The sequence below is a fragment of the Cibotium barometz genome, chromosome 32 (assembly GCF_041138505.1).
Source record: "Cibotium barometz isolate CiBa-2024 chromosome 32, ASM4113850v1, whole genome shotgun sequence".
Taxonomy (NCBI): Eukaryota; Viridiplantae; Streptophyta; class Polypodiopsida; order Cyatheales; family Cibotiaceae; genus Cibotium; species Cibotium barometz.
In genome coordinates, this window is record NC_141077.1 from 6,523,640 (window position 1) to 6,595,728 (window position 72,089).

Consider the following 72,089-nt stretch of genomic DNA (forward strand, 5'->3'; position numbering starts at 1 on the left):
CTTAAAGGGTGAAAAGGCACCATTGTCATTCTCCCTTACATTAAAGGGAGAATGGCAACGGTGGTGAGATTTTGATTGAAGGGAAGAATGACACCACTACCATTCTTAGGGCCTCCCATAACCTTAAAGGGGAGAATGGCACCACTACCATTCTCCCTTACATTCAAGGAAGAATGCCAATGATGCCATTCTCAAAGCCTACCATTAACGTGATTAAAGGGAAGAATGACATGGCACCACAACCATTCTCCCTTACATTCAAAGAAGAATGGCAATGGTGCCATTGTCAAGGCCTCCCATCAACACCATGGGGAGAATTACACCACTTTTATTTTTCCTTACATTCAAGGAAGAATGACAGTGGTGACATTCTCAAGGCCACCCATCCCATCACCTTAAATGGGCGAGTGCCACCACTTCCATTCTTCCTTACATTCAAGGTAGAATGGAAGTGCTGCCATTCCTCCCATCCCATGACTTTTAAAGGGCAGAGTGGCACCACTTGCCATCCTGATTTACATTCAAGGAAGAATGGTATTGGTGCCATTCTCAAGGCTTCCTATCATCTCTTGAAGGGGAGAATAGCACCACTACCATTCACTTTGAATGGGAGAGTGACAACACTTCCATTCTTCCTTACATTCAAGGTAGAATGGAAGTGGTGCCATTCTCAAAGCCTCTCATCCCATGACTTTTAAAGGGCAGAGTGGCACCACTAACCATCTTGCTTTACATTCAAGGAAGAATAGTATTGGTGCCATTCTCAAGGCTTCCTATCATCTTGAAGGAGAGAATAGAACCACTACCATTCTCCGTAACGTTCAAGCAAGAATGGCTGTAATACCATTCTTAAGGCTTCCCATTAACTTAATTGAAGGGGAGAATGGCACCACTCCCATTCTCAGGGCCTCTTATGGCCTAAAAAGGGGAGAATGGCACCCCTACCATTATCAAGGCCTCCCATCCCATCACCTTGAAGGGTAGAATGTCACCACTGCCATTATCCATTATATTCAAAGAAGAATGGTAGTGCTGCTATTCTTACAGCATCACATCACCTTAAAGGCGGAATGGCACCATTACCATCCTTGTATATTCAAGGAAGAAAGCCAATGATGCCTTTTTTGTGGCAACCTATCATTTTGGATGAAGGTAAGAATGGCAAAACTACCATTCTCAAGGCCTCCCATCACATCACCTTAAAGGAGAGAATGGCACTAGTGCCATTGTAAAGGACAATTATCCCATCACCTTGAAAGGGGATAATGGTACCATTTCCATTCTCCCTTACGTTCAAGGAAGAATGACAGTGGTGCCATTCTCAAGGACTTCCATCACCTTAAAGGGTGAAAAGGCACCATTGTCATTCTCCCTTTCATTAAAAGCAGAATGGCAGCGGTGGTGAAATTTTGATTGAAGGGAAGAATGACACCACTACCATTCTTAGGGCCTCCCATAACCTTAAAGGGGAGAATGGCAGTGGTGCCATTATCAAAACCTCCCATAACTTTAAAGGGGAGAATGGCACCACTACCATTCTCCCTTACATTCAAGGAAGAATGCCAATGATGCCATTCTCAAGGCCTACCATTAACGTGATTAAAGGGGAGAACGGCATGGCACCACAACCATTCTTCCTTACATTTAATGAAGAAGGGCAATGGTGCCATTCTCAAGGCCTCCCATCAGCACCATAGGGAGAATTACACCACTTTTATTTTTCCTTACGTTCAAGGAAGAATGACAGTGGTGCCATTTTCAAGGCCTCCCATCCAATCACCTTGAATGGGAGAGTGGCATCACTTCCATTCTTCCTTACATTCAAGGTAGAATGGAAGTGGTGCCATTCTCAAGGCCTCCTATCCCATGACTTTTAAAGGCAAAGTGGCACCACTTGCCATCCTGCTTTACATTCAAGGAAGAATGGTATTGGTGCCTCTCTCAAGGCTTCTTATTATCTTGAAGGGGAGAATAGCACCGCTACCATTCACTTTGAATGGGAGAGTGGTAACACTTCCATTCTTCCTTACATTCAAGGTAGAATGGAAGTGGTGCCATTCTCAAGGCCTCTTTCTCATCCCGTGATATTTAAAGGGCAGAGTGGCACCACTTGCCATCTTGCTTTACATTCAAGGAAGAATGCTATTGGTGCCATTCTCAAGGCTTCCTATCATCTTGAAGGGGAGAATAGCACCACTACCATTCTCCCTGACATTCAAGAAAGAATGGCAGTAGTTCCATTCTCAAGACCTTTCAGTAACTTAATTGAAGTGGAGAATGGCACCACTCCCATTCTCAGGGCCTCTTATGGCCTGAAAGGGAAGAATGGCACCACTACCATTATCAAGGCCTCCCATCACCTTGAAGGGTAGAATGGCAACACTGCCATTCGCCATTACATTCAAGGAAGAATGGTAGTGCTGCCATCCCATCCCATCACCTTGAAGGGTAGAATGGCAACACTGCTATTCGCCATTACATTCAAGAATGGTAGTGCTGCCATTCTCACGGCATCACATTACCTTAAAGGGAAAATGGCACCATTACCATTCTCGTATATTCAAGGAAGAAAGACAATGATATCTTTTTTGGGACAATCCATCATTTTGGTTGACGGTGAGAATGGCAAAACTACCATTCTCAAGGCCTCCCATCACATCACCTTAAAGGTGAGAATGGCACTAGTGCCATTCTAAAGGACATCCATCCCATCACCTTGAAAGGGGATAAGGGTACCATTTCCATTCTCCCTTACGTTCAAGGAAGAATGACAGTGGTGCCATTCTCAAGGACTTCCATCACCTTAAAGGGTGAAAAGGCACCATTGTCATTCTCCCTTACATTAAAGGGAGAATGGCAGCGGTGGTGAAATTTTGATTGAAGGGAAGAATGACACCACTACCATTCTTAGGGCCTCCCATAACCTTAAAGGGGAGAGTGGCACCACTACCATTCTCCCTTACATTCAAGGAAGAATGCCAATGATGCCATTCTCAAAGCCTACCATTAACGTGATTAAAGGGGAGAATGACATGGCACCACAACCATTCTCTCTTACATTCAAAGAAGAATGGCAATGGTGCCATTGTCAAGGCCTCCCATCAGCACCATGGGGAGAATTACACCACTTTCATTTTTCCTTACATTCAAGGAAGAATGACAGTGGTGGCATTCTCAAGGCCACCCATCCCATCACCTTGAATGGGCGAGTGGCACCACTTCCATTCTTCCTTACATTCAAGATAGAATGGAAGTGCTGCCATTCCTCCCATCCCATGACTTTTAAAGGGCAAAGTGGCACCACTTGCCATCCTACTTTATATTCAAGGAAGAATGGTATTGGTGCCATTCTCAAGGCTTCCTATCATCTCTTGTTGAAGGGGAGAATAGCACCACTACCATTTACTTTGAATGGGAGAGTGACAACACTTCCATTCTTCCTTACATTCAAGGTAGAATGGAAGTGGTGCCATTCTCAAAGCCTCTCATCCCATGACTTTTAAAGGGCAGAGTGGCACCACTAATCATCTTGCTTTACATTCAAGGAAGAATGGTATTGGTGCCATTCTCAAGGCTTCGTATCATCTTGAAGGAGAGAATAGAACCACTACCATTCTCCGTAACATTCAAGCAAGAATGGCTGTAATACCATTCTTAAGGCTTTCCATTAACTTAATTGAAGGGGAGAATGGCACCACTCCCATTCTCAGGGCCTTTTATGGCCTAAAAAGAAGAGAATGGCACCACTACCATTATCAAGGCCTCCCATCCCATCACCTTGAAGGGTAGAATGTCACCACTGCCATTATCCATTATATTCAAGGAAGAATGGTAGTGCTGCCATTCTTACGGCATCACATCACCTTAAAGGCGGAATGGCACCATTACCATCCTTGTATATTCAAGGAAGAAAGGCAATGATGTCTTTTTTGTGGCAACCCATCATTTTGGTTGAAGGTAAGAATGGCAAAACTACCATTCTCAAGGCCTCCCATCACATCACCTTAAAGGAGAGAATGGCACTAGTGCCATTGTAAAGGACAATTATCCCATCACCTTGAAAGGGGATAATGGTACCATTTCCACTCTCCCTTACGTTCAAGGAAGAATGACACTGGTGCCATTCTCAAGGACTTCCATCACCTTAAAGGGTGAAAAGGCACCATTGTCATTCTCCCTTACATTAAAAGGAGAATGGCAGCGGTGGTGAAATTTTGATTGAAGGGAAGAATGACAGCAATACCATTCTTAGGGCCTCCCATAACCTTAAAGGAGAGAATGGCAGTGGTGCCATTCTCCCCTTTAAGGGAAGAATGACACCACTACCATTCTTAGGGCCTCCCATAACCTTAAAGGGGAGAATGGCAGTGGTGCCATTATCAAAACCTCCCATAACTTTAAAGGGGAGAATGGCACCACTACCATTCTTCCTTACATTCAAGGAAGAATGCCAATGATGCCATTCTCAAGGCCTACCATTAACGTGATTAAAGGGGAGAACAGCATGGCACCACAACCATTCTCCCTTACATTTAATGAAGAAGGGCAATGCTGCCATTCTCAAGGCCTCCCATCAGCACCATGGGGAGAAATACACCACTTTTATTTTTCCTTACATTCAAGGAAGAATGACATTGGTGCCATTCTCAAGGCCTCCCATCCAATCACCTTGAATGGGAGAGTGGCACCACTTCCATTCTTCCTTACATTCAAGGTAGAATGGAAGTGGTGCCATTCTCAAGGCCTCCTATCCCATGACTTTTAAAGGCAGAGTGGCACCACTTGCCATCCTACTTTACATTCAAGGAAGAATGGTATTGGTGCCTCTCTCAAGGCTTCCCATCATCTTGAAGGGGAGAATAGCACCGCTACCATTCACTTTGAATGGGAGAGTGGTAACACTTCCATTCTTCCTTACATTCAAGGTAGAATGGAAGTGGTGCCATTCTCAAGACCTCTTTCTCATCCCGTGATATTTAAAGGGCAGAGTGGCACCACTTGCCATCCTGCTTTACATTCAAGAAAGAATGGTATTGGTGCCATTCTCAAGGCTTCCTATCATCTTGAAGGGGAGAATAGCACCACTACCATTCTCCCTGATATTCAAGAAAGAATGGCAGTAATTCCATTCTCAAGACCTTTCATTAACTTAATTGAAGTGGAGAATGGCACCACTCCAATTCTCAGGGCCTCTTATGGCCTGAAAGGGAAGAATGGCACCACTACCATTATCAAGGCCTCCCATCACCTTGAAGGGTAGAATGGCAACACTACCATTTGCCATTACATTCAAGGAAGAATGGTAGTGCTGCCATCCCATCCCATCACCTTGAAGGGTAGAATGGCAACACTCCCATTCGCCATTACATTCAAGAATGGTAGTGCTGCCATTCTCACGGCATCACATTACCTTAAAGGAAAAATGGCACCATTACCATCCTTGTATATTCAAGTAAGAAAAGCAATGATGCCTTTTCTGTGGCAACCCATCATTTTGGTTGAAGGTAAGAATGGCAAAACTACTATTCTCAAGGCCTCCCATCACATCACCTTAAAGGAGAGAATGGCACTAGTGCCGTTCTAAAGGACAATTATCCCATCACCTTGAAAGGGGATAATGGTACCATTTCCATTCTCCCTTACGTTCAAGGAAGAATGACAGTGGTGCCATTCTCAAGGACTTCCATCACCTTAAAGGGTGAAAAGGCACCATTGTCATTCTCCCTTAAAGGGTGAATGGCAGCAGTGGTGAAATTTTGATTGAAGGAAAGAATGACATCACTACCATTCTTAGGGCCTCCCATAACCTTAAAAAGGGGAGAATGGCAGTGGTGCCATTATCAAAACCTCCCATAACTTTAAAGGGAAGAATGGCACCACTACCATTCTCCCTTACATTCAAGGAAGAATGCCAATGATGCCATTCTCAAGGCCTACCATTAACGTGATTAAAGGGGAGAACGGCATGGCACCACAACCATTCTCCCTTACATTCAATGAAGAAGGGCAATGGTGCCATTCTCAAGGCCTCCCATCAGCACCATGGGGAGAATTACACCACTTTCATTTTTCCTTACATTCAAGGAAGAATGATAGTGGTGCCATTCTCAAGGCCTCCCATCCAATCACCTTGAATGGGAGAGTGGCACCACTTCCATTCTTCCTTACATTCAAGGTAGAATGGAAGTGGTGCCATTCTCAAGGCCTCCTATCCCATGACTTTTAAAGGCAGAGTGGCACCACTTGCCATCCTACTTTACATTCAAGGAAAAATGGTATTGGTGCCTCTCTCAAGGCTTCCTATCATCTTGAAGGGGAGAATAGCACCGCTACCATTCACTTTGAATGGGAGAGTGGCAACACTTCCATTCTTCCATACATTCAAGGTAGAATGGAAGTGGTGCCATTCTTAAGGCCTTTCATCCCATGACTTTTAAAGGGCAGAGTGGCAACACTTGCTATCCTGCTTTAAGTTCAAGGAAGAATGGTATTGGTGCCATTCTCAAGGCTTCCTATCATCTTGAAGGGGAGAATAGCACGACTACCATTCTCCCTGACATTCAAGGGAAAATGGCAGTAATACCATTCCCAAGGCTTCCCATTAACTTAATTGAAGTGGAGAATGGCACCACTCCCATTCTCAGGGCCTCTTATGGCCTAAAAGGGGGAGAATGGCACCACTCCCATTCTCAGCACTACCATTATCAAGGCCTCCCATCCCATCACCTTGAAGGGTAGAATGTCACCACTGCCATTATCCATTATATTCAAGGAAGAATGGTAGTGCTGCCATTCTTACGGCATCACATCACCTTAAAGGCGGAATGGCACCATTATCATCCTTGTATATTCAAGCAAGAACGGGGAGAATGGCACCACTACCATTATCAAGGCCTCCCATCCCATCATCTTGAAGGGTAGAATGGCACCACTGCCATTCTCCATTACATTCAGGGAAGAATGATAGTGCTGCCATTCTCACGGCATCACATCACCTTAAAGGGGGAGGAATGGCACCATTACCATTCTTGTATATTAAAGGAAGAAAGACAATGATGTCTTTTTTGAGACAACCCATCATTTTGGTTGACCGTGAGAATGGCAAAACTACCATTCTCAAGGCCTCCCATCACATCACCTTAAAGGTGAAAATGGCACTAGTGCCGTTCTAAAGGACATCCATCCCATCACCTTGAAAGGGGATAAGAGTACCATTTCCATTCTCCCTTACGTTCAAGGAAGAATGACAGTGGTGCCATTCTCAAGGACTTCCATCACCTTAAAGGGTGAAAAGGCACCATTGTCATTCTCCCTTACATTAAAGGGAGAATGCCAGCGGTGGTGAAATTTTGATTGAAGGGAAGAATAACACCAGTACCGATCGTAGGGCCTTCCATAACCTTAAAGGGGAGAATGGCAGTGGTGCCATTATTAAAACCTTCCATAACTTTAAAGGGGAGAATGGCACCACTACCATTCTCCTTTACATTCAAGGAAGAATGCCAATGATGCCATTCTCAAAGCCTACCATTAACGTGATTAAAGGGGAGAACGACATGGCACCACAACCATTCTCCCTTACATTCAAAGAAGAATGGTAATGGTGCCATTCTCAAGGCTTCCCATTAGCACCATGGGGAGAATTACACCACTTTCATTTTTCCTTACATTCAAGGAAGAATGACAGTGGTGCCATTCTCAAGGCCACCCATCCCATCACCTTGAATGGGAGAGTGGCACCACTTCCATTCTTCCTTACATTCAAGGTAGAATGGAAGTGCTGCCATTCTCAAGGCCTCCCATCCCATGACTTTTAAAGGACAGAGTGGCACCACTTGCCATGGTGCTTTACATTCAAGGAAGAATAGTATTGGTGCCATTCTCAAGGCTTCCTATTATCTTAAAAGGGAGAATAGCACCACTACCATCCACTTTGAATGAGAGAGTGGCAACACTTCCATTCTTCCTTACATTCAAGGTAGAATGGAAGTGGTGCCATTCTCAAAGCCTCTCATCCCATGACTTTTAAAGGGCAGAGTGGCACCACTAACCATCCTGCTTTACATTGAAGGAAGAATGGTATTGGTGTCATTCTCTAGGCTTTCTATCATCTTGAAGGAGAGAATAGAAACACTACCATTCTCCGTAACATTCAAGCAAGAATGGCTGTAATACCATTCTTAAGGCGTCCCATTAACTTAATTGAAGGGGAGAATGGCACCACTCCCCTTCTCAGGGGAGTGGTGCCATCTTGAAGGAGAGAATAGAAACACTACCATTCTCCGTAACATTCAAGCAAGAATGGCTGTAATACCATTCTTAAGGCATCCCATTAACTTAATTGAAGGGGAGAATGGCACCACTCCCCTTCTCAGGGCCTCTTATGGCCTAAAAGGGGATAATGGCACCACTACCTACCATTATCAAGGCCTCCCATCCCATCACCTTGAAGGATAGAATGGCACCACTGCCATTCTCCATTACATTCAAGAAAGAATGGTAGTGCTGCCATTCTTACGGCATCACATCACCTTAAAGGGGGCATCACATCACCTTAAAGGGGGAATAGCACCATTACCATTCTGGTATAATTAAGGAAGAAAGGCAATGATGCCTTTTTTAGGGCAACCCATCATTTTGGTTTAAGGTGAGAATGGTAAAAGTATCATTCTCAAGGCCTCCCATCACATAACCTTAAAGGTGAGAATGGCACTAGTGCCATTCTAAAGGACATCCATCCCATCACCTTGAAAGGGGATAATGGTACCATTTCCATTCTCCCTTACGTTCAAGGAAGAATGACAGTGGTGCCATTCTCAAGGACTTCCATCACCTTGCCTCCCATCCCATCACCTTGAAGGGTAGAATGGCGCCACTGCCATTCTCCATTACATTCAAGGAAGAATCTCACGGCATCACATCACCTTAAAGGGGGAATGGCACCATCACCATTCTCGTATATTCAAGGAAGAAAGGCAATGATGCCTTTTTTGTGGCAACCCATCATTTTGGTTGAAGGTGAGAATGGCAAAACTACCATTCTCAAGGTCTCCCATCACATCACCTTAAAGGAGAGAATGGCACTAGTGCCATTCTAAAGGACTTCCATCCCATCACCTTGAAAGGAGAGAATGGCACTAGTGCCATTCTAAAGGACATCCATCCCATCACCTTGAAAGGGGATAATGGTACCATTTCCATTCTCCCTTACGTTCAAGGAAGAATGACAGTGGTGCTATTCTCAAGGACTTCCATCACCTTAAAGGGTGAAAAGGCACCATTCTCATTCTGCCTTACATTAAAGGGAGAATGGCAGCGGTGGTGAAATTTTGATTGAAGGGAAGGATGACACCACTACCATTCTTAGGGCCTCCCATAACCTTAAAGGGGAGAATGGCAGTGGTGCTATTATCAAAACCTCTTATAATTTTAAAGGGGAGAATGGCACCACTACCATTCTCCCTTACATTCAAGGAAGCATGCCAATGATGCCATTCTCTCAAGGCCTACCATTAACGTGATTAAAGGGGAGAACGGCATGGCACTACAACCATTCTCCCTTACATTCAAAGAAGAATGGCAATGGTGCCATTCTCAAGGCCTTCCATTAGCACCATGAGAAGAATTACACCACTTTGATTTTTCCTTACATTCAAGGAAGAATGACAGTGGTGCCATTCTCAAGGCCTCCCATCCCATCACCTTGAATGATAGAGTGGCACCACTTCCATTCTTCCTTACATTCAAGGTAGAATGAAAGTGGTGCCATTCTCAAGGCCTTCTATCCCATGACTTTTAAAGGGCAGAGTGGCACCACTTGCCATCCTGCTTTACATTCAAGAAAGAATGATATTGGTGCCTCTCTCAAGTCTTCCTATCATCTTGAAGGGGATAATAGCACCACTACCATTCACTATGAATGGGAGAGTGGCAACACTTCCATTATTCCATACATTCAAGGTAGAATGGAAGTGGTGCCATTCTCAAGGCCTCTCATCCCATGACTTTTAAAGGGCAGAGTAGCAACACTTGCCATCCTTCTTTACATTCAAGGAAGAATGGTATTGGTGCCATTCTCAAGGCTTCCTATCATCTTGAAGGGGAGAATAGCACCACTACCATTCTCCCTGACATTCAAGGAAAAATGGTAGTAATACCATTCCCAAGGCCTCCCATTAACTTAATTGAAGGGGAGAATGGCTGAGATCCCTGTTCCCACCGAGCAATGGATTCGGGGTACTAGCAGCGGAAGTAGCACTTTTCATGCGGGACGGGGGTCCCACACTCGGGGCCTCACCCACGGATATCCGGATAAGAGACTAATCCATCGGTTGTTCCAAAACCGAACCCGGAAAAACTTCCTTTACCGGAAAGCACGGGCGATTCCACCAAGATAACTTTTTACTCTAACGTAGTCAAGATCATTTCTGATTAAACTGATCCAATTGCATCTATAAGATAATAGCACCGATCAAGGAAGAAACTTGCACTTAGATCATTGGGATCAACGCTTTTTTCCCCATTCAAGAGGCACAGTCGTTGATTCCTATCCATAGAACAATTACTGTCCGGGATTTACTTTATCTATCGTAATAACAAAAGTTGAGTCTCGATTTATGAATCCATCAGTCCAGCCTAACCCCATCCAATCCCATGGGTTAGCCAACCGCCCAACCACTGTAGTGATGGGATCCAATTTGAAATTTGGTTAGGTTTTGTCCTGGGTACCAAGGAAAAGAGTTCCAAGGCCCCCTAGCCGGAAGTTCATGCAAACATAAAACTAGCCACACCACTTACACACCCAATATGAAATTGCCTTTTTCTTAGCATCAGCTAACTTTAAAACAATCCTTTAATGAAACCATAGTATCATTGATCACAATCTTCCAATTTATCCGGTTGATTCATAATTTCCCATCATTCCTTCATCAGAGTATCTATGGCATCATTGGCAACTAGAACGCTCACCACCTATCCACTCAGGGGCCTTTTCAATAGTTCCTAGCCCATAATACTCGGCAATATAATCACTTATAAAAATCAAGATGGACTCTCATTGAAGATCAGCAAGATCAACCAACAGATCCATAAGAAGAGCCATGGACTCATCCATTGAAGACCAACAAGGTCAATCAACCAGATCCATGCCCGATTTCAGAAAACAACTCTTACTCCTTGTTCCAATATCTTCCACGATGCACGTGTGGGTATCTTCGGCGACCCAGAGCCCGAGCACCGTATGGTCAGCACCCTCTAGGATCCTTCGTAGGTGACCTAGCGCTTCACTCATAGGCCGCTTCCTTGGTCCCTCATCCACCGTACCGGAAGCTCACCATTTAAATCGAACCGAGGCTGGTCAAGACCTCGGTCGACCTTGCTACGCGAGACGTCCTCCATTGACTCTCCGTCACAGCAGTTGCAACTTTAACAGTTAGGTCTTCATGACCTTAATCCACAAGACGGTTAAAATGCTTCCCCAGCATTCTTGACATAAAACAGTCATTTACAAACAGTCACAAAATACAGTTTTTAAATCGAACTCTCGTCTTTCCACATTATCCCTCCTTAGTCCACATTACTTATTCCACATTCCATTCAATGTGTACTCATTCTCATCCATTTCCTCATATCGACGACACATTAATTCACATACACATTCACATTCACATCCATACATCCACATTTACATGCATACATCCATTTTCACATCCTCATTTATACATCCACATCCCATATCCACATTCATACATACACATCCATATCCACATCCATACATCCACATTCACATTCACATCCACATTCACATCCTCATTTATACATCCACATCCACATCCACATTCACATCCATATATCCACATCTACATGCATACCTCCATTTTCACATCCTCATTTATATATCCACATCCCTTATCTACATTCATACATACACATCCATATCCACATCCACATCCACATTCATATTCACATCCATATATCCACATCTACATGCATACATCCATTATCACGTCCTCATTCATACATCCATATCCACATACATACATACATCACATCCACATACATACATACATCCACATCCACATTCCCATTCACATCTATACATCCACATCTACATCCACATACATACATACATCCACATCCACATTCCCATTCACATCTATACATCCACATCTACATCCACATTCATATACATCCACATCCACATTCCCATTCACATCTATACATCCACATCTACATCCACATACATACATACATCCACATCCACATTCCCATTCACATCTATACATCCACATCTACATCCACTGTAAGATCCCTGTTCCCACCGAGCAACGCCTTTCAGGTGATGTGATGCTGTGAGAATGGCAGCACTACCATTCTTTCTTGAATGTAATGGAGAATGGCAGTGGTGCCATTCTACCCTTCAAGGTGATGGGATGGGATGCCTTGATAATGGTAGTGGTGCCATTCTCCCCTTTCAGGCCATAAGAGGCCCTGAGAAGGGGAGTAATGCCATTCTCCCCTTTAATTAAGTTAATGGGAGGCCTTGAGAATGGTATCACTGCCATTCTTCCTTGAATGTCAGGGAGAATGGTAGTGGTGCTATTCTCCCCTTCAAGATGATAGGAAGTCTTGAGAATGTTACCAATACCATTCTTCCTTGAATGTAAAGCAGGATGGCAAAGTGGTGCCACTCTACCATTTAAAAGTCATGGCATGGGAGGCCTTGAGAATGGCACCTTTTCCGTTCTACCTTGAATGTAAGTAAGAATGGAAGTGGTGCAACTCTCCCATTCAAGGTGATGGGATGGGAGGCCTTGAGAATGGCACCACTGTTATTCTTCCTTGAATGTAAGAAAAAATGAAAGTGGTGTAATTCTCCCCATGGTGCTGATGGGAGGCCTTGAGAATGGCACCACTGCCATTCTTCCTTGAATGTAAGGGAGAATGGTTGTGGTGCCATTCTCCTCTTCAAAGAACGTAAGGGAGAATGGCTTTGAGAATGGCACCATTGCCATTCTTTAAAGAATGTAAGGGAGAATGGTTGTGTTACCATTATCCCCTTCAAGGAAATGGGATGGGAGGCCTTTAGAATGGCAACGGTTGCATTCTTCCCTTTAAGGTGATGGGAGGCCTTTAGAATAGTAGTGGTGCAATTCTTCCCTTTAAGGTGATGAGAAACCTTAACATGGCAGTGGTGCCATTCTTCCCTTCAATCAAAATGATAGCATGCCTTGAGAATGACACCACTACAATTATTCCTTAAATGTAAGGGAGAATGGAAACGGTGCCATTCTCCCTCTTCAAGGTAATGAGATGGATGGCCTTGAGAATGGCACTAGTGGCATTTTTTCCTTTAAGGTGATGGGAGGCCCTGAGAATGGTAGTTGTGCCATTCTTTCCTTTAAGGTGATGGGAGGCCCTGAGAATGGTAGTTGTGCCATTCTTTCCTTGAATCAAAATAATGGGATGCCCTAAGAAACGCACCATTCCAATTCTTAGGGTGCCGTTCTCCCCTTTAATCACGTTAATGGTAGGCCTTGATAATGGCATCATTGGCATGCTTCCTTGAATGTAAGGGAGAATGGTAGTGGTGCCATTCTCCCCTTTAAAGTTATGGTAGGCCTTGATAATGGCATCATTGGCATGCTTCCTTGAATGTAAGGGAGAATGGTAGTGGTGCCATTCTCCCCTTTAAAGTTATAGGAGGTTTTGATAATGGCACCACTGCCATTCTCCCCTTTAAGGTTATGGGAGGCCCTAAGAATGGTAGTAGTGTCATTCTTTTCTTCAATCAAAATTTCACCACCGTTGCCATTCTCCCTTTAATGTAAGGGAGAATGACAATGGTGCCTTGTCATCCTTTAAGCTAATGGAAGTCCTTGAGAATGGCACCACTGTCATTCTCCCTTGAACATTATGGAGAATGGAAATGGTACCATTATCCCCTTTCAAGGTGATGGGATGGATGTCCTTTAGAATGGCACGAGTGCCATTCTCACCTTTAAGGTGATGTGATGGGAGGCCTTGAGAATGATAGTTTTGCCATTCTCACCTTCAACCAAAATGATGGGTTGCCCCAAAAAAGACATCATTGCCTTTCTTCCTTGAATATACGAGAATGGTAATGGTGCCATTCCCCCTTTAAGGTGATGTGATGCTGTGAGAATGGCAGCACAACCATTCTTCCTTGAATATAATGGAGAATGATAGTGTTGCCATTCTACCCTTCAAGGTGATGGGATGGGAGGCCTTGATAATGGTAGTGGTGCCATTCTCCCCTTTCAGGCCAGACGAGGCCTTGAGATTGGGAGTGGTGCCATTCTTCCCATCAATTAAGTTAATGGGAGGCCTTGAGAAAGCCTTGAATGTAAAGCAGGATGGCAAGTGGTACCACTCTGCCATTTAAAAGTCATGGCATGGGAGGCCTTGAGAATGGCACCTTTTCCGTTCTACCTTGAATGTAAGGAAGAATGGAAGTGGTGCCACTCTCCCATTCAAGGTGATGGGATGGGAGGCCTTGAGAATGGAAGTGGTGCCACTCTCCCATTCAAGGTGATGGGATGGGAGGCCTTGAGAATGGCACCACTGTTATTCTTCCTTGAATGTAAGGAAAAATAAAAGTGGTGTAATTCTCCCCATGGTGCTGATGGGAGGCCTTGAGAATGGTACCACTGACATTCTTCCTTGAATGTAAGGGAGAATGGTTGTGGTGCCATTCTCCCCTTCAAAGAACGTAAGGGAGAATGGCTTTGAGAACGGCACCATTGCCATTCTTTAAAGAATATAAGGGAGAATGGTTGTGTTACCATTATCCCCTTCAAGGAAATGGGATGGGAGGCCTTTAGAATGGCAACCGTTGCATTCTTCCCTTTCAAGGAAATGGGATGGGAGGCCTTTAGAATGGCAACCATTGCATTCTTCCCTTTAAGGTGATGGGAGGCCTTTAGAATAGTAGTGGTGCCATTCTTCCCTTCAAGGTGATGAGAAACCTTAACATGGCAGTGGTGCCATTCTTCCCTTCAATCAAAATGATAGGATGCCTTGAGAATGACACCACTACCATTATTTCTTAAACGTAAGGGAGAATGAAAACGGTGCCATTCTCCCCCTTCAAGGTAATGAGATGGATGGCCTTGAGAATGGCACTAGTGCCATTCTCACCTTTAAGGTGATGTGATGGGAGACCTTGCGAATGGTAGTTTTGCCATTTTCACCTTTAACCAAAATGATGGGTTGTCCCAAAAAAGGCATCATTGCCTTTCTTCCTTTAATATACAAGAATGGCAATGGTGCCATTCCTCCCCCTTTAAGGTGATGTGATGCCATGAGAATGGCAGCACTACCATTCTTCCTTGAATGTAATGGAGAATGGCAGTCGTGCCATTCTACCCTTCAAGGTGATGGGATGGGAGGCCTTGATAATGGTAGTGGTGCCATTCTCCCCTTTCAGGCCATAAGAGGCCCTGAGAATGGGAGTGGTGCCATTGTAAGATTCCTCCCCCACTCCCTTTTTGATGTCTAGTATCTTCCCTTGTAATCAATCCCTCTTCAGAAATATAAAGACCTTGTTTCTAACTATTTTAACCTAGAGAGAGAAAATATTCTAGAGAGAGAATATTCAGATTTTGAATATTTTTGGATAGAAAAATATCTCTTATAATTAAGATGAATTCCCCTGAAATAGAAATTCAAAAAGAATTTTCCAATGTGCAATTGGAATTAATTGGAAATGTGTATAAAGGACCTTAGCCTAAGGGTCTAGATTTTCAGAAATTTTTGGATTATGGTCCAATTAAGGTTCCTATGGACCAATAGCATCAATCCATGTGTAAGGAGGAGATAAATCCAATTTGTAAAAGAAGATACCCAAAAATTAGTAAATGCTCACATAAGATGAAGAGTTGAAAATGTACAAGGTTTATTAGTAAAAAACTATGAGCAATATTAAAAATATGAGATATTTTGGGTATAATGATTTCATTTTGACACATATGTAAGGAAGGGGAGTTCTTTAAAGAAGGTGCATATTTCACATAAGATGAAGAGTTGAAAATGTACAAGGTTTATTAGTAAAAAAAACTATGACACATATGTAAGGAAGAGGAGTTCTTTAAAGGAGGTGCATATTTCACATAAGATGAAGAGTTGAAAATGTACAAGGTTTATTAGTAAAAAACTATGAGCAATATTAAAAATATGAGATATTTGGGTATAATGATTCCATTTTGACACATATGTAAGGAAGGGGAGTTCTTTAAAGGAGGTGCATATTTCACATGCTTGAAGGAGTTTTAAACTCATAAAAATTGAGATATTTCATCTCTCCTCTCTCCTCATTCAAGTCTAGTTCCAAAAAGTTAGCTTAACTGACCTAAAAATGATCAAAAATTGACCAAACTGATTTGGAAAATTCTAGAATCAGTTTGTTTGGTTAGGAGCTCAATTTTTCCTATAAATAGAAGCCTACCCCTTTTTGAAAAATAGATAGTGTTTATGCATCGTTACTCTACTCCACCTAAGCCAAGAACTGTGAATTCATTAATAATTCACTAGTTTTTGGAGCTTCCCTCTTTCTTCAATCCCCATTGGTGGCTCCATCAACATACTTAACCAATTGATTGGTTGGGGGCCTCTACCGTGAACAAAGAATCAAGCAAATTGTAAGGTAATTAGTGAATTTTGATCATTTTCTATATTTCTCAATGTTTCTCTCTTCTCAACCCCTCTCAAGCTTGAGAAGCTTAATTAGAATGGTTTTTGAATGTTATTGAAGTTAATTGATGAATGGTAGTGAAGAGTTACATAATTTGATGAATGCTATTGAAGTTAATTGATTAATGATAGTTAAGAATTACATAAATTTCTATTTATGCTTAATTCAAATAGTTTTTATGAAATTTCTCTCTCTCACTCAAGAAATGGTCATACTCATGACCCATTCTCAATCCAAATGAAGCTTTTCATAAAGCTTTTCCTTAATCTAAGATTAATCTATACTTGAGGTCAAATTAATGGCTTTTTTCTATGCTTTTAGTTTATGTATTTCATGAATATTAATGATTCAATCCATTATGGATTATTGATCTAATTAGGGATCATTCTAATTAATTCTTAATGATAAGCTTTATCCCTTAGAAAAAATTGAGATTTATCAGTCATAGCAGCAGAGCTATGGCAAAATTTTTATAAAAATTATGCATAAAATAATTTCATTCAAAGCATGAAAAGAGGACTTCCTACCATATTCTAGGAATTATCATCCTAGATTAATTGAAAGATATTCATTGTAATCATAGAGAAATTGATTTTTATATTATGCATAATTGATTTTCATGCATAGAGCTATGCATAAAAGATTATTATTTTAACATAAAAGTGTTACTTTTATCATATTTGGATTTCATGCATAAAGGTATGCATAAAAGATTATTATTTTAACATAAAAGTGTTACTTTTATCATATTTGGATTTCATGCATAGAGGTATGCATAAAAGATTATTATTTTAACATAAAAGTGTTACTTTTATCAAATTTTAATTTTCATGCATAGAAGTATGCATAAAGGATAATTTTTTATATCAAAAGTGTTACTTTTATCATTTTTTATTTTCATGCATAGAAGTATGCATAAAGGATAATTTTTTTATATCAAAAGTGTTACTTTTATCATTTTTAATTTTCATGCATAGAAGTATGCATAAAGGATAATTTTTTTATATCAAAAGTGTTACTTTTATCATTTTTAATTTTCATGCATAGAAGTATGCATAAAGGAAAATTTTTTATATCAAAAGTGTTACTTTTATCATTTTTAATTTTCATGCATAGAAGTATGCATAAAGGATAATTTTTTTAATATCAAAAGTATTACTTTTATCATTTTTTTAATTTTCATGCATAGAAGTATGCATAAAGGATAATTTTTTTAATATCAAAAGTGTTACTTTTATCATTTTTAATTTTCATGCATAGAAGTATGCATAAAGGATAAATTTTTTTATATCAAAAGTGTTACTTTTATCATATTGGATTTCATGCATAGAGGTATGCATAAAAGATTATTATTTTAATGTAAAAGTGTTACTTTTGTCACAATTAAATTTCATGCATAGAGGTATGCATAAAAGTTGATTATTTTATTATAAAAGTGTTACTTTTATCATAATTGGATTTCATGCATGAAGGTATGCATAAAAGATATTCTTTTTATACTAAAAGTGTGATTTTCATCATAAATGGATTTTATGCATAAGAAGATGCATAAGAGAAATTGATTTTTAATTCAAAAGTGTCATTCTCATCTAAATTGATTTTATGCATAGGAAGATGCATAAAAAATTAAATTTTAATTCAAAAGTGTCATTTTCATTTAAAATGAATTTATGCATAGGAAGATGCATAAAAGATTGATTTTTCTTCGGAAGTATTAATCTCCTTAAATGGAATTTATGCATAAGTAAATGTGTAAAGAAATCTTATATCAAACATAAGAATTCTCTTGTATTCTATAAATAGATATGAGATGTGATAGGATGTGATAAGAGGTGTATAAGTGGTGATAAGAGGTGATAAGATGAATTAAGATGTGATAAGATGTGTATGGGATGAGGTAAGAAGTGTATGTGATAGGATAAGATGTATATGGGTTGTTATAGGGCGAGAATGGATGTGATGTAAAAGATTAGATGTGAAGGCATATGGGGTTATATGAATGGGAATGTGAAAATGGATGTATGTATGTGGATGTGTGGATGTGTGGATGTGGAGATGGGAGTATGGATGTATGAATGTGAAAATGGATGTATGAATGTGAAAATGGATGTATGCATGAAGATGTATATGCATAGATGTGAATGTGGATGTAGATGTGGATGTATAGATGTGAATGGGAATGTGGATGTGAATGTGGATGTAAGATTCCTCCCCCAATCCCTTTTTGATGTCTAGTATCTTCCCCTGTAATCAATCCCTCTTCAGAAATATAAAGACCTTGTTTTTAACTGTTTTAGCCTAGAGAGAGAAAATTATTCTAGAGAGAGAATATTCAAATTATGAATATTTTTGGATAGAAAAATAACTCATCTTATTAAAATAAGTTCCCCTGAAACAGAAATTCAAAAAGGATTTTCCAATGTGCAATTGGAATTAATTGGAAATAGGTATAAAGAACCTTAGTCTAAGGGTCTAGATTTTCAGAAATTTTTGGATTATGGTCCAATTAAGGTTCCTATGGTCCAATTAAGGTTCCTATGGGCCAATAGCATCAATCCATGTGTAGGGAGGAGATAAATCCAAATTGTAAAAGAAGATATCCAAAAATGAGTAAATGCTCACATAAGATGAAGAGTTGAAAATGTACAAGGTTTGTTAGTAAAAAACTATGAACAATAAAATTTTGACACATATGTAAGGAAGGAGAGTTCTTTAAAGAAGGTGCATATTTCACATAAGATGAAGAGTTGAAAATGTACAAGGTTTATTAGTAAAATTTTGACACATATGTAAGGAAGGGGAGTTCTTTAAAGGAGGTGCATATTTCACATGCTTGAATGAGTTTTAAACTCAAAAATAATGTGATATTTTTATCTCTCATATCTCTTGAACCAAACCAAATCAAAATGGAACCAAATCGAATCAAAAAGTAACCAAACTAGGTCCAAATCTAGTCCAAATTCAACCAAACTGACTTGGAAAATTCTAGAATCAGTTTGTTTGGTTAGGAGCTCAATTTTTCCTATAAATAGAATCCTTCCCTTGTTGAAAAATATATAGTGTCTTATGCATTGTTACTCTACTCCACCTAAGCCAAGAACTATGAATTCTTTAATAATTCATTAGTTTTTGACACTTCTCTCTTCTTAAATCCCCATTGGTGGCTCCATCAACATACTAAACCAATTGATTGGTTGGGGGGCCTCTACCGTGATCAAAGAATCAAGCAAATTATAAGATAAGTATAGTGAATTTTGATCTTTTCTATAATTTCTCAATGATTCTCTCTTCTCAACCCCTCTCAAGCTTGAGAAGCTTAATTGATATGGTTTTTGAAATGCTATTGAAGTTAATTAATTAATGATAGTAAAGAATTACATAAGATTCTATTTATATTTAATTCTAATGGTTTTTCTCTCTCTCTCACTTAAGAAATGGTCATACTCATGACCCTTTTCAATCCAAATGAAGCTTTTCATAAGGCTTTTCCTTAATCCAAGATTAAGCTATGCTTGAGGTCAAATTAATGGCTTTTTTTCTATACTTTTAGTTTATGTTTATCGATGATTCAATCCATTATGGATTGATGATCCAATTAGAGACCATTCTAATTATTTCCTTAATGATAAACCTTATCCCTTAGAAAAAATTGAGACTTATCAGTCATAGTAGCGGAGCTATGGCAAAATTTTTATAGAAATTACGCATAAAATAATTTCATTCAAAGTATAAAAAGAGGACTGCCTACCATATTCTAGGAACTATCATCCTAGATTAATTAAAAGAATATTATTATGCATGGAGATATGGATGTTTGCATGTAGATGTAGAGGTATGGATGTGAGTGTGAATGTGGAGGTGGATGTATGCATGGAGATGTGGATGTATGCATGTAGAAATAGATGTGTAGATGAGAATGTAAATGGAGATGTGGATGGATGTATGTAGATGTAGATATATAGATGTAGATGTGAATGGAGATGTGGATGTATACATGTAGATGTAGATGTATAGATGTAGATGTGGATGTGGAGGTGGATGGATGCATGTAGATGTAGATGTATAGATGTAGATGGGAATGGAGATATGGATGTATGCATGTAGATGTAGATGTATAGATGTAGATGTGAATGGAGATGTGGATGTATACATGTAGATGTAGATGTATAGATGTAGATGTGGATGTGGAAGTGGATGGATGCATGTAGATGTAGATGTATAGATGTAGATGGGAATGGAGATATGGATGTATGCATGTAGATGTAGATGTATAGATGTAGATGTGGATGTGGAGGTGGATGAATGCATGTAGATGTAGATGTATAGATGTAGATGTGAATGGAGATGTGGATGTATGCATGTAGATGTAGGTGTATAGATATAGATGTGGATGTAGAAGTGGATGTATGCATGTAGATGTAGATGTATAGATGTAGATGTGAATGGAGATGTGGATGTATGCATGTAGATGTAGATGTATAGATGTGGATGTGAATGTGAATGTGGAGGTGGATGTATGCATATAGATGTAGATGTATGGAGGTGAATGTGAATGTGGATGTGGATGTATGCATAGAGATGTAGATGTATGCATGTAGATGTGAATGTACGCATATAGATGTGGATGTATGGATGTGAATATACGATATGTGATGTGAGGGAATCTGAAGTGATGAGATGGAAATGATGTGATGGGATGAGTATACATATAAATGGAATATGGAATAAGTAATGTAGATTGATGAGGGATAATGTAGAAAAATGAAAGTTAAAATAGAAATTGTATTGTAAACTGTTTGTAAATACTGTTTGTAAATGATTGTTTTATGTCAAGAATGCTGGGGGGAGCATTTTGACCGTCTTGTGATTAAGGTCGTGATGGTAAAGTTGCAACTACTGACGGGGAGTCAATGAAGGACGTCTCGCGTAGCAAGGTCGGTCGAGGTCTTGACCAGCCTCGGTGCGATTAAAATGGTGAGCTTCCGGTATGGTGGATGAGGGGCCAAGGAAGCGGCCTATGAGTGAAGCGCTAGGTCACCTGCGAAGGATCCTAGAGGGTGCTGACCATACGGTGCTCGGGCTCTGGGTCGCCTAGGATACCCACGCGTGCGTCGAGGAAGATATTGAAACAGAGTTGGAGTTGTTTTCTGAAATCGGGCATGGATCTAGTTGATTGACCTTGTTGGTCTTCAATGGATGAGTCCATGGCTCTTTATATGGATCTCTTGGTTGATCTTGCTGATCTTCAACGAGAGTCCATCTTGATAAGTGATTATATTGCCGAGTATTAAGGGCTAGGAACTATCGAAACGGCCCCTGAGCGTTCTAGTTGCCAATGATGCCATAGATACTCTGATGAAGGAATGATGGGAAATTAAGAATCAATTGGATAAATTGGAAGATTGTGATCAATGATACTATGGTTTTATTAAAGGATTGTTTTAAACTGGTTGAATCTGTGAAAAAGGCAATTTCATATTGGGTGTGTGAGTGGTGTGACTAGTTTTATTTTGCATGAACATCCGGCTAGGGGGCCTTGGAACTCTTTTCCTTGGTACTCGGGACAGAACCTAACCAAATTCTTAATTGGATCCCATCACTACAGTGGTTGGGCGGTTGGCTAACCCATGGGATCGGATGGGGTTAGGCTGGACTGATGGATCCGTAAATCGAGACTCAAACTTTTGTTTTTACGATAGATAAAATAAATTCCAGACAGTAACTATTCTATGGATAGGAATCAACGGCTGTGCCTCTTGAATGGGGAAAAAAAGCATTGATCCCAATGATCCAAGTGCAAGTTTCTTCCTTAATCTGACGATGTATCTTATAGATGCAATTGGATCAGCTCGATCAGAAATGTTCTTGACTACGTTAGAGTAAAAAGTTATCTAGGTGGAATCACCCGTGCTTTCCGGTAAAGGAAGTTTTTCCGGGTTCGGCTTTGGAACAACCGACGGATTAGTCTCTTATCCGGATATCCGTGGGTGAGGCCCCGAATGTGGGACCCTTGTCCCGCGCGAGAAGTGCTACTTCCGCTGCCAGTATCCTGAATCCGGGCCTGGGAACTCTTTTCCTTGGTACCCGCGACAAAACCTAACCAAATTCCTAATTGGATCCCATCACTACAGTGGTTGGGCGGTTGGCTAACCCATGGGACTGGATGGGGTTAGGCTGGACTGATGGATCCGTAAATCCAGACTCAATTTCTGTTATTACGATAGATAAAGTAAATCCCGGATAGTAATTGTTCTATGGATAGGAATCAACAACTGTGCCTCTTTGATGGGAAAAAAAGCGTTGATCCCAATGATCCGAGTGCAAGTTTCTTCCTTGATCTGATCGAGTATCTTTATAGGTACAATCGGATCAGCTTGATCAGTAATGGTCTTGACTACGTTAGAGAAAAAAGTTATCCTGGTGGAATCGCCCGTGCTTTCCGAGTAAGAGAAGTTTTTCCGAGTCCGGTTTCTAGAAAAATCGACGGATTAGTCTCTTGTCCGGATATCCGTGGATGAGGCCCCGAATGTGGGACCCCTATCCCACGCGAGAAGTGCTACTTCCGCTCTGCTAGTATCCCGAATCTGTTGCTCGGTAGGAACAGGGATCTCACAGTTGGTATCAGAGCAAATTGACTAATAAAGATGAACTGAGAAGTCAAAGATGTTAAAATTTTATCAAGAAGCACAAAAAGGTTGTAATTGTGTGATATAATTCATACAATTTGATATTCAAACTGAAAATTCATAAATTAGCAATTGGGTCTTCAATTAGAAGTACCACAATTGTATGGAATCCCGGACTTGCTTGAGGCCTAAACATGATAGTATTTATCGTATAGTTCCAAGTACCATGACTACTCGTATATACCGAGGGTATAACTACAGCTCTTTACCGACAATATATACGAGTAAATCTAAGACTTGAAATTATAAGCGTTAATGCTATCTAGATGATAATTTTGAATGTGGTTGATATGATTTTTAAATTTGTTTGAGAATTGATGAATTGATTTGGATGCTGATTGAAAAATGATGATTTCTGAAATTTAGTTGAAATATAATAACCTGAACAAAACCACAATGAGGGTGAATGGGACGAGTCCCTGTGATGATATTCATAACTGGAATGATGATAATGAATTCAGCAAATCACTATGAGATTAGTGGATTGTGCTGTCAGATTGCTACTATTAACACTTGACCGGTAGACCAAGTTAAGGGATGACAAATTGAGAACTTACTTGACTGAAATTTCCGTGGAGGAATGTTTAGAAAGAAATTTGCAGTCTAATGGACCATTATCGCGTTAAAAATATGAATGTTATGATCCGAATGAATTAAATTTTATGATGAGTTCTATATAAGGGATATTTATCCCAGTATTCTGTTGAGTTGACCAGAATATAAGGAACCCTAGAATAAATTGGATCTTAAGAAAAAGAGTTGTCCTCTACCTTGCGAGATGAGGACATCTCGCATTTTTAAGTGGGGTAGAATGTAAGATTCTCCTCTAGCCTTCGAGGTATACAGGAGTAAGAATATCCCTTTTTGATCTTATAATTATTCCCTCTCTAAAATAAAAGAAAGATTCTGTTTAAAAAAGGAAGGCCCTTTTCTTAGAATACTTCTCAGGAGTCACGCCTATTTTAAGGATTCAGAACAATGAGTTCAGAAGTGAAAATCGGTGTTTTGGATACCAAGGTTTTGGTTTTCATTCGAGTACGGCCCAAAAGAAGTTCTTTATCTCTTGGGGAGTATAGGAAGTTATCCCCCAGGTATTGTGAGCCTTATATCTGAATTCAATGAAAGTAGGTGACTTAGCCTACAAGCTTCTTTTACCTCCTCATCTCAAAGTTCTTAATGTATTTCATAGAAATATGTGCCAAACCCAAATCATGGAAAGACGGTAAAACTTCAATGACAAGATACCATTGGCTTCTAAGTTACGCTAGCTCCTTCCTTTATATAAGTTGTAACTTTTACCTATCGCTCACAGTAATCTTACTTCCATCGATCTCCCTTCTTCTTAATCTCCTTCAAGACGCAAGCGAGTCTGTGAAGAAATATTTTATAGAACAGTATGAGCGCTCACTTTTTCCTCACTTGGGAACTTCTGTAGCTTAGACCAAATGGCGGACCTATCAAGACAAAACTAGGGTAACACCCTGGGGTTAGCAGCACTTTCGTAACAATGTCCGCTTGGCCATGGTTATTGAAGCTTTGGGTTTGTGTCCCCGATACTACTGCGTTATGAGATCAAGGCATCTTGGATTTTCTGAGCGAGTCTTCTTACTGGCATGTTTTCTTCGTCATCAGAAGATATGCCTTTACCCCGTTTTTGGCTTGCCTCTCAGAGGTCCTTTTGTTAGATCACCTCATACCACTGAGATAGGTGCAGCAATAACCAACAGAATTATTCCCATAGATGAGTAACCTTATACGTGCGCAGTTTGTGAGTGCTACTTTTGTGATCATATGATGGACGGGCTTATGGAAGTGTAAAGAGTTCTTCTATCTTTACTGTATATGTTTCAAGAATGAATAAAGTTTAAATCTTATTCTTATCTCAAATCTTACTTTCTTTGAGACTTTTTTTTTTGTGGTTAATCTTAATTAGTTTTTCTCTAAGTCTTATATTCGTGCATCTTGTGAAATTATCCCAAGTTTGTGAGATGAGGACATGTATATGTTTTTCAAGTGGGAGTGAATGTAAGATTCCTCCCCAGCCTCTCAAAATGTCCAGCATATTCTCCTGTAATCAATTCCCTTTTCTGAAATATAAGAGATCTTGTCTGCCTATTTCGGCATAGAGAGAGAAAATATTCTAGAGAGAGTATATTCAGATTATGAATATTTTTGGATAGAAAAACAACTCATCTTATTAAAATAAGTTCCCTGAAACAAAAATTCAAAAAGAACTTTCCAATGTGCAATTAGAATTAATTAAAATTGGATATGAAAGACCTTAGCCTAAGGGTCTAGATTTTCAGAAATTTTTGGATTATGGTCCAATTAAGTTCCTATGGGCCAATAGCATCAATCCATGTGTAGGGAGGAGATAAATCCTATTTGTAAAAGAAGATACCCAAAAATGAGTAAATGCTCACATAAGATGAAGAGTTGAATATGTACAAGGTTTATTAGTAAAAAACTATGAGTAATATCAAAAAAAATGAGATAAATTGAGTATCCAAAAATGAGTAAATGCTCACATAAGATGAAGAGTTGAATATGTACAAGGTTTATTAGTAAAAAACTATGAGTAATATCAAAAAAATGAGATAAATTGAGTATCCAAAAATGAGTAAATGCTCACATAAGATGAAGAGTTGAAAATGTACAAGATTTATTAGTAAAAAACTATGAGCAATATTAAAAATATGAGATATTTTGGGTATAATCATTCCATTTTGACACATATGTAAGGAAGGGGAGTCCATTAAAGGAGGTGCATATTTCACATGCTTGAATGAGTTTTAAACTCAAAAATAATGTGATATTTTTATCTCTCCTCTCTCTTGAACCAAACCAAATCAAAAGGGAACCAAACCGAATAAAAAAGGAACCAAACTAGGTCTAAATCTAGTCCAAATTCAACCAAACTGAAATTGGAAAATTCTAGAAATCAGTTAGCTTTGGTTAGAGCCTCCCTCTCCTATAAATAGAACATGAATTCTTTGAAAAAAAGGAGGAGAATTTTACTATTCTAGAACTATGCTGAAATAATGCTAATATTTACTATTCTCTAAAATTCTCTCTAATTTGTAAGAAATTGGAGCTTCCCTCTTTCTTCAATCTCCATTGGTGGCTCCTTCAACATCTAAACCAATTGATTGGTTGGGGGCCTCTACTGTGAACAAAGAATCAAGCGATTTGTAAGGTAAGTGGTGAATTTTGATCTTTTCTATAATTTCTCAATGTTTCTCTCTTGTCAACCCCTCTCAAGCTTGAGAAGCTTAATTGGAATGGTTTTTGAATGCTATTGAAGTTAATTGATGAATGGTAGTGAAGAGTTACATAATTTGATAAATGCTATTGAAGTTAATTGATTAATGATAGTTAAGAGTTACATAAATTTTTGTTTATGTTTAATTCAAATGGTTTTTATGTAATTTCTCTCTCTCACTCAAGAAATGGTCATACTCATGACCCATTCTCAATCCAAATGAAGCTTTTCATAAAGTTTTTCCTTAATCCAAGATTTTGAGGTCAAATGAATGCCTTTTTCTATGGCTTTAGTTTATGTATTTCATGAATATTGGTGATTCAATCCATTATGGGTTAATGATCCAATTAGGGATCATTCTAATTATTTTCTTAATGATAAGCTTTATCCCTTAGAAAAATTGAGATTTATCAGTCATAGCAGCGAAGCTATGGCAAAATTTTTAAAAAAATTACGCATAAAATAATTTCATTCAAATCATGAAAAGAGGACTTCCTACCATATTCTAGGAATTATCATCCTAGATTAATTGAAAGATATTCATTGTAAGCCTAGAGAAATTGATTTTTATATTATGCATAATTGATTTTCATGCAGAGGTATGCATAAAAGATTATTATTTTAACATAAAAGTGTTACTTTTATCATAATTAGATTTCATGCATAGAGGTATGCATAAAAGATTATTATTTTAATATAAAAGTGTTACTTTTATCATATTTGAAATTCATGCATAGAGGTATGCATAAAAGATGAATATTTTATTATAAAAGAGTTACTTTTAGCATAATTGAATTTCATGGATAAAGGTATGTATAAGAGATGAATATTTTATTATAAAAGAGTTACTTTTAGCATATTTGAATTTCATGCATAGAGGTATGCATAAGAGATGAATATTTTATTATAAAAGTGTTACTTTTAGCATAATTGAATTTCATGCATAGAGGTATGCATAAAAGATATGGGAAGTGATAAGATGTGATAAGATGCATATGAGATGAGTTAGGATGTGATAAGATGAGTAAAGAAGTGATAGGATGTGTATGGGATGAGGTAAGAAATGTATGTGATGGGATAAGATGTATATGGGTTGTGATAGGGTGAGATTATGGATGTGAATGTGGAGGTGGATGCATGCATGTAGATGTGAATGTGAATGTGGATGTATGGATGTGAATGAGGATGTGGATGTAGATGCATGGATGTAGATGTGGATGTATGCATGTAGATGTAGATGTATGAATGTGAATGTGAATGTGGATGTAGATGTATGCATGTAGATGCAGATGTATAGATGTGGATGTGAATGTGGAGGTGGATGTATGCATGTAGATGTAGATGTATGGATGTGAATGTGAATATGGATGTGGATGTATACATGGAGATGTGGATGTATGCATGTAGATGTAGATATATGAATGTGGATGTGGATGTATGCTTGTAGATGTGAATGTACGCATATAGATGTGGATGCATGGATGTGAATGTGCATGTAGATGTGGATGTGAAAATAGATGCATGGATGTAGATGTGGATGTATGGATGTGAATGTGGATGTGGATATGGATATATGTATGGATGTGAATATATGATATGTGATGTGAAGGAATCTGAAGTGATGAGATGGAAAATGATGTGATGGGATGAGTACACATATAAATGGAATGTGGAATAAGTAATGTGGATTGATGAGGGATAATGTGGAAAAATGAGAGTTTTTATAGAAACTGTATTTGTAAACTGTTTGTAAATACTGTTTGTAAATGGCTGTTTTATGTCAAGAATGCTGGGGAAGCATTTTGACCGTCTTGTGATTAAGGTCGTGGAAACCTAACTGATAAAGTTGCAACTATTGACAGAGAGTCAATCGTGGACGTCTCACGTAGCAAGGTCGGCCGAGGTCTTGACCAGCCTCGGTTCGATTAAAATGGTGAGCTTCCGGTACGGTGGATGAGGGACCAAGGAAGTGGCCTATGAGTGAAGTGCTAGGTCACCTACGAAGGATCCTAGAGGGTGCTGACCATACGGTGCTCGGGCTCTGGGTCACCTAGGATACCCACGCGTGCATCGAGGAATATATTGGAACAAGGAGTAAGAGTTGTTTTGTGAAATCGGTCATGGATCTGGTTGATTGACTTTGCTGGTCTTCAATGGATGAGTCCATGGCTCTTTATATGGATCTGTTGGTTGATCTTGCTGATCTTCAACGAGAGTCCATCTGGATTTTTATAAGTGATTATATTGCCGAGTATTATGGGCTAGGAACTATTGAAAAGGCCCCTGAGTGGATAGGTGGTGAGCGTTCTAGTTGCCAATGATGCCATAGATACTCTGATGAAGGAATGATGGGAAATTAAGAATCAACCAGATAATTTGGAAGATTGTGATCAGTGATACTATGGTTTCATTAAAGGATTGTTTTAAAACTGATTGAATCTGTGAAAAAGGCAATTTCATATTGGGTGTGTAAGTGGTGTGACTAGTTTTATTTTTGCATGAATATCCGGCTAGGGGGCCTGGGAACTCTTTTCCTTGGTACCCGGGACAAAACCTAACCAAATTCCTAATTCGATCCCATCACTACAGTGGTTGGGCAGTTGGCTAACCTATGGGACTGGATGGGGTTAGGCTGGAGTGATGGATCCGTAAATCGAGACTCAATTTCTGTTATTACGATAGATAAAGTAAATCCCGGATTGTAATTGTTCTATGGATAGGAATCAATGGCTGCGCCTCTTTGATGGGGAAAAAAGCGTTGATCCCAATGATCCGAGTACAAGTTTCTTCCTTGATCTGACCGAGTATCTTTATAGGTATAATCGGATCAGCTTGATCAGTAATGGTCTTGACTACGTTAGAGAAAAAAGTTATCCTGGTGGAATTGCCCGTGCTTTCTGGGTAAGAGAAGTTTTTCCGAGTCCGATTTCTGGAAAAATCGACGGATTAGTCTCTTGTCCGGATATCTGTGACAAGGCCCCGAATGTGGGACTCTTGTCCCGCGCGAGAAGTGCTACTTCCGCTGCTAGTAGCCCGAATCTGTTGCTCGGTGGGAACAGGGATCTTGAGAGGACTTGAGAATGGCACCAATTCCATTCTACCTTGAATGTAAGGAAGAATGGAAGTGTTGCCACTCTCCCATTCAAAGTGAATGGTAGTGGTGCTATTCTCCCCTTCAAGATGATAGGAAGCCTTGAGAGAGGCACTAATACCATTCTTTCTTGAATGTAAAGCAGGATGGCAAGTGGTGCCACTCTGCCCTTTAAAAGTCATGGGATGGAAGGCCTTGAGAATGGCACCACTTCCATTCTACCTTGAATGTAAGGAAGAATGGAAGTGTTGCCACTCTCCCATTCAAACTGAATGGTAGTGGTGCTATTCTCCCCTTCAAGATGATAGGAAGCCTTGAGAGAGGCACCAATACCATTCTTTCTTGAATGTAAAGTAAGATGGCAAGTGGTGCCACTCTGCCCTTTAAAAGTCATGGGATGGGAGGCCTTGAGAATGGCACCACTTCCATTCTACCTTGAATGTAAGGAAGAATGGAAGTGGTGCCACTCTCCCTTTCAAGGTGATAGGATGGGAGGCCTTGAGAATGGCACCAGTGTCATTCTTCGTGGAATGTAAGAAAAAATGAAAGTGGTGTAATTCTCCCCATGGTGCTGATAGGAGGCCTTGAGAATAACACCATTGCCCTTCTTCCTTGAATGTAAGGAAGAATGGTTGTGGTGCCATGCCGTTCTCTCCTTTAATCACGTTAATGGTAGGCCTTGAGAATGGCATCATTGGCATTCTTCCTTGAAAGTAAGGGAGAATGGTAGTGGTGCCATTCTCCCCTTTAAAGTTATGGGAGGTTTTGATAATGGCACCACTGCCATTCTCCCCTTTAAGGTTATCGGAGGCCCTAAGAATGGTAGTGGTGTCATTCTTCCCTTCAATCAAAATTTTACCACCGTTGCCATTCTCCTTTTAATGTAAGGGAGAATGACAATGGTGCCTTTTCACCCTTTAAGGTGATGGAAGTCCTTGATAATGGCACCACTGTGATTCTTCCTTGAACTTAAGGGAGAATGGAAATGGTACCATTATCCCCTTTCAAGGTGATGGGATGGATGTCCTTTAGAACGGCACTAGTGCCATTCTCACCTTTAAGGTGATGTGATGTGATGGGAGGCCTTGAGAATGGTAGTTTTGCCATTCTCACCTTCAACCAAAATGATGGGTTGCCACAAAAAAAGCATCATTGCCTTTCTTCCTTGAATATACGAGAATGGTAATGGTGCCATTTCCCCTTTAAGATGATGTGATGCCGTTAGAATGGCAGCACTACCATTCTTTCTTTAATGTAATGGAGAATGGCAGTGGTACCATTCTACCATTCAAGGTGATGGGATGGGAGGCCTTGATAATGGTAGTGGTGCCATTATCCCCTTTCAGGCCATAAGAGGCCCTGAGAATGGGAGTGGTTCCATTCTCCCCTTCAATTAAGTTAATGGGAAACCTTGAGAATGGTATTACTGCCATTCTTACTTGAATGTTACGGAGAATGGTAGTGGTGCTATTCTCTCCTTCAAGATGATAGGAAGCCTTGAGAATGGTACCAATACCATTCTTCCTTGAATGTAAAGCAGGATAGCAAGTGGTGCCACTCTGCCCTTTAAAAGTCATGGGATGAGAGGCCTTGAGAATGGCACCACTTCCATTCAACCTTGAATGTAAAGAAGAATGGAAGTGTTGCCACTTTCCCATTTAAAGTGAATGGTAGTGGTGCTGTTGTCCCCTTCAAGATGATAGGAAGCCTTGAGAATGGCACCAATACCATTCTTCCTTGAATATAAAGCACGATGGCAAGTGGTGCCACTCTGCCCTTTAAAAGTCATGGGATGGGAGGCCTTGAGAATGGCACCACTTTCATTCTACCTTGAATGTAAGGAAGAATGGAAGTGGTGCCACTCTCCCTTTCAAGGTGATGGGATGGGAGGCCTTGAGAATGGCACCACTGTCATTCTTCCTTGAATGTAAGGAAAAATGAAAGTGGTGTGATTCTCCCCATGGTGCTGATGGGAGGGAGGCCTTGAGAATGGCACCATTGCCATTCTTCTTTGAATGTAAGGATTGTGGTGCCATGCCGTTCTCCCCTTTAATCACATTAATGGTAGGCCTTGAGAATGGCATCATTGGCATTCTTCCTTGAATGTAAGGGAGAATGGTAGTGGTGCCATTCTCCCCTTTAAAGTTATGGGAGGTTTTGATAATGGCACCACTGCCATTCTCCCCTTTAAGGTTATGGGAGGCCCTAAGAATGGTAGTGGTGTCATTGTTCCCTTCAATCAAAATTTCACCACTGTTTCCATTCTCCCTTTAATGTAAGGGAGGATGACAATAGTGCCTTTTCACCCTTTAAGGTGATGGAAGTCCTTGAGAATGGCACCACTGTCATTCTTCCTTAAACATAAGGGAGAATGGAAATGGTACCCTTATCCCCTTTCAAGGTGATGGGATGGATGTCCTTTTGAATGGCACTAGTGCCATTCTCACCTTTAAGGTGATGTGATGGGAGGCCTTGAGAATGGTAGTTTTTCCATTCTCACCTTCAACCAAAATTATGGGTTGCTTCAAAAATGGCATCGTTGCCTTTCTTCCTTGAATATACGAGAAAGGTAATGGTGCCATTCCCCCTTTAAGGTGATGTGATGCCGTGAGAATGGCAGCACTACCATTCTTCCTTGAATGTAATGGAGAATGGCAGTGGTGCCATTCTCCATTCAAGGTGATGGGATGGGAGGCCTTGATAATGGTAGTGGTGTCATTCTCCCCTTTCAAGCCATAAGAGGCCCTGAGAACGGGAGTGGTGCCATTCTCCCCTTCAATTAAGTTAATGAAAGGCCTTCAGAATGGAATTACTGCCATTCTTCCTTGAATGTCAGGGAGAATGGTAGTGGTGCTATTCTCCCCTTCAAGATGATAGGAAGCCGTGAGAATGGCACCAATACCATTCTTCCTTGAATGTAATAAGCAAGATGGCAAGTGGTTCCACTGTGCCCTTTAAAAGTCACGGGATGAGAGAGAGGCCTTGAGAATGGCACCACTTCCATTCTACCTTGAATGTATGGAAGAATGGAAGTGTTGCCACTCTCCCATTCAAAGTGAATGGTAGTGGTGCTATTCTCCCCTTCAAGATGATAGGAAGCCTTGAGAGAGGCACCAATACCATTCTTCCTTAAATGTAAAGCAGGATGGCAAGTGGTGCCACTCTGCCCTTTAAAAGTCATGGGATAGGAGGCCTTGAGAATGGCACCACTTCCATTCTACGTTGAATGTAAGGAAGAATGGAAGTGGTGCCACTCTCCCATTCAAGGTGATGGGATGGGAGGCCTTGAGAATGGCACCACTATCATTCTTCCTTGAATGTAAGGAAAAATGAAAGTGGTGTAATTCTCCCCATGGTGCTGATGGGAGGCCTTGAGAATGGCACCATTGCCCTTCTTCCTTGAATGTAAGGGAGAATGGTTGTGGTATCATGCGGTTCTCCCCTTTAATCACGTTAAGGGTAGGCCTTGAGAATGGCATCATTGGCATTCTTCCTTAAATGTAAGGGAGAATGGTAGTGGTGCCATTCTCCCCTTTAAAGTTATGGGAGGTTTTGATAATGGCACCACTACCATTCTCCCCTTTAAGGTTATGGGAGGCCCTAAGAATGGTAGTGGTGTCATTCTTCCCTTCAATCAAAATTTCACCACTGCTGCCATTCTCCTTTTAATGTAAGGGAGATTGACAATGGTGCCTTTTCACCCTTTAAGGTGATGGAAGTCCTTGAGAATGGCACCACTGTCATTCTTCCTTGAACGTAAGGGAGAATGGAAATGGTACCATTATCCCCTTTCAAGGTGATGGGATGGATGTCCTTTAGAACGGTACTAGTGCCATTCTCACCTTTAAGGTGATGTGATGGGAGACCTTGAGAATGGTAGTTTTGACATTCTCACCTTCAACCAAAATGATGGGTTGCCATAAAAAAGGCATCATTGCCTTTCTTCCTTGAATATACGAGAATGGTGATGGTGCCATTCCACCTTTAAGGTGATGTGGTGCCGTAAGAAATCCAGCACTACCATTCTTCCTTGAATATAATGGATAATGGCACCACTGCCATTCTACCCTTCAAGGTGATGGGATGGGAGGCCTTGATAATGGTAGTGGTGCCATTCTCCCCTTTTTAGGCCATAAGAGGGCCTGAGAATGGGAGTGGTGCCATTCTCCCCTTCAATTAAGTTAATGGGAAGCCTTAACAATGGTATTACAGCCATTCTTGCTTGAATGTTACGGAGAATGGTAGTGGTTCTATTCTCTCCTTCAAGATGATAGGAAGCCTTGAGAATGGCACCAATACCATTCTTCCTTGAATGTAATAAGCAGGATGGCAAGTGGTGCCACTCTGCCCTTTAAAAGTCACGGGATGAGAGAGAGGCCTTGAGAATGGCACCACTTCCATTCTACCTTGAATGTAAGGAAGAATGGAAGTGTTGCCACTCTCCCATTCAAAGTGAATTTCACCACCACTGCCATTCTCCCTTTAATGTAAGGGAGAATGACAATGGTGCCTTTTCACCCTTTAAGGTGATGGAAGTCCTTGATAATGGCACCACTGTCATTCTTCCTTGAACGTAAGGGAGAATGGAAATGGTACCCTTATCCCCTTTCAAGGTGATGGGATGGGTGTCCTTTAGAACGGCACTAGTGCCATTCTCACCTTTAAGGTTATGTGATGGGAGGCCTTGAGAATGGTAGTTTTGCCATTCTCACCTTCAACCAAAATGATGGGTTGTCCCAAAAAAGGCATCGTTGCCTTTCTTCCTTGAATATACGAGAATGGTAATGGTGCCATTCCCCCTTAAAGGTGATATGATGCCGTGAGAATGGCAGCACTACCATTCTTCATTGAATGTAATGGAGAATGGCAGTGGTGCCATTCTACCCTTCAAGGTGATGGGATGGGAGGCATTGATATTGGTAGTGGTGCCATTCTTCCCTTTCAGGCCATAAGAGGCCCTGAAAATGGAAGTGGTGTCGTTCTCCCCTTCAATTAAGTTAATGAAAGGCCTTGACAATGGAATTACTGCCATTCTTTCCTGAATGTCAGGGAGAATGATGGTGGTGCTGTTCTCCCCTTCAAGATGATAGGAAGCCTTAAGAATGGCACCAATACTATTCTTCCTTGAATGTAAAGCAGGATGGCAAGTGGTGTCACTCTGCCCTTTAAAAGTCACGAGATTAGAGGCCTTGAGAATGGCACCACTTCTATTCTACCTTGAATGTAAGGAAGAATGGAAGTGTTGCCACTCTCCCATTCAAAGTGAATGGTAGTGGTGCTATTCTCCCCTTCAAGATGATAGGAATCCTTGAGAGAGGCACTAATACCATTCTTTCTTGAATGTAAAGCAGGATGGCAAGTGGTGCCACTCTGCCCTTTAAAAGTCATGGGATAAAGGCCTAGAGAATGGCACCACTTCCATTCTACCTTGAATGTAAGGAAGAATGGAAGTGGTGCCACTCTCCCATTCAAACTGAATGGTAGTAGTGCTATTCTCCCCTTCAAGATGATAGGAAGCCTTGAGAGAGGCACCAATACCATTCTTTCTTGAATGTAAAGCAGGATGGCAAGTGGTGCCACTCTGCCCTTTAAAAGTCATGGGATGGGAGGCCTTGAGAATGGCACCACTTCCATTCTACCTTGAATGTAAGGAAGAATGAAAGTGGTGCCACTCTCCCTTTCAAGTTGATGGGATGGGAGGCCTTGAGAATGGCACCACTGTCATTCTTCCTTGAATGTAAGGAAAAATGAAAGTGGTGTAGTTCTCCCCATGGTGCTGATAGGAGGCCTTGAGAATAACAACATTGCCCTTCTTCCTTGAATGTAAGGAAGAATGGTTGTGGTGCCATGCCGTTATCACGTTAATGGTAGGCCTTGAGAATGGCATCATTGGCATTCTTCCTTGAATGTAAGGGAGAATGGTAGTGGTGCCATTCTCCCCTTTAAAGTTACGGAAGGTTTTGATAATGGCACCACTACCATTCTCCCCTTTAAGGTTATGGGAGGCCCTAAGAATGGTAGTGGTGTCATTCTTGCCTTCAATCAAAATTTCACCACCGCTATGCCATTATCCCTTTAATATAATGGAGAATGACAGTGGTGCCTTTTCACCCTTTAAGGTGATGGAAGTCCTTGAGAATGGCACCACTATCATTCTTTCTTGTACGTAAGTGAGAATGGAAATGGTACCATTATCCCCTTTCAAGGTGATGGGATGGATGTCCTTTAGAACGACACGAGTGCCATTCTCACCTTTAAGGTGATGTGATGGGAGGCCTTGAGAATGGTAGTTTTGCCATTCTCACCTTCAACGAAAATGACAATGGTGCCTTGTCACCCTTTATGGAAGTCCTTGAGAATGGCACCACTATCATTCTCCCTTGAACATTAGGGAGAATAGAAATGGTACCATTATCCCCTTGAATGTAAGGAAGAATGGAAGGAAGAATGGAAGTGGTGCCACTCTCCCATTCAAGGTGATGGGATGGGAGGCCTTGAGAATGGCACCACTGTCATTCTTCCTTGAATGTAAGGAAAAATGAAAGTGGTGTAATTCTCCCCATGATGCTGATGGGAGGCCTTGAGAATGGCACCACTGCCATTCTTCCTTGAATGTAAGGGAGATTGGTTGTGGTGCCATTCTCCCCTTCAAAGAACGTAAGGGAAAATGACTTTGAGAATGGCACCATTGCCATTCTTTAAAGGATGTAAGGGAGAATGGTTGTGTTACCATTATCCCCTTCAAGGAAATGGGATGGGAGGCCTTTAGAATGGCATTGTTCACTTTAAGGTGATGGGAGGCCTTTAGAATGGTAGTGGTGCCATTCTTCCCTTTAAGGTGATGAGAAACCTTAACATAGAAGTGGTGCCATTCTTCCCTTCAATCAAATTGATAGGATGCCTTGAGAATGACACCACTATTATTATTCCTTAAATGCAAGGGAGAATGGAAATAGTGCCATTCTCCTCCTTCAAGGTAATGAGATGGATGGCCTTGAGAATGGCACTAGTGGCATTTTTTCCTTTAAGGTGATGCGAGGCCCTGAGAATGGTAGTCGTGCCATTCTCAACTTCAATCAAAATAGTGGGATGCCCTAAGAAACGCACCATTCCAATTCTTAGGGTGTCGTTCTCCTCTTTAATCACATTAATGGTAGGCCTTGAGAATGGCATCATTGGCATTCTTCCTTGAATGTAAGGGAGAATGGTAGTGGTACCATTCTCCCCTTTAAAGTTAAGGGAGGTTTTGATAATGGCACCACTGCCATTCTCCCCGTTAAGGTTATGGGAGGTCCTAAGAATGGTAGTGGTGTCATTCTTCCCTTCAATCAAAATTTCACCACCACCGCTCTGCCATTCTCCCTTTAATGTAAGGGAGAATGACAATGGTGCCTTTTCATCCTTTAAGGTGATGGAAGTCCTTGAGAATGGCACCACTATCATTCTTCCTTGAACGTAAGGGAGAATGGAAAAGGTACCCTTATCCCCTTTCACGATGATGGGATGGATGTCCTTTCACAACGATGGGATGGATGTCCTTTAGAACGGCACTAGTGCCATTCTCACCTTTAAGGTGATGGGATGGGAGGCCTTGATAATGGTAGTGGTGCCATTCTCCCCCTTTTTAGGCCATAAGAGGCCCTGAGAATGGGAGTGGTGCCATTCTCCCCTTCAATTAAGTTAATGGGAAGCCTTAAGAATGGTATTACAGCCATTCTTGCTTGAATGTTACGGAGAATGGTAGTGGTTCTATTCTCTCCTTCAAGATGATAGGAAGCCTTGAGAATGGCACCAATACCATTCTTCCTTGAATGTAATAAGCAGGATGGCAAGTGGTGCCACTCTGCCCTTTAAAAGTCACAGGATGAGAGAGAGGCCTTGAGAATGGCACCACTTCCATTCTACCTTGAATGTAAGGAAGAATGGAAGTGTTGCCACTCTCCCATTCAAAGTGAATGGTAGTGGTGCTATTCTCCCCTTCAAGATGATAGGAAGCCTTGAGAGAGGCACCAATACCATTCTTCCTTGAATGTAAAGCAGGATGGCAAGTGGTGCCACTCTGCCCTTTAAAAGTAACGGGATGAGAGGCCTTAAGAATGGCACCACTTCCATTCTACCTTGAATGTAAGGAAGAATGGAAGTGTTGCCACTCTCCCATTCAAAGTGAATGGTAGTGGTGCTATTCTCCCCTTCAAGATGATAGGAAGCCTTGAGAATGGCACTAATACCATTCTTTCTTGAATGTAAAGCAGGATGGCAAGTGGTGCCACTCTGCCCTTTAAAAGTCATGGGATAGAAGGCCTAGAGAACTCTACCTTGAATGTAAGGAAGAATGGAAGTGGTGCCACTCTGCCCTTTAAAGGTCATGGGATAGAAGGCCTAGAGAATGGCACCACTTCCATTCTACCTTGAATGTAAGGAAGAATGGAAGTGGTGCCACTCTCCCATTCAAACTGAATGGTAGTGGTGCTATTCTCCCCTTTAAGATGATAGGAAGCCTTGAGAGAGGCACCAATACCATTCTTTCTTGAATGTAAAGCAGGATGGCAAGTGGTGCCACACTGCCCTTTAAAAGTCATGGGATAGGAGGCCTTGAGAATGGTAGCACTTCCATTCAACCTTGAATGTAAGGAAGAATGGAAATGGTGCCACTCTCCCTTTCAAGGTGATAGGATGGGAGGCCTTGAGATTGAGAATGGCACCACTGTCATTCTTCCTTGAATGTAAGAAAAAATGAAAGTGGTGTAATTCTCCCCATGGTGCTGATAGGAGGCCTTGAGAATAACACCATTGCCCTTCTTCCTTGAATATAAGGAAGAATGGTTGTGGTGCCATGCCATTCTCTCCTTTAATCACGTTAATGGTAGGCCTTGAGAATGGCATCATTGGCATTCTTCCTTGAATGTAAGGGAGAATGGTAGTGGTGCCATTCTCCCCTTTAAAGTTATGGGAGGTTTTGATAATGGCACCACTGCCATTCTCCCCTTTAAGGTTATGGGAGGCCCTAAGAATGGTAGTGGTGTCATTCTTCCCTTCAATCAAAATTTCATCACTGTTGCCATTCTCCTTTTAATGTAAGGGAGAATGACAATGGTGCCTTTTCACCCTTTAAGGTGATGGAAGTCCTTGAGAATGGCACCACTGTCATTCTTCCTTGAACGTAAGGGAGAATGGAACTGGTACCATTATCCCCTTTCAAGGTGATGGGATGGATGTCCTTTAGAACGGCACTAGTGCCATTCTCACCTTTAAGGTGATGTGATGTGATGGGAGGCCTTGAGAATGGTAGTTTTGCCATTCTCACCTTCAACCAAAAGGATGGGTTGTCCCAAAAAAGGCATCATTGCCTTTCTTCCTTGAATATACGAGAATGGTAATGGTGCCATTCCCCCTTTAAGGTTTTAAGATTCTTCCCCAGCCTCTCAATATGTCCAGCATATTCCCCTGTAATCAATTCCCTTTTCAGAAATATAAGAGATCTTGTCTCTGCCTGAGAAAATATTTTAGAGAGAGAATATTCAGATTATGAATATTTTTAGATAGAAAAATAACTCATCTTATTAAAATAAGTTCCCTTGAAATAGAAATTCAAAAAGAACTTTCCAATGTGCAATTAGAATTAATTGAAAATGGATATGAAGGACCTTAGCCTAAGTGTCTAGATTTTAAGAAATTTTTGGATTATGGTCCAATTAAGGTTCCTATGGGCCAATAGCATCAATCCATGTGTAGGGAGGAGATAAATCCTATTTGTAAAAGAAGATACCTTAAAATGAGTAAATGCTCACATAAGATGAAGAGTTGAATATGTACAAGGTTTATTAGTAAAAAACTATGAGTAATATCAAAAAAAATGAGATAAATTGAGTATCCAAAAATGAGTAAATGCTCACATAAGATGAAGAGTTGAATATGTACAAGGTTTATTAGTAAAAAACTATGAGTAATATCAAAAAAATGAGATAAATTGAGTATCCAAAAATAAGTAAATGCTCACATAAGATGAAGAGTTGAAAATGTACAAGGTTTATTAGTAAAAAACTATGAGCAATATTAAAAATATGAGATATTTTGGGTATAATCATTCCATTTTGACACATATGTAAGGAAGGGGAGTCCATTAAAGGAGGTGCATATTTCACATGCTTGAATGAGTTTTAAACTCAAAAATAATGTGATATTTTCATCTCTCCTCTCTCTTGAACCAAACCAAATCAAAAGAGAACCAAACCGAATCAAAAAGGAAACAAACTAGGTCCAAATCTAGTCCAAATTCAACCAAACTAAAATTGGAAAATTTTAGAAATCAGTTAGCTTTGGTTAGAGCCTCCCTCTCCTATAAATAGAACATGAATTCTTTGAAAAAAAGGAGGAGAATTTTACTATTCTAGAACTATGATGAAATAATGCTAATATCTACTATTCTCTGAAATTCTCTCCAATTTGTAAGAAATTGGAGCTTCCCTCTTTCTTCAATCTCCATTGGTGGCTCCTTCAACATACTAAACCAATTGATTGGTTGGGGGCCTCTACCGTGAACAAAGAATCAAGCAATTTGTAAGGTAAGTGGTGAATTTTGATCTTTTCTATAATTTCTCAATGTTTCTCTCTTCTCAACCTCTCTCAAGCTTGAGAAGCTTAATTGGAATGGTTTTTGAATGCTATTGAAGTTAATTGATGAATGGTAGTGAAGAGTTACATAATTTGATGAATGCTATTGAAGTTAATTGATTAATGATAGTTAAGAGTTACATAAATTTTCATTTATGTTTAATTCAAATGGTTTTTATGTAATTTCTCTCTCTCACTCAAGAAATGGTCATACTCATGATTGTCAATCCAAATAAAGCTTTTCATAAAGTTTTTCTTTAATCCAAGATTAATCTATACTTGAGGTCAAATTAATGGCTTTTTTCTATGCTTTTAGTTTATGTATTTCATGAATATTGATGATTCAATCCATTATGGATTAATGATCCAATTAGGGATCATTCTAATTATTTTCTTAATGATAAGCTTTATCCCTTAGAAAAATTGAGATTTATCAGTCATAGCAGCGGAGCTATGGCAAAATTTTTATAAAAATTACGCATAAAATAATTTCATTCAAATCATGAAAAGAGGACTTCCTACCATATTCTAGGAATTATCATCCTAGATTAATTGAAAGATATTCATTGTAAGCCTAGAGAAATTGATTTTTATATTATGCATAATTGATTTTCATGCATAGAGGTATGCATAAAAGATTATTATTTTAACATAAAAGTGTTACTTTTATCATAATTAGATTTCATGCATAGAGGTATGCATAAAAGATTATTATTTTAATACAAAAGTGTTACTTTTATCATATTTGAAATTCATGCATAGAGGTATGCATAAAAGATGAATATTTTATTATAAAAGAGTTACTTTTAGCATAATTGAATTTCATGGATAGAGGTATGTATAAGAGATGAATATTTTATTATAAAAGAGTTACTTTTAGCATATTTGAATTTCATGCATAGAGGTATACATAAGAGATGAATATTTTATTATAAAAGTGTTACTTTTAGCATAATTGAATTTCATGCATAGAGGTATGCATAAAAGATATGGGAAGTGATAAGATGTGATAAGATGCATATGAGATGAGTTAGGATGTGATAAGATGAGTTAAGAAGTGATAGGATGTGTATGGGATGAGGTAAGAAATGTATGTGATGGGATAAGATGTATATGGGTTGTGATAGGGTGAGATTATGGATGTGAATGTGGAGGTGGATGCATGCATGTAGATGTGAATGTGAATGTGGATGTATGGATGTGAATGAGGATGTGGATGTAGATGCATGGATGTAGATGTGGATGTATGCATGTAGATGTAGATGTATGAATGTGAATGTGAATGTGGATGTGGATGTATGCATGTAGATGTAGATGTATAGATGTGGATGTGAATGTGGAGGTGGATGTATGCATGTAGATGTAGATGTATGGATGTGAATGTGAATATGGATGTGGATGTATACATGGAGATGTGGATGTGTACATGTAGATGTAGATGTATGAATGTGGATGTGGATGTATGCTTGTAGATGTGAATGTACGCATATAGATGTGGATGTATGGATGTGAATGTGCATGTAGATGTGGATGTGAAAATAGATGCATGGATGTAGATGTGGATGTATGGATGTGAATGTGGATGTGGATGTGGATATATGTATGGATGTGAATATATGATATGTGATGTGAAGGAATCTGAAGTGATGAGATGGAATGAGTACACATATAAATGGAATGTGGAATAAGTAATGTGGATCGATGAGGGATAATGTGGAAAAATGAGAGTTTATATAGAAACTGTATTTGTAAATACTGTTTGTAAATGGCTGTTTTATGTCAAGAATGTTGGGGAAGCATTTTGACCGTCTTGTGATTAAGGTCGTGGAGACCTAACTGATAAAGTTGCAACTGCTGACGGAGAGTCAATGGTGGACGTCTCGCGTAGCAAGGTCGGTTGACCAGCCTCAGTTTGATTAAAATGGTGAGCTTCCGGTACGATGGATGAGGGACCAAGGAAGCGGCCTATGAGTGAAGCGCTAGGTCACCTACGAAGGATCCTAGAGGGTGCTGACCATACGGTGCTCGGGCTCTGGGTCGCCTGGGATACCCACGCGTGCGTCGAGGAAGATATTGGAACAAGGAGTAAGAGTTGTTTTGTGAAACCGGGCATGGATCTGGTTGATTGACTTTGCTGGTCTTCAATGGATGAGTCCATGGCTCTTTATATGGATCTGTTGGTTGATCTTGCTGATCTTCAACGAGAGTCCATCTGGATTTTTATAAGTGATTATATTGCCGAGTATTATGGGCTAGGAATTATTGAAAAGACCCCTGATGAGTGGACAGGTGGTGAGCGTTCTAGTTGCCAATGATGCCATAGATACTCTGATGAAGGAATGATGGGAAATTAAGAATCAACCGGATAATTTGGAAGATTGTGATCAGTGATACTATGGTTTCATTAAAGGATTGTTTTAAAACTGATTGAATCTGTGAAAAAGGCAATTTCATATTGGGTGTGTAAGTGGTGTGACTAGTTTTATTTTTGCATGAATATCCGGCTAGGGGGCCTGGGAACTCTTTTCCTTGGTACCCGGGACTAAACCTAACCAAATTCCTAATTGGATCCCATCACTACAGTGGTCTAACCCATAGGACTGGATGGGGTTAGGCTGGACTGATGGATCCGTAAATCGAGACTCAATTTCTTTTATTACGATAGATAAAGTAAATCCCGGATAGTAATTGTTCTATGGATAGGAATCAATGGCTGTGCCTCTTTGATGGAAAAAAAGCATTGATCCCAATGATCCAAGTGCAAGTTTCTTCCTTGATCTGACCGAGTATCTTTATAGGTATAATCAGATCAGCTTGATCAGTAATGGTCTTGACTACGTTAGAGAAAAAAGTTATCCTGGTGGAATCGCCCGTGCTTTCCGGGTAAGAGAAGTTTTTCCGAGTCCGATTTCTGGAAAAATTGACGGATTAGTCTCTTGTCCGGATATCCGTGGACGAGGCCCTGAATGTGGGACTCCTGTCCCGTGCGAGAAGTGCTACTTCCGCTGCTAGTATCCCGAATCTGTTGCTCGGTGGGAACAGGGATCTTGAGAGGACTTGAGAATGGCACCAATTCCATTCTACCTTGAATGTAAGGAAGAATGGAAGTGGTGCCACTCTCCCATTCAAACTGAATGGTAGTGGTGCTATTCTCCCCTTCAAGATGATAGGAAGCCTTGAGAGAGGTACCAATACCATTCTTTCTTGAATTTAAAGCAGGATGGCAAGTGGTGCCACTCTGCCCTTTAAAAGTCATGGGATGGGAGGCCTTGAGAATGGCAGCACTTCCATTCTACCTTGAATGTAAGGAAGAATGGAAGTGGTGCCACTGTCCCTTTCAAGGTGATAGGATGGGAGGCCTTGACAATGGCACCACTGTCATTCTTCCTTGAATGTAAGAAAAAATGAAAGTGGTGTCATTCTCCCCATGGTGATGATAGGAGGCCTTGAGAATAACACCATTGCTCTTCTTCCTTGAATGTAAGGGAGAGTGGTTGTGGTGCCATGCCGTTCTCCCCTTTAATCACATTAATGGTAGGCCTTGAGAAGGGCATCATTGGCATTTTTATTTGAATGTAAGGGAGAATGGTAGTGGTGCCATTCTCCCCTTTAAAGTTATGGGAGGTTTTGATAATGGCACCACTGCCATTCTCCCCTTTAAGGTTATGGGAGGTCCTAAGAATAGTAGTGGTGTCATTCTTCCCTTCAATCAAAATTTCACCACCGTTGCCATTCTCCTTTTAATGTAAGGGAGAATGACAACGGTGCCTTTTCACCCTTTAAGGTGATGGAAGTCCTTGAGAATGGCACCACTGTCATTCTTCCTTGAACGTAAGGGAGAATGGAAATGGTACCATTATCCCCTTTCAAGGTGATGGGATGGATGTCCATTAGAACGGCACTAGTGCCATTCTCACCTTTAAGGTGATGTGATGGGAGGCCTTGAGAATGGTAGTTTTGCCATTCTCACCTTCAACCAAAATGATGGGTTGCCACAAAAAAGGCATCATTGCCTTTCTTCCTTGAATATACGAGAATGGTAATGGTGCCATTCCCCCTTTAAGATGATGTGATGCCGTAAGAATGGCAGCACTACCATTCCTTCTTGAATGTAATGGAGAATGGCAGTGGTGCCATTCTACCATTCAAGGTGATGGGATCGGAGGCCTTGATAATGGTAGTGGTGCCATTATCCCCTTTCAGGCCATAAGAGGCCCTGAGAATGGGAGTGGTGCCATTCTCCCCTTCAATTAAGTTAATGGGAAGCCTTGAGAATGGTATTACTGCCATTCTTACTTGAATGTTACGGAGAATGGTAGTGGTGCTATTCTCTCCTTCAAGATGATAGGAAGCCTTGAGAATGGTACCAATACCATTCTTCCTTGAATGTAAGCAGGATGGCAAGTGGTGTCACTCTGCCCTTTAAAAGTCATGGGATGAGAGGCCTTGAGAATGGCACCACTTCCATTCAACCTTGAATGTAAAGAAGAATGGAAGTGTTGCCACTTGTGGTGCTGTTCTCCCCTTCAAGATGATAGGAAGCCTTGAGAATGGCACCAATACCATTCTTCCTTGAATGTAAAGCACGATGGCAAGTGGTGCCACTCTGCCCTTTATAAAAGTCATGGGATGGGAGGCCTTGAGAATGGCACCACTTTCATTCTACCTTGAATGTACGGAAGAATGGAAGTGGTGCCACTCTCCCTTTCAAGGTGATGGGATGGGAGGCCTTGAGAATGGCACCAGTGTCATATTTCCTTCAATGTAAGGAAAAATGAAAGTGGTGTGATTCTCCCCATGTTGCTGATGGGAGGCCTTGAGAATGGCACCATTGCCATTCTTCTTTGAATGTAAGGGAGAATGGTTGTGGTGCCATGCCGTTCTCCCGTTTAATCACGTTAATGGTAGGCCTTGAGAATTGCATCATTGCCATTCTTCGTTGAATGTAAGGGAGAATGGTAGTGGTGCCATTCTCCCCTTTAAAGTTATGGGAGGTTTTGATAATGGCACCACTGCCATTCTCCCCTTTAAGGTTATGGGAGGCCCTAAGAATGGTAGTGGTGTCATTCTTCCCTTCAATCAAAATTTCCCTTTAATGTAAGGGAGGATGACAATTGTGCCTTTACACCCTTTAAGGTGATGGAAGTCCTTGAGAATGGCACCACTGTCATTCTTCCTTAAACGTAAGGGCGAATGGAAATAGTACCCTTATCCCCTTTCAAGGTGATGGGATGGATGTCCTTTAGAACGGCACTAGTGCCATTCTCACCTTTAAGGTGATGTGATGTGATGGGAGGCGTTGAGAATGGTAGTTTTGCCATTCTCAACGCCTCCCATCACCTTTAAGCTGATGTGATGTGATGGGAGGCGTTGAGAATGGTAGTTTTGCCATTCTCACCTTCAACCAAAATGATGGGTTGCCACAAAAAAGGCATTATTGCCTTTCTTCCTTGAATATACGAGAATGGTAATGGTGCCATTCCCCCTTTAAGATGATGTGATGCCGTAAGAAAGGCAGCACTACCATTCTTTCTTGAATGTAATGGAGAATGGCAGTGGTGCCATTCTACCATTCAAGGTGATGGGATGGGAGGCCTTGATAACGGTAGTGGTGCCATTATCCCCTTTCAAGCCATAAGAGGCCTTGAGAATGGGAGTGGTGCCATTTTCTCCTTCAATTAAGTTAATGGGAAGCCTTGAGAATGGTATTACTGCCATTCTTACTTGAATGTTACGGAGAATGGTAATGGTGCTATTCTCTCCTTCCAAATGATAGGAAGCCTTGAGAATGGTACCAATACCATTCTTCCTTGAATGTAAGCCAGGATGGCAAGTGGTGCCACTCTGCCCTTTAAAAGTCATGGGATGCGAGGCCTTGAGAATGGCACCACTTCCATTCAACCTTGAATGTAAAGAAGAATGGAAGTGTTGCCACTTTCCCATTTAAAGTGAATGGTAGTGGTGCTGTTCTCCCCTTCAAGATGATAGGAAGCCTTGAGAATGGCACCAATACCATTCTTCCTTGAATGTAAAGCACGATGGCAAGTGGTGCCACTCTGCCCTCCTTTAAAAGTCATGGGATGGGAGGCCTTGAGAATGGCACCACTTTCATTCTACCTTGAATGTAAGGAAGAATGGAAGTGGTGCCACTCTCCCTTTCAAGGTGATGGGATGGGAGGCCTTGAGAATGGCACCACTGTCATTCTTCCTTGAATGTAAGGAAAAATGAAAGTGGTGTGATTCTGCCCATGGTGCTGATGGGAGGCCTTGAGAATGGCACCATTGCCATTCTTCTTTGAATGTAAGGGAGAGTGGTTGTGGTGCCATGCCGTTCTCCCCTTTAATCACGTTAATGGTAGGCCTTGAGAATGGCATCATTGGCATTCTTCCTTGAATGTAAGGGAGAATGGTAGTGGTGCCATTCTTCCCTTTAAAGTTATGGGAGGTTTTGATAATGGCACCACTGCCATTCTCCCCTTTAAGGTTATGGGAGGCCCTAAGAATGGTAGTGGTGTCATTCTTCCCTTCAATCAAAATTTCACCACCGTTGCCATTCTCCCTTTAATGTAAGGGAGGATGACAATGGTGCCTTTTCACCCTTTAAGGTGATGGAAGTCCTTGAGAATGGCACCACTGTCATTCTTCCTTAAACGTAAGGGAGAATGTAAATGGTACCCTTATCCCCTTTCAAGGTGATGGGATGGATGTCCTTTAGAATGGCACTAGTGCCATTCTCACCTTTAAGGTGATGTGATCGGAGGCGTTGAGAATGGTAGTTTTGCCATTCTCAACTTCAACCAAAATGATGGGTTGCTTTAAAAATGGCATCGTTTCCTTTCTTCCTTGAATATACGAGAAAGGTAATGGTGCCATTCTCCCTTTAAGGTGATGTGATGCCGTGAGAATGGCAGTACTACCATTCTTAATTGAATGTAATGGAGAATGGCAGTGGTGCCATTCTACCATTCAAGGTGATGGGATGGGAGGCCTTGATAATGGTAGTGGTGTCATTCTCCCCTTTCAGACCATAAGAGGCCCTAAGAACGGGAGTGGTGCCATTCTCCCCTTCAATTAAGTGAATGAAAGGCCTTGAGAATGGAATTACTGCCATTCTTCCTTGAATGTAAGGGAGAATGGTAGTGGTGCTATTCTCTCCTTCAAGATGATAGGAAGCCGTGAGAATGGCACCAATACCATTCTTCCTTGAATGTAATAAGTAGGATGGCAAGTGGTGCCACTCTACCCTTTAAAAGTCACGGGATGAGAGAGAGGCCTTGAGAATGGCACCACTTCCATTCTACCTTGAATGTAAGGAAGAATGAAAGTGTTGCCACTCTCCCATTCAAAGTGAATGGTAGTGGTGCTATTCTCCCCTTCAAGATGATAGGAAGCCTTGAGAGAGGCACCAATACCATTCTTCCTTGAATGTAAAGCAGGATGGCAAGTGGTGCCACTCTGCCCTTTAAAAGTAATGGGATGAGAGGCCTTGAGAATGGCACCACTTCCATTCTACCTTGAATGTAAGGAAGAATGGAAGTGTTGCCACTCTCCCATTCAAAGTGAATGGTAGTGGTGCTATTCTCCCCTTCAAGATGATAGGAAGCCTTGAGAATGGCACTAATACCATTCTTTCTTGAATGTAAAGCAGGATGGCAAGTGGTGCCACTCTGCCCTTTAAAAGTCATGGGATAGAAGGCCTAGAGAATGGCACCACTTCCATTCTACCTTGAATGTAAGGAAGAATGGAAGTGGTGCCACTCTCCCATTCAAACTGAATGGTAGTGGTGCTATTCTCCCCTTCAAGATGATAGGAAGCCTTGAGAGAGGCACCAATACCATTCTTTCTTGAATGTAAAGCAGGATGGCAAGTGGTGCCACACTGCCCTTTAAAAGTCATGGGATGGGAGGCCTTGAGAATGGCAGCACTTCCATTCTACCTTGAATGTAAGGAAGAATGGAGGTGGTGCCACTCTCCCTTTCAAGGTGATAGGATGGGAGGCCTTGAGAATGGCACCACTCTCATTCTTCCTTGAATGTAAGAAAAAATGAAAGTGGTGTAGTTCTCCCCATGGTGCTGATAGGAGGCCTTGAGAATAACACCATTGCCCTTCTTCCTTGAATGTAAGGAAGAATGGTTGTGGTGCCATGCCGTTCTCCCCTTTAATCACGTTAATGGTAGGCCTTGAGAATGGCATCATTGGCATTCTTCCTTGAATGTAAGGGAGAATGGTAGTGGTGCCATTCTCCCCTTTAAAGTTATGGGAGGTTTTGATAATGGCACCACTGCCATTCTCCCCTTTAAGGTTATGGGAGGCCCTAAGAATGGTAGTGGTGTCATTCTTCCCTTCAATCAAAATTTCATCACCGTTGCCATTCTCCTTTTAATGTAAGGGAGAATGACAATGGTGCCTTTTCACCCTTTAAGGTGATGGAAGTCCTTGAGAATGGCACCACTGTCATTCTTCCTTGAACGTAAGGGAGAATGGAAATGGTACCATTATCCCCTTTCAAGGTTATGGGATGGATGTCCTTTAGAACGGCACTAGTGCCATTCTCACCTTTAAGGTGATGTGATGGGAGGCCTTGAGAATGGTAGTTTTGCCATTCTCACCTTCAACCAAAATGATGGGTTGTCCCAAAAAAGGCATCATTGCCTTTCTTCCTTGAATATACGAGAATGGTAATGGTGCCATTCCCCCTTTAAGGTTTTAAGATTCCTCCCCAGCCTCTCAATATGTCCAGCATATTCCCCTGTAATCAATTCCCTTTTCTGAAATATAAGAGATCTTGTCTCTGCCTGAGAAAATATTTTAGAGAGAGAATATTCAGATTATGAATATTTTTGGATAGAAAAATAACTCATCTTATTAAAATAAGTTCCCCTGAAATAGAAATTCAAAAAGAACTTTCCAATGTGCAATTAGAATTAATTGAAATTGGATATGAAGGACCTTAGCCTAAGGGTCTAGATTTTCAGAAATTTTTGGATTATGGTCCAATTAAGTTCCTATGGGCCAATAGCATCAATCCATGTGTAGGGAGGAGTGTAGGGAGGAGATCAATCCTATTTGTAAAAGAAGATACCCAAAAATGAGTAAATGCTCACATAAGATGAAGAGTTGAATATGTACAAGGTTTATTAGTAAAAAACTATGAGTAATATCAAAAAAATGAGATAAATTGAGTATCCAAAAATGAGTAAATGCTCACATAAGATGAAGAGTTGAATATGTACAAGGTTTATTAGTAAAAAACTATGAGTAATATCAAAAAAATGAGATAAATTGAGTATCCAAAAATGAGTAAATGCTCACATAAGATGAAGAGTTGAAAATGTACAAGGTTTATTAGTAAAAAACTATGAGCAATATTAAAAGTATGAGATATTTTGGGTATAATCATTCCATTTTGACACATATGTAAGGAAGGGGAGTCCATTAAAGGAGGTGCATATTTCACATGCTTGAATGAGTTTTAAACTCAAAAATAATGTGATATTTTTATCTCTCCTCTCTCTTGAACCAAACCAAATCAAAAGGGAACCAAACCGAATCAAAAAGGAAACAAACTAGGTCCAAATCTAGTCCAAATTCAACCAAACTGAAATTGGAAAATTTTAGAAATCAGTTAGCTTTGGTTAGAGCCTCCCTCTCCTATAAATAGAACATGAATTCTTTGAAAAAAAGGAGAAGAATTTTACTATTCTAGAACTATGCTGAAATAATGCTAATATCTACTATTCTCTGAAATTCTCTCCAATTTGTAAGAAATTGGAGCTTCCCTCTTTCTTCAATTTCCATTGGTGGCTCCTTCAACATACTAAACCAACTGATTGGTTGGGGGCCTCTACCGTGAACAAAGAATCAAGCAATTTGTAAGGTAAGTGGTGAATTTTGATCTTTTCTATAATTTCTCAATGTTTCTCTCTTCTCAACCCCTCTCAAGCTGTAGAAGCTTAATTGGAATGGTTTCTGAATGCTATTGAAGTTAATTGATGAATGGTAGTGAAGAGTTACATAATTTGATGAATGCTATTGAAGTTAATTGATTAATGATAGTTAAGAGTTACATAAATTTTCATTTATGTTTAATTCAAATGGTTTTTATGTAATTTCTCTCTCTCACTCAAGAAATGGTCATACTCATGACCCATTCTCAATCCAAATGAAGCTTTTCATAAAGTTTTTCTTTAATCCAAGATTAATCTATACTTGAGGTCAAATTAATGGCTTTTTTAAAATGCTTTTAGTTTATGTATTTCATGAATATTGATGATTCAATCCATTATGGAATAATGATCTAATTAGAGATCATTCTAATTATTTTCTTAATGATAAGCTTTATCCCTTAGAAAAATTGAGATTTATCAGTCATAGCAGCAGAGCTATGGCAAAATTTTTATAAAAATTACGCATAAAATAATTTCATTCAAATCATGAAAAGAGGACTTCCTACCATATTCTAGGAATTATCATCCTAGATTAATTGAAAGATATTCATTGTAAGCCTAGAGAAATTGATTTTTATATTATGCATAACTGATTTTCATGCATAGAGGTATGCATAAAAGATTATTATTTTAACATAAAAGTGTTACTTTTATCATAATTAGATTTCATGCATAGAGGTATGCATAAAAGATTATTATTTTAATATAAAAGTGTTACTTTTATCATATTTGAAATTCATGCATAGAGGTATGCATAAAAGATGAATATTTTATTATAAAAGAGTTACTTTTAGCATAATTGAATTTCATGCATAGAGGTATGTATAAGAGATGAATATTTTATTATAAAAGAGTTACTTTTAGCATATTTGAATTTCATGCATAGAGGTATGCATGAGATGAATATTTTATTATAAAAGTGTTACTTTTAGCATAATTGAATTTCATGCATAGAGGTATGCATAAAAGATATGGGAAGTGATAAGATGTGATAAGATGCATATGAGATGAGTTAGGATGTGATAAGATGAGTTAAGAAGTGATAGGATGTGTATGGGATGAGGTAAGAAATGTATGTGATGGGATAAGATGTATATGGGTTGTGATAGGGTGAGATTATGGATGCGAATGTGGAGGTGGATGTATGCATGTAGATGTGAATGTGAATGTGGATGTATGGATGTGAATGAGGATGTGGATGTAGATGCATGGATGTAGATGTGGATGTATGCATGTAGATGTAGATATATGAATGTGAATGTGAATGTGGATGTGGATGTATGCATGGAGATGTGGATGTATGCATGTAGATGTAAATGTATAGATGTGGATGTGAATGTGGAGGTGGATGTATGCATGTAGATGTAGATGTATAGATGTGGATGTGAATGTGGAGGTGGATGTATGGATGTAGATGTAGATGTATGGATGTGAATGTGAATATGGATGTGGATGTATACATGGAGATGTGGATGTATGCATGTAGATGTAGATGTATGAATGTGGATGTGGATGTATGCTTGTAGATGTGAATGTACACATATAGATGTGGATGTATGGATGTGAATGTGCATGTAGATGTGGATGTGAAAATAAATGCATGGATGTAGATGTGGATGTATGGATGTGAATGTGGATGTGGATGTGGATATATGTATGGATGTGAATATATGATATGTAATGTGAAGGAATCTGAAGTGATGAGATGAAAAATGATGTGATGGGATGAGTACACATATAAATGGAATGTGGAATAAGTAATGTGGATTGATGAGGGATAATGTGGAAAAATGAGAGTTTATATAGAAACTGTATTTGTAAATGGCTATTTTATGTCAAGAATGCTGGGGAAGCATTTTGACCGTCTTGTGATGAAGGTCGTGGAGACCTAACTGATAAAGTTGCAATTGCCGACAGAGAGTCAATGGTGGACGTCTCGCGTAGCAAGGTCGGCCGAGGTCTTGACAAGCCTCAGTTCGATTAAAATGGTGAGCTTCCGGTACGGTGAATGAGGGACCAAGGAAGTGGCCTATGAGTGAAGTGCTAGGTCACCTACGAAGGATCCTAGAGGGTGCTGACCATACAGTGCTCGGGCTCTGGGTCGCCTAGGATACCCACGCGTGCGTCGAGGAAGATATTGGAACAAGGAGTAAGAGTTGTTTTGTGAAACCGGGCATGGATCTGGTTGATTGACTTTGCTGGTCTTCAATGGATGAGTCCATGGCTCTTTATATGGATCTGTTGGTTGATCTTGCTGATCTTCAATGAGAGTCCATCTAGATTTTTATAAGTGATTATATTGCCTAGTATTATGGGCTAGGAACTATTGAAAAGGCCCCTGAGTGGACAGGTGGTGAGCGTTCTAGTTGCCAAAATGATGCCATAGATACTCTGATGAAGGAATGATGGGAAATTAAGAATCAACCGCATAATTTGGAAGATTGTGATCAGTGATACTATGGTTTCATTAAAGGATTGTTTTAAAACTGATTGAGTCTATGAAAAAGACAATTTCATATTGGGTGTGTAAGTGGTGTGACTAGTTTTATTTTTGCATGAATATCCGACTAGGGGGCCTGGGAACTCTTTTCTTTGGTACCCGCGACAAAACCTAACCAAATTCCTAATTGGATCCCATCACTACAGTGGTTGGGCGGTTGGCTAACCCATGGGACTGGATGGGGTTAGGCTGGACTGATGGATCCATAAATCAAGACTCAATTTCTGTTATTACGATAGATAAAGTAAATCCCGGATAGTAATTGTTCTATGGATAGGAATCAACGACTGTGCCTCTTTGATGGGAAAAAAAGCGTTGATCCCAATGATCCGAGTGCAAGTTTCTTCCTTGATCCGATCGAGTATCTTTATAGGTACAATCGGATCAGCTTGATCAGTAATGGTCTTGACTACGTTAGAGAAAAAAGTTATCCTGGTGGAATCGCCCGTGCTTTTCGGGTAAGAGAAGTTTTTCCGAGTCCGGTTTCTGAAAAAATCGACGGATTAGTCTCTTGTCCGGATATCCGTGGATGAGGCCCCGAATGTGGGACCCCTATCCCGCGCGTGAAGTGCTACTTCCGCTCTGCTAGTATCCCGAATCTGTTGCTCGGTAGGAACAGGGATCTCACAGTTGGTATCAGAGCAAATTGACTAACAAAGATGAACTGAGAAGTCAAAGATGTTAAAAATTTATCAAGAAGCAAAAAAAGGTTATAATTGTGTGATATAATTCATACAATTTGATATTCAAACTGAAAATTCATAAATTAGCAATTGGGTCTTCAATTAGAAGTACCGCAATTGTATGGAATCCCGGACTTGCTTGAGGCCTAAACATGATAGTATTTACCTTATAGTTCCAAGTACCATGACTACTCGTATATATCGAGGGTATAACTACAGCTCTTTACCGACAGTATATAGGAGTAAATCTAAGACTTGAAATTATAAGCGTTAATGCTATCTAGATGATAATTTTGAATGTGGTTGATATGATTTTTAAATTTGTTTGAGAATTGATGAATTGATTTGGATGCTGATTGAAAAATGATGATTTCTGAAATTTAGTTGAAATATAATAACCTGAACAAAACCACAATGAGGGTGAATGGGACGAGTCCCTGTGATGATATTCATAACTGGAATGATGATAATGAATTCAGCAAATCACTATGAGATTAGTGGATTGTGCTGTCAGATTGCTACTATTAACACTTGACCGGTAGACCAAGTTAAGGGATGACAAATTGAGAACTTACTTGACTGAAATTTCCGTGGAGGAATGTTTAGAAAGAAATTTGCAGTCTAATGGACCATTATCGCGTTAAAAATATGAATGTTATGATCCGAATGAATTAAATTTTATGATGAGTTCTATATAAGGGATATTTATCCCAGTATTCTGTTGAGTTGACCAGAATATAAGGAACCCTAGAATAAATTGGATCTTAAGAAAAAGAGTTGTCCTCTACCTTGCGAGATGAGGACATCTCGCATTTTTAAGTGGGGTAGAATGTAAGATTCTCCTCTAGCCTTCGAGGTATACAGGAGTAAGAATATCCCTTTTTGATCTTATAATTATTCCCTCTCTAAAATAAAAGAAAGATTCTGTTTAAAAAAGGAAGGCCCTTTTCTTAGAATACTTCTCAGGAGTCACGCCTATTTTAAGGATTCAGAACAATGAGTTCAGAAGTGAAAATCGGTGTTTTGGATACCAAGGTTTTGGTTTTCATTTGAGTACGGCCCAAAAGAAGTTCTTTATCTCTTGGGGAGTATAGGAAGTTATCCCCTAGATATTGTGAGCCTTATATCTGAATTCAATGAAAGTAGGTGACTTAGCCTACAAGCTTCTTTTACCTCCTCATCTCAAAGTTCTTAATGTATTTCATAGAAATATGTGCCAAACCCAAATCATGGAAAGACGGTAAAACTTCAATGACAAGATACCGTTGGCTTCTAAGTTACGCTAGCTCCTTCCTTTATATAAGTCGTAACTTTTACCTATCGCTCACAGTAATCTTACTTCTATCGATCTCCCTTCTTCTTAATCTCCTTCAAGACACAAGCGAGTCTGTGAAGAAATATTTTATAGAACAGTATGAGCGCTCACTTTTTCCTCACTTGGGAACTTCTGTTGCTTAGACCAAATGGCGGACCTATCAAGACATAACTAGGGTAACACCCTGGGGTTAGCAGCACTTTCGTAACAATGTCCGCTTGGCCATGGTTATTGAAGCTTTGGGTTTGGGTCCCCGATACTACTGCGTTATGAGATCAAGGCATCTTGGATTTTCTGAGCGAGTCTTCTTACTGGCGTGTTTTCTTCGTCATCAGAAGATATGCCTTTACCCCATTTTTGGCTTGCCTCTCAGAGGTCCTTTTGTTAGATCACCTCATACCACTGAGATAGGTGCGGCAATAACCAACAGAATTATTCCCATAGATGAGTAACCTTATACGTGCGCAGCTTGTGAGTGCTACTTTTGTGATCATATGATGGACGGGCTTATGGAAGTGTAAAGAGTTCTTCTATCTTTACTGTATATGTTTCAAGAATGAATAAAGTTTAAATCTTGTTCTTATCTCAAATCTTACTTTCTTTGAGACTTTTTTTTTTGTGGTTAATCTTAATTAGTTTTTCTCTAAGTCTTATATTCGTGCATCTTGCGAAATTATCCCAAGTTTGTGAGATGAGGACATGTATATGTTTTTCAAGTGGGAGTGAATGTAAGATACCTCCCCAGCCTCTCAAAATGTCCAGCATATTCTCCTGTAATCAATTCCCTTTTCTGAAATATAAGAGATCTTGTCTGCCTATTTCGGCATAGAGAGAGAAAATATTCTAGAGAGAGTATATTCAGATTATGAATATTTTTGGATAGAAAAACAACTCATCTTATTAAAATAAGTTCCCTGAAACAAAAATTCAAAAAGAACTTTCCAATGTGCAATTAGAATTAATTGAAATTGGATATGAAGGACCTTAACCTAAGGGTCTAGATTTTCAGAAATTTTTGGATTATGGTCCAATTAAGTTCCTATGGGCCAATAGCATCAATCCATGTGTAGGGAGGAGATAAATCCTATTTGTAAAAGAAGATACCCAAAAATGAGTAAATGCTCACATAAGATGAAGAGTTGAATATGTACAAGGTTTATTAGTAAAAAACTATGAGTAATATCAAAAAAATGAGATAAATTGAGTATCCAAAAATGAGTAAATGCTCACATAAGATGAAGAGTTGAATATGTACAAGGTTTATTAGTAAAAAACTATGAGTAATATCAAAAAAATGAGATAAATTGAGTATCCAAAAATGAGTAAATGCTCACATAAGATGAAGAGTTGAAAATGTACAAGGTTTATTAGTAAAAAACTATGAGCAATATTAAAAATATGAGATATTTTGGGTATAATCATTCCATTTTGACACATATGTAAGGAAGGGGAGACCATTAAAGGAGGTGCATATTTCACATGCTTGAATGAGTTTTAAACTCAAAAATAATGTGATATTTTTATCTCTTCTCTCTCTTGAACCAAACCAAATCAAAAGGGAACCAAACCGAATAAAAAAGGAACCAAACTAGGTCTAAATCTAGTCCAAATTCAACCAAACTAAAATTGGAAAATTCTAGAAATCAGTTAGCTTTGGTTAGAGCCTCCCTCTCCTATAAATAGAACATGAATTCTTTGAAAAAAAGGAGGAGAATTTTACTATTCTAGAACTATGCTGAAATAATGCTAATATTTACTATTCTCTAAAATTCTCTCTAATTTGTAAGAAATTGGAGCTTCCCTCTTTCTTCAATCTCCATTGGTGGCTCCTTCAACATACTAAACCAATTGATTGGTTGGGGGCCTCTACTGTGAACAAAGAATCAAGCGATTTGTAAGGTAAGTGGTGAATTTTGATCTTTTCTATAATTTCTCAATGTTTCTCTCTTGTCAACCCCTCTCAAGCTTGAGAAGCTTAATTGGAATGGTTTTTGAATGCTATTGAAGTTAATTGATGAATGGTAGTGAAGAGTTACATAATTTGATAAATGTTATTGAAGTTAATTGATTAATGATAGTTAAGAGTTACATAAATTTTCATTTATGTTTAATTCAAATGGTTTTTATGTAATTTCTCTCTCTCAGTCAAGAAATGGTCATACTCATGACCCATTCTCAATCCAAATGAAGCTTTTCATAAAGTTTTTCCTTAATCCAAGATTAATCTATACTTGAGGTCAAATGAATGGCTTTTTTCTATGGCTTTAGTTTATGTATTTCATGAATATTGGTGATTCAATCCATTATGGGTTAATGATCCAATTAGGGATCATTCTAATTATTTTCTTAATGATAAGCTTTATTTCTTAGAAAAATTGAGATTTATCAGTCATAGCAGCGAAGCTATGGCAAAATTTTTAAAAAAATTACGCATAAAATAATTTCATTCAAATCATGAAAAGAGGACTTCCTACCATATTCTAGGAATTATCATCCTAGATTAATTGAAAGATATTCATTGTAAGCCTAGAGAAATTGATTTTTATATTATGCATAATTGATTTTCATGCAGAGGTATGCATAAAAGATTATTATAACATAAAAGTGTTACTTTTATCATAATTAGATTTCATGCATAGAGGTATGCATAAAAGATTATTATTTTAATATAAAAGTGTTACTTTTATCATATTTGAAATTCATGCATAGAGGTATGCATAAAAGATGAATATTTTATTATAAAAGAGTTACTTTTAGCATAATTGAATTTCATGGATAAAGGTATGTATAAGAGATGAATATTTTATTATAAAAGAGTTACTTTTAGCATATTTGAATTTCATGCATAGAGGTATGCATAAGAGATGAATATTTTATTATAAAAGTGTTACTTTTAGCATAATTGAATTTCATGCATAGAGGTATGCATAAAAGATATGGGAAGTGATAAGATGTGATAAGATGCATATGAGATGAGTTAGGATGTGATAAGATGAGTTAAGAAGTGATAGGATGTGTATGGGATGAGGTAAGAAATGTATGTGATGGGATAAGATGTATATGGGTTATGATAGGGTGAGATTATGGATGTGAATGTGGAGGTGGATGCATGCATGTAGATGTGAATGTGAATGTGGATGTATGGATGTGAATGAGGATGTGGATGTAGATGCATGGATGTAGATGTGGATGTATGCATGTAGATGTAGATGTATGAATGTGAATGTGAATGTGGATGTAGATGTATGCATGTAGATGCAGATGTATAGATGTGGATGTGAATGTGGAGGTGGATGTATGCATGTAGATGTAGATGTATGGATGTGAATGTGAATATGGATGTGGATGTATACATGGAGATGTGGATGTATGCATGTAGATGTAGATATATGAATGTGGATGTGGATGTGGATGTATGCTTGTAGATGTGAATGTACGCATATAGATGTGGATGTATGGATGTGAATGTGCATGTAGATGTGGATGTGAAAATAGATGCATGGATGTAGATGTGGATGTATGGATGTGAATGTGGATGTGGATGTGGATATATGTATGGATGTGAATATATGACATGTGATGTGAAGGAATCTGAAGTGATGAGATGGAAAATGATGTGATGGGATGAGTACACATATAAATGGAATGTGGAATAAGTAATGTGGATTGATGAGGGATAATGTGGAAAAATGAGAGTTTTTATAGAAACTGTATTTGTAAACTGTTTGTAAATACTGTTTGTAAATGGCTGTTTTATGTCAAGAATGCTGGGGAAGCATTTTGACCGTCTTGTGATTAAGGTCGAGAAAACCTAACTGATAAAGTTGCAACTATTGACAGAGAGTCAATCGTGGACGTCTCACGTAGCAAGGTCGGCCGAGGTCTTGACCAGCCTCGGTTCGATTAAAATGGTGAGCTTCCGGTACGGTGGATGAGGGACCAAGGAAGTGGCCTATGAGTGAAGCGCTCGGTCACCTACGAAGGATCCTAGAGGGTGCTGACCATACGGTGCTCGGGCTCTGGGTCGCCTAGGATACCCACGCGTGCATCGAGGAAGATATTGGAACAAGGAGTAAGAGTTGTTTTGTGAAATCGAGCATGGATCTGGTTGATTGACTTTGCTGGTCTTCAATGGATGAGTCCATGGCTCTTTATATGGATATGTTGGTTGATCTTGCTGATCTTCAACGAGAGTCCATCTGGATTTTCATAAGTGATTATATTGCCGAGTATTATGGGCTAGGAACTATTGAAAAGGCCCCTGAGTGGACAGGTGGTAAGAGTTCTAGTTGCCAATGATGCCATAGATACTCTGATGAAGGAATGATGGGAAATTAAGAATCAACCAGATAATTTGGAAGATTGTGATCAGTGATACTATGGTTTCATTAAAGGATTGTTTTAAAACTGATTGAATCTGTGAAAAAGGCAATTTCATATTGGGTGTGTAAGTGGTGTGACTAGTTTTATTTTTGCATGAATATCCGGCTAGGGGGCCTGGGAACTCTTTTCCTTGGTACCCGGGACAAAACCTAACCAAATTCCTAATTGGATCCCATCACTACAGTGGTTGGGCAGTTGGCTAACCTATGGGACTGGATGGGGTTAGGCTGGAGTGATGGATCCGTAAATCGAGACTCAATTTCTGTTATTACGATAGATAAAGTAAATCCCGGATAGTAATTGTTTTATGGATAGGAATCAACGGCTGCGCCTCTTTGATGGGGAAAAAAGCGTTGATCCCAATGATCCGAGTGCAAGTTTCTTCCTTGATCTGATCGAGTATCTTTATAGGTATAATCGGATCAGCTTGATCAGTAATGGTCTTGACTACGTTAGAGAAAAAAGTTATCTTGGTGGAATTGCCCGTGCTTTCTGGGTAAGAGAAGTTTTTCCGAGTCCGGTTTCTGGAAAAATCGACGGATTAGTCTCTTGTCCGGATATCCGTGGACAAGTTCCCGAATGTGGGACTCTTGTCCCGCGCGAGAAGTGCTACTTCCGCTGCTAGTATCCCGAATCTGTTGCTCGGTGGGAACAGGGATCTTGAGAGGAGTTGAGAATGGCACCAATTCCATTCTACCTTGAATGTAAGGAAGAATGGAGGTGTTGCCACTCTCCCATTCAAAGTGAATGGTAGTGGTGCTATTCTCCCCTTCAAGATGATAGGAAGCCTTGAGAGAGGCACCAATACCATTCTTCTTTGAATGTAAAGCAGGATGGCAAGTGGTGCCACTCTGCCCTTTAAAAGTAACGGGATGAGAGGCCTTGAGAATGGCAGCACTTCCATTCTACCTTGAATATAAGGAAGAATGGAAGTGTTGCCACTCTCCCATTCAAAGTGAATGGTAGTGTTAATATTCTCCCCTTCAAGATGATAGGAAGCCTTGAGAGAAGCACTAATACCATTCTTCCTTGAATGTAAAGCAGGATGGCAAGTGGTGCCACTCTGTCGTTTAAAAGTCATGGGATAGAAGGCCTAGAGAATGGCACCACTTCCATTCTACCTTGAATGTAAGGAAGAATGGAAGTGTTGCCACTCTCCCATTCAAACTGAATGGTAGTGGTGCTATTCTCCCCTTCAAGATGATAGGAAGCCTTGAGAGAGGGACCAATACCATTCTTTCTTGAATGTAAAGTAGGATGGCAAGTGGTGCCACTCTGCCCTTTAAAAGTCATGGGATGGGAGGCCTTGAGAATGGCACCACTTCCATTCTACCTTGAATGTAAGGAAGAATGGAAGTGGTGCAACTCTCCCTTTCAAGGTGATAGGATGGGAGGCCTTGAGAATGGCACCAGTGTCATTCTTCGTGGAATGTAAGAAAAAATGAAAGTGGTGTAATTCTCCCCATGGTGCTGATAGGAGGCCTTGAGAATAACACCATTGCCCTTCTTCCTTGAATATAAGGAAGAATGGTTGTGGTGCCATGCCGTTCTCTCCTTTAATCACGTTAATGGTAGGCCTTGAGAATGGCATCATTGGCATTCTTCCTTGAAAGTAAGGGAGAATGGTAGTGGTGCCATTCTCCCCTTTAAAGTTATGGGAGGTTTTGATAATGGCACCACTGCCATTCTCCCCTTTAAGGTTATGGGAGGCCCTAAGAATGGTAGTGGTGTCATTCTTCCCTTCAATCAAAATTTTACCACCGTTGCCATTCTCCTTTTAATGTAAGGGAGAATGACAATGGTGCCTTTTCACCCTTTAAGGTGATGGAAGTCCTTGAGAATGGCACCACTGTGATTCTTCCTTGAACGTAAGGGAGAATGGAAATGGTACCATTATTCCCTTTCAAGGTGATGGGATGGATGTCCTTTAGAACGGCACTAGTGCCATTCTCACCTTTAAGGTGATGTGATGTGATGGGAGGCCTTGAGAATGGTAGTTTTGCCATTCTCACCTTCAACCAAAATGATGGGTTGCCACAAAAAAAGCATCATTGCCTTTCTTCCTTGAATATACGAGAATGGTAATGGTGCCATTTCCCCTTTAAGATGATGTGATGCCGTTAGAATGGCAGCACTACCATTCTTTCTTGAATGTAATGGAGAATGGCAGTGGTACCATTCTACCATTCAAGGTGATGGGATGGGAGGCCTTGATAATGGTAGTGGTGCCATTATCCCCTTTCACGCCATAAGAGGCCCTGAGAATGGGAGTGGTGCCATTCTCCCCTTCAATTAATGGGAAACCTTGAGAATGGTATTACTGCCATTCTTACTTGAATGTTACGGAGAATGGTAGTGGTGCTATTCTCTCCTTCAAGATGATAGGAAGCCTTGAGAATGGTACCAATACCATTCTTCCTTGAATGTAAAGCAGGATAGCAAGTGGTGCCACTCTGCCCTTTAAAAGTCATGGGATGAGAGGCCTTGAGAATGGCACCACTTCCATTCAACCTTGAATGTAAAGAAGAATGGAAGTGTTGCCACTTTCCCATTTAAAGTGAATGGTAGTGGTGCTGTTGTCCCCTTCAAGATGATAGGAAGCCTTGAGAATGGCACCAATACCATTCTTCCTTGAATGTAAAGCACGATGGCAAGTGGTGCCACTCTGCCCTCCTTTAAAAGTCATGGGATGGGAGGCCTTGAGAATGGCACCACTTTCATTCTACCTTGAATGTAAGGAAGAATGGAAGTGGTGCCACTCTCCCTTTCAAGGTGATGGGATGGGAGGCCTTGAGAATGGCACCACTATCATTCTTCCTTGAATGCAAGGAAAAATGAAAGTGGTGTGATTCTCCCCATGGTGCTGATGGGAGGGAGGCCTTGAGAATGGCACCATTGCCATTCTTCTTTGAATGTAAGGATTGTGGTGCCATGCCGTTCTCCCCTTTAATCACATTAATGGTAGGCCTTGAGAATGGCATCATTGGCATTCTTCCTTGAATGTAAGGGAGAATGGTAGTGGTGCCATTCTCCCCTTTAAAGTTATCGGAGGTTTTGATAATGGCACCACTGCCATTCTCCCCTTTAAGGTTATGGGAGGCCCTAAGAATGGTAGTGGTGTCATTCTTCCCTTCAATCAAAATTTCACCATTGTTTCCATTCTCCCTTTAATGTAAGGGAGGATGACAATAGTGCCTTTTCACCCTTTAAGGTGATGGAAGTCCTTGAGAATGGCACCACTGTCATTCTTCCTTAAACATAAGGGAGAATGGAAATGGTACCCTTATCCCCTTTCAAGGTGATGGGATGGATGTCCTTTTGAATGGCACTAGTGCCATTCTCACCTTTAAGGTGATGTGATGGGAGGCCTTGAGAATGGTAGTTTTTCCATTCTCACCTTCAACCAAAATTATGGGTTGCTTCAAAAATGGCATCATTGCCTTTCTTCCTTGAATATACGAGAAAGGTAATGGTGCCATTCCCCCTTTAAGGTGATGTGATGCCGTGAGAATGGCAACACTACCATTCTTCCTTGAATGTAATGGAGAATGGCAGTGGTGCCATTCTCCATTCAAGGTGATGGGATGGGAGGCCTTGATAATGGTAGTGGTGTCATTCTCCCCTTTCAGGCCATAAGAGGCCCTGAGAACGGGAGTGGTGCCATTCTCCCCTTCAATTAAGTTAATGAAAGGCCTTCAGAATGGAATTACTGCCATTCTTCCTTGAATGTCAGGGAGAATGGTAGTGGTGCTATTCTCCCCTTCAAGATGATAGGAAGCCGTGAGAATGGCACCAATACCATTCTTCCTTGAATGTAATAAGCAAGATGGCAAGTGGTTCCACTGTGCCCTTTAAAAGTCACGGGATGAGAGAGAGGCCTTGAGAATGGCACCACTTCCATTCTACCTTGAATGTATGGAAGAATGGAAGTGTTGCCACTCTCCCATTCAAAGTGAATGGTACTGGTGCAATTCTCCCCTTCAAGATGATAGGAAGCCTTGAGAGAGGCACCAATACCATTCTTCCTTAAATGTAAAGCAGGATGGCAAGTGGTGCCACTCTGCCCTTTAAAAGTCATGGGATAGGAGGCCTTGAGAATGGCACCACTTCCATTCTACGTTGAATGTAAGGAATAATGGAAGTGGTGCCACTCTCCCATTCAAGGTGATGGGATGGGAGGCCTTGAGAATGGCACCACTGTCATTCTTCCTTGAATGTAAGGAAAAATGAAAGTGCTGTAATTCTCCCCATGGTGCTGATGGGAGGCCTTGAGAATGGCACCATTGCCCTTCTTCCTTGAATGTAAGGGAGAATGGTTGTGGTATCATGCGGTTCTCCCCTTTAATCACGTTAAGGGTAGGCCTTGAGAATGGCATCATTGGCATTCTTCCTTGAATGTAAGGGAGAATGGTAGTGGTGCCATTCTCCCCTTTAAAGTTATGGGAGGTTTTGATAATGGCACCACTACCATTCTCCCCTTTAAGGTTATGGGAGGCCCTAAGAATGGTAGTGGTGTCATTCTTCCCTTCAATCAAAATTTCACCACTACTGCCATTCTCCTTTTAATGTAAGGGAGATTGACAATGGTGCCTTTTCACCCTTTAAGGTGATGGAAGTCTTTGAGAATGGCACCACTGTCATTCTTCCTTGAACGTAAGGGAGAATGGAAATGGTACCATTATCCCCTTTCAAGGTGATGGGATGGATGTCCTTCAGAACGGTACTAGTGCCATTCTCACCTTTAAGGTGATGTGATGGGAGACCTTGAGAATGGTAGTTTTGACATTCTCACCTTCAACCAAAATGATGGGTTGCCATAAAAAAGGCATCATTGCCTTTCTTCCTTGAATATACGAGAATGGTGATGGTGCCATTCCACCTTTAAGGTGATGTGGTGCCGTAAGAAATCCAGCACTACCATTCTTCCTTGAATATAATGGATAATGGCACCACTGCCATTCTACCCTTCAAGGTGATGGGATGGGAGGCCTTGATAATGGTAGTGGTGCCATTCTCCCCTTTTTAGGCCATAAGAGGGCCTGAGAATGGGAGTGGTGCCATTCTCCCCTTCAATTAAGTTAATGGGAAGCCTTAAGAATGGTATTACAGCTATTCTTGCTTGAATGTTACGGAGAATGGTAGTGGTTCTATTCTCTCCTTCAAGATGATAGGAAGCCTTGAGAATGGCACCAATACCATTCTTCCTTGAATGTAATAAGCAGGATGGCGAGTGGTGCCACTCTGCCCTTAAAAGTCACGGGATGAGAGAGAGGCCTTGAGAATGGCACCACTTCCATTCTACCTTGAATGTAAGGAAGAATGGAAGTGTTGCCACTCTCCCATTCAAAGTGAATTTCACCACCGCTGCCATTCTCCCTTTAATGTAAGGGAGAATGACAATGGTGCCTTTTCACCCTTTAAGGTGATGGAAGTCCTTGATAATGGCACCACTGTCATTCTTCCTTGAACGTAAGGGAGAATGGAAATGGTACCCTTATCCCCTTTCAAGGTGATGGGATGGGTGTCCTTTAGAACGGCACTAGTGCCATTCTCACCTTTAAGGTTATGTGATGGGAGGCCTTGAGAATGGTAGTTTTGCCATTCTCACCTTCAACCAAAATGATGGGTTGTCCCAAAAAAGGCATCGTTGCCTTTCTTCCTTGAATATACGAGAATGGTAATGGTGCCATTCCCCCTTAAAGGTGATATGATGCCGTGAGAATGGCAGCACTACCATTCTTCATTGAATGTAATGGAGAATGGCAGTGGTGCCATTCTACCCTTCAAGGTGATGGGATGGGAGGCATTGATATTGGTAGTGGTGCCATTCTTCCCTTTTAGGCCATAAGAGGCCTTGAAAATGGGAGTGGTGCCGTTCTCCCCTTCAATTAAGTTAATGAAAGGCCTTGACAATGGAATTACTGCCATTCTTTCCTGAATGTCAGGGAGAATGATGGTGGTGCTATTCTCCCCTTCAAGATGATAGGAAGCCTTGAGAATGGCACCATTACCATTCTTCCTTGAATGTAAAGCAGGATGGCAAGTGGTGCCACTATGCCCTTTAAAAGTCATGGGATGAGAGGCCTTGAGAATGGCACCACTTCCATTCTACCTTGAATGTAAGGAAGAATGGAAGTGTTGCCACTCTCCCGTTCAAAGTGAATGGTAGTGGTGCTATTCTCCCCTTCAAGATGATAGGAAGCCTTGAGAGAGGCACTAATACCATTCTTTCTTGAATGTAAAGCAGGATGGCAAGTGGTGCCACTCTGCCCTTTAAAAGTCATGGGATAAAGGCCTAGAGAATGGCACCACTTCCATTCTACCTTGAATGTAACGAAGAATGGAAGTGGTGCCACTCTCCCATTCAAACTGAATGGTAGTAGTGCTATTCTCCCCTTCAAGATGATAGGAAGCCTTGAGAGAGGCACCAATACCATTCTTTCTTGAATGTAAAGCAGAATGGCAAGTGGTGCCACTCTGCCCTTTAAAAGTCATGGGATGGGAGGCCTTGAGAATGGCACCACTTCCATTCTACCTTGAATGTAAGGAAGAATGAAAGTGGTGCCACTCTCCCTTTCAAGTTGATGGGATGGGAGGCCTTGAGAATGGCACCACTGTCATTCTTCCTTGAATGTAAGGAAAAATGAAAGTGGTGTAGTTCTCTCCATGGTGCTGATAGGAGGCCTTGAGAATAACACCATTGCCCTTCTTCCTTGAATGTAAGGAAGAATGGTTGTGGTGCCATGCCGTTATCCCCTTTAATCACGTTAATGGTAGGCCTTGAGAATGGCATCATTGGCATTCTTCCTTGAATGTAAGGGAGAATGGTAGTGGTGCCATTCTCCCCTTTAAAGTTACGGAAGGTTTTGATAATGGCACCACTACCATTCTCCCCTTTAAGGTTATGGGAGGCCCTAAGAATGGTAGTGGTGTCATTCTTTCCTTCAATCAAAATTTCACCACCGCTATGCCATTATCCCTTTAATATAATGGAGAATGACAGTGGTGCCTTTTCACCCTTTAGGTGATGGAAGTCCTTGAGAATGGCACCACTATCATTCTATCTTGTACGTAAGTGAGAATGGAAATGGTACCATTATCCCCTTTCAAGGTGATGGGATGGATGTCCTTTAGAACGGCACGAGTGCCATTCACACCTTTAAGGTGATGTGATGGGAGGCCTTGAGAATGGTAGTTTTGCCATTCTCACCTTCAACGAAAATGACAATGGTGCCTTGTCACCCTTTATGGAAGTCCTTGAGAATGGCACCACTATCATTCTCCCTTGAACATTAGGGAGAATAGAAATGGTACCATTATCCCCTTGAATGTAAGGAAGAATGGAAGTGGTGCCACTCTCCCATTCAAGGTGATGGGATGGGAGGCCTTGAGAATGGCACCACTGTCATTCTTCCTTGAATGTAAGGAAAAATGAAAGTGGTGTAATTCTCCCCATGATGCTGATGGGAGGCCTTGAGAATGGCACCACTGCCATTCTTCCTTGAATGTATGGGAGATTGGTTGTGGTGACATCCTCCCCTTCAAAGAACGTAAGGGAAAATGACTTTGAGAACAGCACCATTGCCATTCTTTAAAGGATGTAAGGGAGAATGGTTGAGTTACCATTATCCCCTTCAAGGAAATGGAATGGGAGGCCTTTAGAATGGCATTGTTCACTTTAAGGTGATGGGAGGCCTTTAGAATGGTAGTGGTGCCATTCTTCCCTTTAAGGTGATGAGAAACCTTAACATAGAAGTGGTGCCATTCTTCCCTTCAATCAAATTGATAGGATGCCTTGAGAATGACACCACTATTATTATTCCTTAAATGTAAGGGAGAATGGAAATAGTGCCATTCTCCTCCTTCAAGGTAATGAGATGGATGGCCTTGAGAATGGCACTAGTGGCATTTTTTCCTTTAAGGTGATGCGAGGCCCTGAGAATGGTAGTCGTGCCATTCTCAACTTCAATCAAAATAGTGGGATGCCCTAAGAAACGCACCATTCCAATTCTTAGGGTGTCGTTCTCATCTTTAATCACGTTAATGGTAGGCCTTGAGAATGGCATCATTGGCATTCTTCCTTGAATGTAAGGGAGAATGGTAGTGGTGCCATTCTCCCCTTTAAAGTTAAGGGAGGTTTTGATAATGGCACCACTGCCATTCTCCTCGTTAAGGTTATGGGAGGTCCTAAGAACGGTAGTGGTGTCATTCTTCCCTTCAATCAAAATTTCACCACCACCGCTCTGCCATTCTCCCTTTAATGTAAGGGAGAATGACAATGGTGCCTTTTCATCCTTTAAGGTGATGGAAGTCCTTGAGAATGGCACCACTATCATTCTTCCTTGAACGTAAGGGAGAATGGAAAAGGTACCCTTATCCCCTTTCACGACGATGGGATGGATGTCCTTTCACAACGATGGGATGGATGTCCTTTAGAACGGCACTAGTGCCATTCTCACCTTTAAGGTGATGGGATGGGAGGCCTTGATAATGGTAGTGGTGCCATTCTCCCCCTTTTTAGGCCATAAGAGGCCCTGAGAATGGGAGTGGTGCCATTCTCCCCTTTAATTAAGTTAATGGGAAGCCTTAAGAATGGTATTACAGCCATTCTTGCTTGAATGTTACGGAGAATGGTAGTGGTTCTATTCTCTCCTTCAAGATGATAGGAAGCCTTGATAATGGCACCAATACCATTCTTCCTTGAATGTAATAAGCAGGATGGCAAGTGGTGCCACTCTGCCCTTTAAAAGTCATGGGATGAGAGAGAGGCCTTGAGAATGGCACCACTTCCATTCTACCTTGAATGTAAGGAAGAATGGAAGTGTTGCCACTCTCCCATTCAAAGTGAATGGTAGTGGTGCTATTCTCCCCTTCAAGATGATAGGAATCCTTGAGAGAGGCACCAATACCATTCTTCCTTGAATGTAAAGCAGGATGGCAAGTGGTGCCACTCTGCCCTTTAAAAGTAATGGGATGAGAGGCCTTAAGAATGGCACCAATTCCATTCTACCTTGAATGTAAGGAAGAATGGAAGTGTTGCCACTCTCCCATTCAAAGTGAATGGTAGTGGTGCTATTCTCCCCTTCAAGATGATAGGAAGCCTTGAGAATGGCACTAATACCATTCTTTCTTGAATGTAAAGCAGGATGGCAAGTGGTGCCACTCTGCCCTTTAAAAGTCATGGGATAGAAGGCCTAGAGAACTCTACCTTGAATGTAAGGAAGAATGGAAGTGGTGCCACTCTGCCCTTTAAAAGTCATGGGATAGAAGGCCTAGAGAATGGCACCACTTCCATTCTACCTTGAATGTAAGGAAGAATGGAAGTGGTGCCACTCTCCCATTCAAACTGAATGGTAGTGGTGCTATTCTCCCCTTTAAGATGATAGGAAGCCTTGAGAGAGGCACCAATACCATTCTTTCTTGAATGTAAAGCAGGATGGCAAGTGGTGCCACAGTGCCCTTTAAAAGTCATGGGATGGGAGGCCTTGAGAATGGTAGCACTTCCATTCTACCTTGAATGTAAGGAAGAATGGAAGTGGTGCCACTCTCCCTTTCAAGGTGATAGGATGGGAGACCTTGAGATTGAGAATGGCACCACTGTCATTCTTCCTTGAATGTAAGAAAAAATGAAAGTGGTGTAATTCTCCCCATGGTGCTGATAGGAGGCCTTGAGAATAACACCATTGCCCTTCTTCCTTGAATATAAGGAAGAATGGTTGTGGTGCCATGCCGTTCTCTCCTTTAATCACGTTAATGGTAGGCCTTGAGAATGGCATCATTGGCATTCTTCCTTGAATGTAAGGGAGAATGGTAGTGGTGCCATTCTCCCCTTTAAAGTTATGGGAGGTTTTGATAATGGCACCACTGCCATTCTCTCCTTTAAGGTTATGGGAGGCCCTAAGAATGGTAGTGGTGTCATTCTTCCCTTCAATCAAAATTTCACCACCGTTGCCATTCTCCTTTTAATGTGAGGGAGAATGACAATGGTGCCTTTTCACCCTTTAAGGTGATGGAAGTCCTTGATAATGGCACCACTGTCATTCTTCCTTGAACGTAAGGGAGAATGGAACTGGTACCATTATCCCCTTTCAAGGTGATGGGATGGATGTCCTTTAGAACGGCACTATTCCCTATCTCACCTTTAAGGTGATGTGATGTGATGGGAGGCCTTGAGAATGGTAGTTTTGCCATTCTCACCTTCAACCAAAATGATGGGTTGTCCCAAAAAAGGCATCATTGCCTTTCTTCCTTGAATATACGAGAATGGTAATGGTGCCATTCCTCCTTTAAGGTTTTAAGATTCTTCCCCAGCCTCTCAATATGTCCAGCATATTCCCCTGTAATCAATTCCCTTTTCTGAAATATAAGAGATCTTGTCTCTGCCTGAGAAAATATTTTAGAGAGAGAATATTCAGATTATGAATATTTTTAGATAGAAAAATAAATCATCTTATTAAAATAAGTTCCCTTGAAATATAAATTCAAAAAGAACTTTCCAATGTGCAATTAGAATTAATTGAAAATGGATATGAAGGACCTTAGCCTAAGTGTCTAGATTTTCAGAAATTTTTGGATTATGGTCCAATTAAGGTTCCTATGGGCCAATAGCATCAATCCATGTGTAGGGAGGAGATAAATCCTATTTGTAAAAGAAGACACCTTAAAATGAGTAAATGCTCACATAAGATGAGAGGCCCCTGAGTGGACAGGTGGTGAGCGTTCTAGTTGCCAAAATGATGCCATAGATACTCTGATGAAGGAATGATGGGAAATTAAGAATCAACCGCATAATTTGGAAGATTGTGATCAGTGATACTATGGTTTCATTAAAGGATTGTTTTAAAACTGATTGAATCTGTGAAAAAGGTAATTTCATATTGGGTGTGTAAGTGGTGTGACTAGTTTTATTTTTGCATGAATATCCGGCTAGGGGGCCTGGGAACTCTTTTCCTTGGTACCCGGGACAAAACCTAACCAAATTCCTAATTGGATCCCATCACTACAGTGGTTGGGCGGTTGGCTAACCCATGGGACTGGATGGGGTTAGGCTGGACTGATGGATCCGTAAATCGAGACTCAATTTCTGTTATTACGATAGATAAAGTAAATCCCGGATAGTAATTGTTCTATGGATAGGAATCAACGGCTGTGCCTCTTTGATGGGGAAAAAAGCATTGATCCCAATGATCCGAGTGCAAGTTTCTTCCTTGATCTGACTGAGTATCTTTATAGGTATAATCAGATCAGCTTGATCAGTAATGGTCTTGACTACGTTAGAGAAAAAAGTTATCCTGGTGGAATCGCCCGTGCTTTCCGGGTAAGAGAAGTTTTTCCGAGTCCGGTTTTTGGAAAAATCGACGGATTAGTCTCTTGTCCGGATATCCGTGGACGAGACCCCGAATGTGGGACTCTTGTCCCACGCAAGAAGTGCTACTTCCGCTGCTAGTATCTCGAATCTGTTGCTCGGTGGGAACAGGGATCTTGAGAGGACTTGAGAATGGCACCAATTCCATTCTACCTTGAATGTAAGGAAGAATGGAAGTGTTGCCACTCTCCCATTCAAAGTGAATGGTACTGGTGCTATTCTCCCCTTCAAGATGATAGGAAGCCTTGAGAGAGACACCAATACCATTCTTCCTTGAATGTAAAGCAGGATGGCAAGTGGTGCCACTCTGCCCTTTAAAAGTAACGGGATGAGAGGCCTTGGAAATGGCAGCACTTCCATTCTACCTTGAATGTAAGGAAGAATGGAAGTGTTGCCACTCTCCCATTCAAAGTGAATGGTAGTGGTGCTATTCTCCCCTTCAAGATGATAGGAAGCCTTGAGAATGGCACTAATACCATTCTTTCTTGAATGTAAAGCAGGATGGCAAGTGGTGCCACTCTGTCGTTTAAAAGTCATGGGATAGAAGGCCTAGACAATGGCACCACTTCCATTCTACCTTGAATCTAAGGAAGAATGGAAGTGGTGCCACTCTCCCATTCCAACTGAATGGTAGTGGTGCTATTCTCCCCTTCAAGATGATAGGAAGCCTTGAGAGAGGCACCAATACCATTCTTTCTTGAATGTAAAGCAGGATGGCAAGTGGTGCCACTTAACCCTTTAAAAGTCATGGGATGGGAGGCCTTGAGAATGGCAGCACTTCCATTCTACCTTGAATGTAAGGAAGAATGGAAGTGGTGCCACTCTACCTTTCAAGGTGATAGGATGGGAGGCCTTGAGAATGGCACCAGTGTCATTCTTCCTTGAATGTAAGAAAAAATGAAAGTGGTGTAATTCTCCCCATGGTGCTGATAGGAGGCCTTCAGAATAACACCATTGCCCATGGTGCTGATAGGAGGCCTTCATAATAACACCATTGCCCTTCTTCCTTGAATCTAAGGAAGAATGGTTGTGGTGCCATGCCGATCTCCCCTTTAATCACGTTAATGGTACGCCTTGAGAATGGCATCATTGGCATTCTTCCTTGAATGTACGCGAGAACGGTAGTGGTGCCATTCTCCCCTTTAAAGTTATGGGAGGTTTTGATAATGGCACCACTGCCATTCTCTCCTTTAAGGTCATGGGAGGCCCTAAGAATGGTAGTGGTGTCATTCTTCCCTTCAATCAAAATTTCACCACCGTTGCCATTCTCCTTTTAATGTAAGGGAGAATGACAATGGTGCCTTTTCACCCTTTAAGGTGATGGAAGTCCTTGAGAATGGCACCACTGTCATTCTTACTTGAACGTAAGGGAGAATGGAAATGGTACCATTATCCCCTTTCAAGGTGATGGGATGGATGTCCTTTAGAACGGCACTAGTGCCGTTCTCACCTTAAAGGTGATGTGATGGGAGGCCTTGAGAATGGTAGTTTTGCCATTCTCACCTTCAACCAAAATTATGGGTTGCTTCAAAA